Source organism: Mesoplodon densirostris, chromosome 4, assembly GCF_025265405.1.
Source record: "Mesoplodon densirostris isolate mMesDen1 chromosome 4, mMesDen1 primary haplotype, whole genome shotgun sequence".
NCBI classification, from domain to species: Eukaryota; Metazoa; Chordata; class Mammalia; order Artiodactyla; family Ziphiidae; genus Mesoplodon; species Mesoplodon densirostris.
In genome coordinates this window covers 46,595,844-46,667,932 of record NC_082664.1, presented here as the reverse complement: position 1 = coordinate 46,667,932, position 72,089 = coordinate 46,595,844, and the positions used below count along the sequence as shown (strand labels likewise).

General features: G+C 41.4%; 1 long non-coding RNA gene across 1 annotated transcript; it reads left to right on the top strand.

Annotated features, from left to right (window-relative positions):
- The first annotated feature begins 15,386 nt into the window (after window positions 1-15,386).
- Window positions 15,387-42,490, top strand: LOC132489155 (uncharacterized). The gene is made up of 4 exons (XR_009531848.1): window positions 15,387-15,491; window positions 16,035-16,087; window positions 17,713-17,848; window positions 42,409-42,490. It is a non-coding gene; the product is annotated as an uncharacterized LOC132489155 (long non-coding RNA).
- The last annotated feature ends 29,599 nt before the right edge of the window (window positions 42,491-72,089 follow it).

The window sequence follows — 72,089 nt, the reverse complement described above, 5'->3', positions numbered from 1 at the left end:
CAATGTAATGGGAAATGAAAACAGGGAGTAAAACACTACAGCCTTAATAACAACAACAGGCATACTGGAAATTTATATTATAAATGAGAATACCAAATGGATATGATATCTGAAAAACTTGAAATATATAAATATTGTCTTATTGTTGTTTCTCGTTCTCCATTCCTCCTTGATCTTTACTGAATGCCAACACTGGGAATGGGAAGGAGCCTGAATTTATTGATCAAGTGCCAGGTACTGTACTGGGCACGTTACTTCCTATATTTTGTCTATTTTCATGATTACTTCAAGAGCCAGGTATTTTTATTATCACTTTCCAGATATAAAAACAGATTCAGAGATATTAAGTGACTTATTAAAATCACACAGGAATTGAAAAAACTATTTTCTCAAGTAAGTTTAATACAGAAACCTGTGCTCTTTCGCCTATCTCTCTTTGCTTCTTTCAGGAGAGAAATGGGCCAAGATGAGGCCAAGGATGAAAATATGCATATTCATTCAGTAATGAATGCATTGGCTCCCTGAATTATTACATTAATACTGTTACTATTGTAATTGTATTATATTATACATTATACAGAGTATGATATATAAATTACATAAATTATAATAATTTTGTTGCTTATTAATAGGTAAATAATTATTATCAGGTGCTTATTTGAGCGTCAGGGGTCAATCAGGCATGGGTTCTATTGTTAATGAAATGTCTCTAGCTCTAGGAGCAATATGATATTGGTATACATAACTACAATATAAGGTAAAAACATATGCACGGAAAGTCTCTACCTGGGAAAATCAGAGAAGGCTTCTGGGAGAAGGTGACTTTTGAAGATGGGCTTTACAATATGGCTTGGATCTGACCTTATGGAAATGAGGGAGAGGGCATTCCAGGCAAAGGGAATGGTTTAACAAATAGAAAAGAAGACCACACTTCAGTGGGTGTCTAAGCCTATTCAGGCTGCTGTAGCAAAATATCACAGACTGGGTAGTTTAAACAACAGACATTTTTCACAGTTCTGGAGGCTGGGAAGTCCAGGATCTAGGTGCTAGCAGATTCTGATCTTGGTGAGACTCCTGGCTTGTAGACAGCCACCTTCTCACTGTGTGCTCACAGAGCATTTCCTCAGTGCAAGCGAGCAGAGACAGAAAACTCTGGTATCTCTTCTTCTTCATATAAGGACGCTGATCCCATCACACGAGCAACACCCTCATGACCTAACCTAAACCTAATCACCTCCCAAAGGCCCCACCTCCAAATACCATCATATTGGGAATTAGGGTTTTAACATATGAATTTGGGGAGGACACAAACACGCAGTCAATAACAGTGGGTATCCACTGAGTACCAGGAACTTTGCATATGTCATTTCATCTAACTCTTAAAGAACTCTATTGGGTGGTATTGTCTGTTCCATAAGCACATAAAACACAAAATTTTCAAGCTGAACTCAACACTTCCTTCTCCCTCCGCCCATCCAGCTCCCTCATTTCCTTCCTGTAAATGACATCACTGTCCATTCTGTTCCCTATGCCTGGCTCCTGCTCATAATCCTTGACTCCTCCCTCTCTGCCCCTCCCCCTCTGCCCCTCAGCCTCATCAAGACCTGTTCATTCCACCCTCTGAACATCTCTGGAATCCACCCACTTTTCTGGACCCTAGTTGCCACTGCCTTGGTCCAGGCTATCACCATCTCTCAGGCACCATCGCACCCACCTTCCACCAGTTGATCTTGCTGCTTCCAGTCTTCCCTCCACCCACCCCTCGAATCCTCTTTCAGTCCATTCTCCACATTGCATCCAGACGGATCACTGTGAAATGCATATTTGGTCACATTCTTCCCCTGATTATAACCCTGTGAATGTTCTTCATTTTCCTTAGACAAAAGGATTCCTGAACAAAGCTTAAAGAGCCTTCACAAGCTAGCCTCTGCTTCCTTCCTCAGCTTCATCTTGGAACACTCTTCCATCCTACACATCCATCCTCCAGTCACTCCAAATGTCTTTCAGTTCCCTCTTCTGCACCTCCTTTTTGACTGCCCCCCCCACTTAACTGCACCAAGGTTGAGTTCCCACCTCCCATTCCTGCCACAGGGTGGGCTCTAGAATAGAAAGGACCATGTCTATTTGCTCACCAATAAATGTATTTCAAGTGGATACAGTGATTTTTAAAAACTGAGGCTTATGGGAATTCCCTGGCAGTCCAGTGGTTAGGACTTGGTGCTTTCACTGCTGGGGCCCGGGTTCAATACCTGGTTGGGGAACTACGATCCCACAAGCAGCGCAGCATGGCGAAACAAACAAACAACAACAACAGAAAAAACAGGCTCAGTTACTTTCTCAAATAGCTGGCTAATGGTAGACTTGGAGATCTGAAAAAAATCTGTATCTAAATCTAATGCTTTTCTTATAGCAACAAGGTATCTTTCATAGATGGGTGAGTGTGAGGCACTCAGTAATTCATTTCGGCTAGATCACAGCATGCACACAAGAGACAAAATGGGAAAAGAAGGCTTTAATCATGGTGCATAGGCTTTAATCGTGGCCTTGTGCCCTAGGTTAAGGAATTAGGATTTTATTCTACAGACAATGGGGAATCATAGATGGGCACAGAATTGACAACAGCAGAGTATTTAGGTTTCTTTATGCCTTACAAAAGTGAAAGTGAGGGCAGAGGAACACAAGAAGAATTAGGGGCCTTTTGCCACGATCTTCATGCATAAAATAATAGTATCTACTTCCTATGAGTTTTGTGAAAATGAAAATAAATAATGCATGTAGAAATGCTGTGTAGCCATATACCTCTTTATAAATGTCATTATGGGCTTTTTTTTCTCTTAATGTTTGTTCAAGGGCTGTTTGGCTTTGTAGCTACTTCTAGAAGACTCAGTGAACCCTCTGAGGAGCCATTCTCTAAAGTTGGTGTTAAGACTGTAAATGAAGTTTTCAAGCTACTGGGAAGTTACAGACCTGCTCCCAGTGGCAAGAGAGGCCACTGACCAGAGCAGCTGGAAATTTCCCAGGTGATAAACTGGGGTAGGGGACAGGAAAGGTGGAAGGTACTGCTGCTGATGGGAGATCCCCACTAGGACCAGCTGCCAACACACTGCCAGCAACTCCTCTGAGGAAGAGCAGCTGGAAACCAGCATGGAAGCAGCATGGAACATCATGAAGAGGGGACCTGATTGCTTGAAGGCCTCTGGCCTATGCTGTTTCCCCAGTCTGATTTACCATGAAGAGAGAGGGGGAATGTACCAAGCTCATTACTAAGCGGGCAACTGGAAATAAGTGTTTTGATGTGAATGATAATATAACTATAATAATAATAATTATTATCACATTGATTGAAGAGAGTAAAAGACCAAGTTCAAGGCCTAGAAAGTCTGTTTACAAAATCGCACCTGGAAAGACGACTGCCTGTAAGAAGAGCTCCTCTGGCTCAGGGAGTTGAGGGTATGGCTGGTGGCTGTGAGAGTGAACTTGGGACTTGGCCTTCTGAGGAAGCCCACTGAAAGGATTGTTTTTACGCACTCCTCTTTGGATCCACTGTTTGGAAAAAGGAATAGTAGAATGGCCCAGGTAGAAGTTGTTCTAGAGGCCCTGGTGGACTGGATCAAGCCCTGGACTTGAGAGAAAAACTTGCAGGATTTCTGTAACCTTGACTTGTTTCCTATTGACATTAACTGCATGCTAGTTTAGAGAAGCCAACTTTCAGGAACAGATCAGTCTGCTCCTACTGCATTCCCTAGCACAAGAACACATTCTGCAGATACCTGGTGAATTAGCCGGAATCCCCTACACGGCTTCCCCTATGACTCAGCTCTGGACTGTAGGTCTCCCTGGCACAATATTAAGCAGGTGAGGTAGGAAGGCTCTGGAGTACACGTCAAATATTCTGAGTTCTATTCCCAGCTCTTTTAAGAATAAACTGACACGAATGATGTCTACAACCAACTGATTTTCCGGAAGGTACCCGGGGATTTTTTTTTAGCATCTTGGAAATGAATATGACTCATCGTCTAGTCTAACAGGTCCTCAGTAAAATCTCAATATATAATTGTGACCAAAACTTTTAAACATAATTTTTCAAAGAATTAAGTTTAAACACATTGTCTAGGAGGAAATGTTGTACAGATGTCACAGGCAAGATTTCCCTATGCTACTTATTGAAAGAAGATATAAATGGAGCTGATTCAAAATTACCCCCATTAGAGGTAATCCCAAACCAACATGGGCTTACATGATTACTTCTTTCAGTCAAATTGAACTTCTTTGCAAATACGACTGAGAAAACTGCCCTTTAATTTGGATCTAGTTTAAATTATTTAATGAATCCCCTTTCTCAGTTAGTTGGACATTACGTTTAAGAATGAATAAAAGTGCCTCATGTGCCCCATAATAGCTAAACAGTGTCTGTGGCAAAAGCAGCAAAACCAACCGACATTCATGAAGAGATGGACCAGTGGTCTGGTCTCAACCTCAGGTATGGGAAAACCATTAAGGAAACAACTTGAGTTTCACTTTTAATTTGATACACTGTGTTTAATGCAAAATGTATGGGCATTTTGAGAGGCGGTTTGCTCAATTATGGGGAATGGCTGTAATCCCGGTGGGTTTATTTTGCAGGCTTAGGAGGTTGCTGTTATTCCCTGGTGGGTGTCTAAGGGAGTAGGCAGGAGAATGCAGAGAATCCACGCAAATGAAACCTTATGAAGCAGCTCTTTGATTAGGTTAGAACAGGCTTCTTTATCCCTGAGGGAGGCTGTGAGTTGGGCTGTGGGTAAAGTGCCAAATCAGTCCTTGCCTGCTTTGTGACTCTGGGGTCACAGCAGGCATCGAGGAGACAGGAGTTTAAAAAAAACCCTGGCTGGAGGTGGTAAAGTTATGGAAATGCTCCCCTGAGGAAGGGGGAAGGGCACAGGTGTTCTGAGGGGAACCCACCTCTTGACACTCACCTGGCTACTTCTCACATTCTCCTCCTTCATTCAACAAACAGTCCTTGCATGCCTACTATGTGCTGAGCATGTGGCTAAGATAAGGTCTCTGATCTGGAAAAACTGGAAAAACTGAGTTTTGGTAGGTGTGATTGCCATCCAGATAATTAAGGCACAAAATAAAAATTGTGGTGCTTAAGATATGGTGAGAATTCAGTGAGAATGTGAAGGACAGTGTGACTAAATAATCGGGAACATCAACTTAACTCATTGCAGCAAACACATACTGCATGCTTGTGCTGTGCCATGCTCTGTGCTAGGTCCCAGTGAAGGGCAAGACAGTAGTGGTCTTGCCTGCATGCAGTTTCCAGTCTAGTGGGCCAGGAAGGATTTTGAGAGATGAGTTGGGTCTCATTGGGTGAAGAAGAAAGAAAAAGAGAAAAGGAGAGGAAATGAGCAAAGACACAGAAACCTGGAAAAGCATGCAGTACTGAGATAATTATAAGAATGTGCGTGTGTCAGGGGGTGAGGGAAGAATAGATAGATATTAGTGAGAAAGTTTCAAGAAACGAGGCAGGAAAAGTCAGGATGTTTGAAGCCATCTTTGAAGGCTTCTGCATGACATGCCATTGAGTTTTTAGCCGGTAGGAACTGGAAGTCAAAGATTTAAACAGGAAAACTTGAGCATGTCCACATTCTAGAACGAGTCCTCTAGCAGTCAGAGAGAAAGGAGGAGGAATCTAACATAAGGCTGCTGTAGCCAGTGGAGGAGAAAGGCCAGGGAGATGGGTATTGTCTGCCCCAGAGAGGTCAAGAAGCACAATAACTGAATACAGGCCACTGGATGTACCTATTAGGAGGTCAGTGAGGACCTTCCAGAACGGTGCTCTGGGTGCAACTGGTTGGCCCTGGTTTAAAGAGTAATTTACAGGAGAGCAAAGCAGAGACTCTGTCCAGAGCACAGTCACTTTTTAGTGGTTGTTCAGTCCAGCGAGTGTGGTTTGCTTTGTAAGGAAGACATCCCAAGGATAAAGGAATCCCAGTGGGCTTCAGCGACTGTAATGGTCCCTGAGAGTTGGATTTGATGTGCAGTTGTGTTGGCGTGAGGTTTGTCCTTTAACTGTGAGGACCCAGGCTGACTCCAAGGCAGCCTTTATTCAGCTCCGCTTGGGTTGCCAGCTCTCTTGAATTTGCAGGGGGTATCCCGACTTTAGAGTCCTGAGTTACATTTCGCATCTTCTGAGGATGAAGTGGGGAACACCTTCCCTGAGTTCTGATGGGTCAGGGAGGGATTCTGAAGTGTTGCACCAAATCCCTGAAAATCCACTGCAAAGTCTGTAAAGGTGGAGTTACACTCCAGGGACCCTATCCTGTAATTGCCAGTTCTGTTTCCCCACCCAGTGACAGAGCCAGCCTGTTTTTCTGACACTGTGACCCAGCTAGCTCTTTGCCATAATCAATGTTTCCATTCTTTTCCAAAATAAACATGTTGACGGTCATTTGCAAACAGAGGAATGAAAGTTTTCCATCCCTAGGTGCCATGCATGTATTTTTGAAAATGAAGAATTAGCAAAGGCTTTTAATCTAATCTTTGGTTACTTTGTAATTTTTCTGGGGCCCTAGACCTTAGAAGGCAATTTTTTTTTCTTTTAGATACAGTTAAATTCTACACCCCACCCCCTCCCCCTTCTAGCTTTGTTCAGAATTATCAAGTAGAATAGTTTGAAGAGAATAGGACCTTATTGTATCACATTTCAGGAATGAGCCATGAGGAGACAGGAGCCAAGCCTGGAAATGAGAACGTCCTTGTAAATGACCAACAGAAAATAGGAGTTAAAATACACAGCTGTCGTCGTGCCAGAAAATTGTCTGCCCTCTCTGAACGAACTGGGAGTGCTGGTTTGCATTTATACCAGGTTTTAAAAATAATAAATGCCATTCTCCCTGTTCAAATGAAATATAATTTCATAACTGCTTTGAAGATAACCCTGCCTTTTTTTTATCCATAGAAATGAAGAGCTTAATACCCCTGAAAATCCCAGATATTGTACCTGTTTAATACAAACAGAGTTTGTTTAGTCTGCGTGATTAGTAATTTTATTTCAGGAAGAAATGACTGATTAAGAGTTAGGCAGATGTCATGATCAAAGCTTCCTTCTTGTTCACCAGGGGTGTCAGAAACAGCCAAGCTGTTGATGTATCCACTGGGCTAAATTAGTACCATTATCACTTCAGTAAGCCTAGATATTGCTGTGTTCTCTGCTAAAGAAACCAATTATAGTATCTGCTGGATGGTATATTAAATGACACCATTTAATTAAAGCCTAATCTCTCTCTGAATGAACAATATTTTAAATTATTCTACATTATTTCATCCAATTACTGCAAACCTCTGTCCATTTTTAAACACAGAAAAAAGTCATTTGGCACCCTGACTGCCAGGAAGAATAATTGCTGTTCTGTGCTGTGGCTGGTGCTCGTGCCCAGTAACAGTCAATCCAGGACACACATCAGTTCAGGAGCTCTTTTAGTTTTAAAATATTTCAGATTTGTTTCTCAAGCCTCTAGGCAGCAGAGAGCCCTATTCTACAATTGCCAGTGGTTCCCTCCGAGGACTGGGGGGATAATGGAGACCTCGAGAAAGAATATGTTTAGAGGAATAAAGCCATTAAAGAAATACAATCCCCATGCCGGGAGCAGAACTATGTAACTGACAGGATGGCAATTCTTTTCTTTTTTTTTTTTTTTTTTGCGGTATGTGGGCGTCTCACTGCTGTGGCCTCTCCCGTTGCGGAACACAGGCTCCGGACGTGCAGGCTCAAAGGCCATGGCTCACGGGCCCAGCCGCTCTGCGGCATGTGGAATCCTCCCGGACCGGGGCACGAACCCGTGTCCCCTGCATTGGCAGGCAGACTCTCAAGCACTGCGCCACCAGGGAAGCCCAGCAATTATTTTTGAATGACTATCTCATAATGGAATGCAAGAATCAATGGACTCGACAGTGAACTCAAGAGATAACCTCTAATAGAAAGAAAAATCCACTTGTTACAAGGAGAGATGAGTTTAAAACAGGTAATTTTTTAGAAAAGATGGGGATGAACCAAATGTGAATGGACTTTCATTCCTTAGAGTCATTAACTATGGGGAAATGTTGGCACACATTTGGGTAGCAGAGAGCAAGAGCCACTAGCCAAATAGGAACAGTATGCTGCTTCTGTAGCTGTATAATGTCAAGGAATATGGTGTGTGGTTATTGTGTGTTTATCAGCCTATTGGGCCATCAGTAAGATCCTAGGGAAGGAGAATAGCAGTGATGCACCCCAGATACTGTAGGAATGTACTCCCAAACCTAGACTGTGGGTGGGAAAGTTGGAACTCAACCCTAGGACCTAGCACCAAGCCTTGCTCACAGTAAATCCTCTGCAAATTTAATTCCCCGAGGTCATAATCCTAATGTGTGAAATTAATGGTCCAAAGCCAAGCCAATCCATGTCTTTTAGCCACTCCTTGGCAAGTGTGGCCTAAGTCCAGATTTTGACCTGAGGAATGGTGGTGGTCAATGGCAGTGATAAAGATGACCAGAGTTCAGTTCAGGTTTTCTCCATGTGTGAATCACCTTGGTCTATTTTGTTTCCCTTGCTATTACTTTTTTTTTAAGACTGTTTATTTAGAGCAATTATAAGTTCACAGTAAAATAGAGAGGAAGGTACAGAGATTTCCCATATACTCCCTGTCCCCAAACATTCATAGCCTCCTCTATTATCAGCGTCCCTCAGTGTCATAGTACATTTGTTACAACTGATGAACCTATATTAACACATCATTATCACTCAAAGTCCATAGTTTACTTCAAGGTTCACTCTTGGTGTTGTACATTATGTGTGTTTGGACAAATGTATAATGACATGTATCCATCATTATAGTATCGTAGATGGTGTTTTCACTGCCCTAAAAACCCTCTGTGTTCTGCCTGTTGCCTATTCATCTCTCTCCACCCCCAACCCCTGGTAACCACTGATCTTTTTCTTGTCTCCACAGTTTAGCTTTTTCCAGAACGTCATATGTGTAGTTGGAATCGTACAGTATGTAGCCTTTTCAGATTGGCCTATTTCACTTAGTAATACGTATTTAAGATTCCTTCATGTCTTTTCCTTTTCATGCCTTGATAGCTCATTTCATTTTGCTGAATAATATTCCATTGTCTGGATGTACTACAGTTTACCCATTCTGGTGTCACATTTTTTGAAAACGACTCAATTTTATGTCATTGTCAACTATCTACATCTAGGGAACATATGGATGTCCAAAGGCTTTGGGTTTATTATTGTGGCTATAAATTGGTCCAATATAACATAGAGGTTAAAGGTGTGAGTTTTAGACTCCCTCATTCATGCACTCATTAACACTGATTCCTAATAATAGTCAAGGTAGAAAAGACATCTGGCCTGGGAAAATTCAAATTCAAATCTGAGTTTGAGTTCCAGCCCACCTTTGCTAACTGTAGAGCGTTAAGCGTGTTACTTAACTTTCTTCACCTGTAATGTGAGTTAATGATACACCCCTCATGGGATTTCCGTGAAAATTAAGAGAGTAATTTCAGTACCTACCATATAATAATTACTCAGTAAATAGTAAATATATCATGATGTTGCTGTACATAAGTAGGGGCCACTTCTGAGGATTATAGTTTGGCTCAGAGGCTGGAGATACCTAAATATAGCAATAATGACTTATCAAAAACAATACTTATGAACCAGCAAGAGTTAACGCCGGCTTGTGTGGGACAGCACAGTACGCCTTAACCTGTACACACACACACAAACACATACAAATATAATTCTTTTAGTGAAAGCATACTTCCTGTTGAGGATGCTTCATCATTGGAAATGGCAGTAGGAGTGCTCTCTGCACTGTCAGAGTCTCCAGGATCAGGCCTGGAATTATTAGATGCAATCATCAGGTTGAGTTACTTACACAAAGCCAGTTATTTGCCATCTGCCACTTGGAGAGGTGTCCTTACGCCCTACTTGGATGCCAGCCCATTGCAATGCAGCAGGGGAAACGTTTCTGTCCAAATAACTCATCTTGGTTTCAAATTCTAATGTGAGAAAAGACTGTCAAGTAGATGCTCTGTCTTGATGATAAAGGGACAATGGGTGTTCATGGTCCTTCTTATGGGCAGAAACATTGGATAAGACATGCATTTCAAGGATTTTAAGTTAGATAGCTGGAGAATAAAATATTTAGAAAACTTAAAGTCGGTTCAAAGATAAATTCGTTAGAAGCTTGGCCAGGTGGGAGAAGAAAGTCTTTTTGACATGTTTCCACCCTGAGGCAGGGGTAGTCAGCAATGGGAAGCGCGTGGGTGTTGGAAATTATCAAACGACATTAACATAGTATGTGAAGTATGTCGTGCACAAGTCATATTTACTGTGGTCTAGCTGAGATAAACATGGGTGCCAACATGTAGAGCCCTGGGCATGCTCCGTGGAGAGACCGAGGTGCACTTGGGGCCAGGTAGCTGATGGTACAAAATCGTTTCCAGGCCGTGGTGTAACTCAGAATGACTGATCAGGAAACTGCATGTCCTTATAGGATGTGCAAGAAAAGAGAGCCAACTGTGGACTCTATGCCCATAGTCAGTGCTGCTTTACCTACTGCTTAACTCCAGTGTATGAGTGAAGAGACTGAGGCTAAGGTCACTCGGGCAGCAGCGGGAGGAGCCGACAGGTCTGGGTTTCTTCTCTGACTCTATTGTTTTGACAGGTGAGTGGCATTAATCTCATCTCATCTGCTCCTACTTCCAGGAAGTTGATTCCCTAACTGCTGTCTTCTCTCCCCTGACTCTGAACCAAACTTCCAGTGGCCCTTTGAGGACTTCCACCTGCATGTCTCTCCAGCGTCACGAACGTGGCACATCTAAAACAGCTTATTTCCTGCTCCACTCTCCATCCTGCCCCTCACTCCCAGTCAGCGTTCCTTCCTCCCACATGCTTACTTCTAATGGCACCTTTCCTCAGCCTTCCAGCCTCAAATCTTCATGGACAATTTTCTTCCTTAACTCATTCTTCTCTGCCTTCCTCAACCAGTGCATTTCTGTACACATTTTCTTTTCATTTCCACAAATACCTCAGGTCTAGGGTTTGTAACCTCATTCTATACAAATACTATTGCAGGAGAGTCTAAACTGGCTCCCACCTTCCCGTCTTTTCCTACTCTGACTCATCCATATGTATTGCTGAATAATTCTTCCTAAACCACTGCTTTGACTCTATCACTATCCTGGTTAAAAACCTTCAGTGGCTCCCTAGAGCCCCTGGATCTTAGCATGGGAGTTTATATTTATCCTTATTGACTTGCGTCTGGCTAGATTTGACCATCATTTCAGTCTGCCTGGAACTGTTCATATTATTGATCTCCCCCTTTATGAACTTGTACTGCTTATGAACGTACATAAGCAGAATAGTTCTGGGTTTTTTTTACCCAGCTAGATTATAAACTCCTTGAGGATAAAGGTTTAGTCTCAGAGATGTCTTATTTTCCCCACAGAATTCAGAGTGTTTCATACATACTTACTGACCCATTAGTTATTCAGTTAAGGGATGTGGATGCAACAGCAAGGAAATGTGGCAAAGGGATGAGGCAACTTGGATGGTGAAATTCAGAGGTTTTCATAAAACCCAGAAGACAAGAAGGAGTCAGCAAGGAGACATTTTAGAGGTGGGAGTTGAATAGATTCACAGGGGGCATTGGTGGGTTTTGGCACATGATAGCCATCCTTCCTTCTGTTGGCAATAGCACTGCTCCCACCTACCCCACCCGCCCCCCTAGATATTCTCAATCAGAAGTCGGCCTGTGGTCCAAGCCAATGAATGAGCATATTTCCTGTCCTGTTGCTGTGATTGGTTCAGATATGAGCATGTCTCACCCTTATTTGTGCCAATAACAGGCCTAAATACCTCTTGGGAGGAACTTTTTCTCCTGTGGTCCTAAGATAGGAGTGAGATGGAGAGCTGCTGGCAGCCTTCTTGCCACCAGGAGGGCAGGCCTTTCTGAGATGAAGGCAGCAGAGAAAGACATGGAGCTGAGGGGTGCAGAGAAACGTGGTCCTCATGGTATCACTTGGCCCCTAGACCCAGCCACAATTGAAGGTAATCTAGATGAGGATTTTAATTTCCATTTTCCAAGTCAATATATCCCCCTTTTCCATTTAACCCAGCTCCTGTTTGATGTTTTGTTACTTGTAACTGAAAGAGATTTAAGGAACTCAGTATCAAGTCCATCGATTTTTAGAAAACAAACAAACAAACCTGATTGAACTGCCAGGGCCCCATCTCTTTGGATTTCCAATTTCCACATCTTGACATTTTAGGTGTTTGGGTTTGAATTCAAGATTCCTTGACTAAGACCCTCCCCCTCAAATACTCATTTATTTCAACCCCTTTATTTAACAGATGAGGGAGCTCAAGTTCAGAAACATTAAGTGACTTTCTCAAGATCACACAGCTAGCAGCAGAGCTAGGGCTGAAACCAGGGTCTCAGAATTCTTAGCCCCATGCTATTTCTTCTTAAAAACAGAAACAAAAGGTAAGACAAACAAAAGTGAAAGATGGCCAACATTTTACTGCATGCTTTGTTCATTGTGTTAACAGCTTCACATGTATTTACATATTTAAGTCTCCACAAGGCCATATGAAGTGAGTGCTATCACCATCTCCATGTTAAAGGATTTGAGACCTGGAGAGGTTAAGTCAGCCTCTGGTTACATAACTAGTAAGGGACAGAGGTCAATTCTTCCCCAAGGCAACTTGGTCAAGAGCTCTTGAAACATATTTGAGAAGAGAGAGGTAGGGGCATGTGAAAAGCAGTTGCCCTGCCCCATATCCCCCAGCCAACCTGAATCTACCTGCAGCCGCCGGGGAAGGCAGTTTCCTGCACACCAGCTGCTTTCCCCCTCAAGCCCCTGCAGCTCACTTTTCTGCTGGAGGACTTTCTCCTGCTCATTGCCCACCCTCCATGAGTACACTGGTGTCAACAGGAAGTGAAGAGGAGCTCATGTCCCTGGGCCACCCTCTACCAGTGGGGAATGGGAGTTGGTGGATAATGCCCAGTGGGATGATTCTGAGGTGTGTTCCACATGGTTTCTCAGAGGGTCCCCAGGTTCCTCAGGTGCCCTCAGTAGTAACCTCCTCATTGATGCATGAGTTACTGGTTTTCTCCCTCCCTTATGTTCCCGCTGCTTCAAGTCTGCTCCCAAGGATTATCACCAAGAAAACCGCCTGTACTCAAGTTTTTGTCTCAGGACCTCTTTTGGGAGGAATCCAAACTAAGACACTAGTTTAGAGGGACATATTTAGAGCCCTTGAACATTCTGTCTAGAAAGGGAGCACTATAGGAATTCTGCCTTGACTCTCCTAGAGGGAAGAGGACAAAAATGTGAAGAGATGTTTATAAAGGTGAATGTTTTCAATGTAAGAGCTGCAAGTGAAGGTAAAAAATAAGTCTTTAAATGTCATTTGCCACACCTTGAGAGCAGCGCCTGTTGGCCCTTAGACCTATCTCTAGAGGGTTAAGGTAGACGGGTGTACCCTAAAGCCTCTGGATGAAGGGAGGAGGGGTCAGAAAACACAAAAGGAGGATTCCTTCTTGGTCTTGCAGTGTGATTCAGTCCTTCCCTCATTTTGTGCATTCACCTCACTCAGAGATAAGATGACGCTTCTTGTTTCACAATATTTCAAAAGGCTCTTGCGATGGAAGGTAACACAGCACCTTTTTGTATTCCCAAGGAGCTGACTTTCTGAAGTTCTAATCCTTAAGCATTGGTTCTACTAAGTTTCCCCAAGGAACTGGTTTAATCAATTTTTATATTCACAGGCCAGATATAAGATTTTGGTGCCTTCCTATATACTTTAAAAGCATAGTCCCCACTATTTTGGGATTTAGACATTCCATTTTATTGTTTGATTTTATTGAATGCCTCTTCTAACTAAAAGTGATGGATAGCATACACTTGTTTCTTAAAAAAATAAATACCTTGAGATTAATTTGCTTAGACATTTTTGGAGAAAATATTCTATGTCTCGAGATATCTTGAGATAATATTAGACATCCCTCTGTGTGTCTCAATTAGGATTGAGGGTAGATACTCTAGGATGGATACATCTCTACTTTATGGAGATGTGGGAGGACTAAATGAGATGAAGTACTTAGCACAATTCTTCATATGTGGTGAGTGGCCAATAAATGTGATTATGATGATGATAATGAATCAATAGTGTTTTCATGTAAAGCAAAAATTTTCTTCCCTGGATTCCTAAAACAATTCTTATTTAATGTCTATGTAAAATTATCTATGAGGAAATCATTGGTCTCTGGAATTTTCTATTTTGTTTCCTATTGTGTTCTTGTTGTGGTTGAATTATGTTAAACTTGATTTCAGTTTCTCTTGAAACCTTGGTTGCTGGGAATTTACCCAGTGGCTGAACATGATAGTAACAACTGCTATAAGAATATCCCTACAGACTATCAGGCAGCAAAATCTCTTAATAAATCTTGAGCCTGGTCTGAAGTTTAATGACTTTGAAGGCAGCCATAGTTGGCCAGTCAACCAAAGACACATCAAATTTATTAATAAGATTTTGTTGGAGTCCTTATCTATTTATGCATCAGTGGGCATCCTAGCAACAGAACCCTTCTCTGTACTGCCCATGAACATTTTCAGTTTCTGGTTTCTGCGATACTTTCCGAGTACAGATGGATCTGTGTCCTCAACTGCAGGCGACCTAAGTGATTTTCATCACTTAGGGCTGAAATGCCTTTCCTTATGAAAAAAAATCACTTATTAAATATACTTGGCTTTAGACACCTTATGTGTTTTCTTGGGAGAAACTGTGAAGTCATTAAGACGGCTTAATGTGTATCCTAAATTCACCAAATCTGTAGGACAAATCCCAGCAACCCAGATGTCAGTGTGCCCTGCATACCCGTGAAAGCTACCTCTGATTCAGAACAGGAGGTGTGGAGAAGGTACAGGAGCCTGGGTACTTTCAATAACGATGTACACAAAGCCACTCCCTTAGCCTGACACAGCTTTGCCCTGCCCCCCCCCCCCATCAGCCTGTGAGTCCCCTTCACTCGGCTCAGGTGCTCTAACTAGAGACCCAGCAATAGGTAAATATAGACCTCTGAGTTGTTTCCAAAATCTCAGTTATTTACCTGGGTCAAGAGAGTAATTTGGTGTTTGGGGAAATAATTTTCTCAGCAGGCTTATGCAGCTACAAACCAAGAAGGTGCAGAGATTGGTTAAAACCATGGATTTAGGGTCAGTCAGACATGAGTTAGATTCCTATTAGGACACTCACTACTTTATGACACTAAACAAGCTACTGAGTCTCTGATCAATTTCTCTATTTCCAAAATAGGGTTAATGATGGCAAAGATGGTGATTACACCCTGTGTTGAGCACTCACAATGCCCTGGGAACTGTACTAAGTGCTTCCTGTACATCGTTTTGATCATCTTCCCACGTCTTTGGGACGTAAACCATCACAACAGTGCTCTGTAAGTAGTCGTTACCATAATGTCCACTACAAATGCCACCACCCTTGTTACTCCAGAGTAACATTCCCAGTCCCAGACACTGCTGCTAGGATGTGACAAGTATTCTCGCCTGCTTTCTTGAGGCACCAAAACCTTTCCCTTTTTGTTCTAATGCTAGATGTATCCAAGATACACTGATATAAGGAGATTTCGTTCCATCATTTATTTTTCTGAGATTTGTGGAGTACATGTAATTTTGTCTTACATTATTTAGGGATGTTGAGCTTCTCTACTCCAGGTTTACTTAATGAAAAGACCTAGATCAAGAATATTTCTATAGAATCAGGCTGCTTTAAAACTGAACAAAAATTTTAAAGACATAAACAAAAATAAGAGCATCAATGATAAAAATCATCGTCCCAATAATCCTGTAAAAGTCCCTCTGACTCGGGTATTGAATTTTCTTTGACGTTGTCGGGAGACAATGTAATTCAAGCTGTTCTGTAACAGCAGTCCTTTGTGACTCTAGCTCTACTTTACCAGTGATCTGTTCTATTAATGCAGATGCCAGAGGAGCAGCAGTCCTGATCAAGACAAGGCCGTCAGCCTCCAGGAAGGTAAAATTTCTACTGACGAAGACAATATAATATCCATTTCTACCTCTGGCTGTAATTTATTTGTAGTGTTTGGGTGGCAGTTTAACCCATAATGCATTGCTTTCCAAATTACAGTATGCTAAACATCTAGTAAGCTATCTTACACAATTCAACAGGCTGGAGAAAGCCTGCAGTGCTCGTTACTGACGTAGAGAAGCATTTTACCACAGGTAGAGTCATGTACTGCATTACACTCTAAACTCCTGAACCCATCCCAAGAAACATCACAGACACGGAATGACTCATCCTTTCCTTAAAGTGGCATATTTATTTTAGTTGGAAATTGTAATTTTCTACAACCTGAAGTTGAGACATTTTTTTAATCAGGCACAGTTGCATGTAAGTATATGCAGTGCACACTGTCTTAATTTCCATAGAGAGGTGAGAAGAAAAGTAAATAACCTAACTTCAGAAACTGCACTGCTTTTGGAATACAGACTCGACTGCAGTATTGCTTAGCTCATGTGGGAGCTTTGGGGAAGGGGAGCTCGTTTGCTCACTTTGGGGAGATTTGGCTTTGAGCTGCCATTTGGGAATGTCCCCTGTCGAGGACTGTGAGTCGGAAGCCCACTCGGGAGCCTTTTTCGAGGAGAATCTGGAATTTTCTACTGCATGCACTAAGACTAGGCAGAACCCAGGGAGCAGATTTATACCTGGGATTGGCCTGTGTGGCCTTCCAAGGTTTCTTCTAGTTTAATGAAGTGTCTACTGAGAGACTGTGACACCACCACTCACTCCCAAAGCCAAGGTTGATACAGAGAGCGCTGCAGGGAGCCATGGCTGCAGGATTCTCAGCCAGCTCAGTGAAGTGCTCATCAGATGATTTGCAAACTTAGTGAAAATCAGAATCACCTGTTGGGCCTGTTAAACACATGAATGCCCTGGGCCCAGCCTACAGAGATTTTGATTCAGGAGTTCTGTCACAGGGCCTGGAACCTTTTCTTTTTTTGTCAACCTTACTGAGATATAATTTACAAACAATAAAGTGGACTCATTTTAAGCACAAAGTTCAGTCAGTTCTGATGAAAGCATACACCCCTGTAACCACCACCACAATCAAGATCTACATTTCCATCACCCAGAAACATTTCCTCATGCCCTTTGCACTCAATGCCCCTACCCCCAAAACTCCTGGCCCCAGGCATCCATTGATCTGCTGTCACTATAATTAATATATTTTCTAGAATTTCATAAAAATAGAAGCATGCACTATGTATTACTTTGTGTCTGGCTTATTTCTCTGAGCATAATATTTTAAGATTTATCTATTTTGTTGCATATATCTTTGAATCATTCCTTTTAATTGGTATATAGTATTCCTTTGTGTGGCTGTACCACAGTTTGTTTATCCATCCACTTTTCGATAGATATTTGGGTTGTTATAGAGTTTTAATATTGAGAATAAAACTCTGTGAACAATCATGTAAAAGTCTGTGTGTGGAATTGCTGGCCACATGACAAGTTTATGTTTAATTTTATAAGAAACTGCCAAATTGTTCTCCACAATGGCTGTGAAACCGTGAGTAATTCTTAGTCAAATCCAGTTCTCCTGCCTTCCCTAATCAAGGTGGTTTTACGACTTGCAGGTCCTCCACGCAGCACGTACCTTAAACAGTAAGATGCTTGCCTGAGCTGTTTTCAGGAACCTGGAGTCAGCTGTGTCTAGTTGGAGCTGAGCTGGTTAAGACTGGATAGGACCACTGACCCTCCAACTGGACATGCGTAAGTGACCTCTCTGTGACCTTTTGACGTCAGAGGGCTGAAAACTCCACCCTCTGATCCTGCCAAGTGCCTGCACATTTGAGTGCAGAGGCCTTGTATCTTAGTTACACCTGCACAGAAAGATTACCATTACCACATCTTTTACCAATCACCATTCTCCACGCTGCCCACTCTCTCCACACCTCAGATGCCCTACTGCTTTATTCCTTATCCCATAAATACCCCGAGCCCCTTGCCTTAGGGAGACGGATCTAGATTCTGGATCTGAGATTCCACCCCTACCTCCCACTCCCAGCTCTCTTGGCTGCCTTGCACACATACCTTATCTTTGCTGCAAACCTCAAGGTCTCAGAGTTTTGGCTTGCTGTGCTTGGGGCAAAATGACCCTGATTTGGTAACAGCTACACCATTTTTAGATTCTCACCAGCACTGTTTTAGAGATGTAGTTATTCCATGTCTTCACCAACACTTGTTATTGTCAGTCTTTTTAATTTCAGCCACTCTAATTGGATACCACTGTTTTAAAAAAATCACCTAGGTGATTCTCATGCACACCAAAGTTTGAGAACTCCAGCTCTTATAAAATCAATAGCTTCTGACAGCCTGAAAGCAGCTCAAGCCCTGAGTCCCAACCTCAGCTCTGAGCCTGCCAATGCTGTCTTACCACTATGCTCGCCCCTAATAAACAGGATCCTGGGTCTCGATCTTTTCCATATCCAGGCTTCCCACCTCTCTACCCAGTGCTATGTGCTATCCTCACATCTGCCAGCTACAAAACTAGTGACCTTGGAACTGAATTGTAGTGCATGAGTAGATGCTGCAGGGTGGAAGGACTCACATGGCAGGCAGAGGGACCAGCAAAAACAAAGGCTTGGAGGCATGAAATAACCTGGATTTGGGGCCCATTTTGGGAAACTGAAGGTTGTTAAGTGTCCTTAGAGTGTGGCACTGAAAGGAGGACTTGGGGAGCAATGGCTAAAGAACAACCAGACCCGTTTTTCATTCTCAACATTGCTTTGGCTATTCGGGGTCTTTTGTGTTTCCATACAAATTGTGAAATTTTTTGTTCTAGTTCTGTGAAAAATGCCAGTGGTAGTTTGATAGGGATTGCATTGAATCTGTAGATTGCTTTGGGTAGTAGAGTCATTTTCACAATGTTGGTTCTTCCAATCCAAGAACATGGTATATCTCTCCATCTATTTGTATCATCTTTAATTTCTTTCATCAGTGTCTGATTATTTTCTGCATACAGGTCTTTTGTCTCCTTAGGTAGGTTTATTCCTAGATATTTTATTCTTTTTGTTGCAATGGTAAATGGGAGTGTTTTCTTGATTTCACTTTCAGATTTTTCATCATTAGTATATAGGAATGCCAGAGATTTCTGTGCATTAATTTTGTATCCTGCTACTTTACCAAATTCATTGATTAGCTCTAGTAGTTTTCTGGTAGTATCTTTAGGATTCTCTATGTATAGTATCATGTCATCTGCAAACAGTGACAGCTTTACTTCTTCTTTTCCGATTTGGATTCCTTTTATTTCCTTTTCATCTCTGATTGCTGTGGCTAAAACTTCCAAAACTATGTTGAATAAGAATGGTGAGAGTGGGCAACCTTGTCTTGTTCCTGATCTTCAGGCTCCCTGACTTCAGACTATACTACAAAACTACAGTAATCAAGACAGTATGGTACTGGCACAAAAACAGAAAGATCAATGGAACAGGATAGAAAGCCCAGAGATAAACCCACGCACATATGGTCACCTTTTCTTTGATAAACGAGGCAGGAATGTACAGTGGAGAAAGGACAGCCTCTTCAATAAGTGGTGCTGGGAAAACTGGACAGGTACATGTAAAAGTATGAGATTAGATCACTCCCTAACACCATACACAAAAATAAGCTCAAAATGGATTAAAGACCTAAATGTAAGGCCAGAAATGATCAAACTCTTAGAGAAAAACATAGGCAGAACACTCTGTGACATAAATCACAGCAATATCCTTTTTGACCCACCTCCTAGAGAAATGGAAATAAAAACAAAAATAAACAAATGGGACCTAATGAAACTTCAAAGCTTTTGCATAGCAAAGGAAACCATAAAGAAGACCAAAAGACAACCCTCAGAATGGGAGAAAATATTTGCAAATGAAGCAACTGACAAAGGATTAATCTCCAAAATTTACAAGCAGCTCATGCAGCTCAATAACAAAAAAACAAACAACCCAATCCAAAAATGGGCAGAAGATCTAAATAGACATTTCTCCAAAGAAGATATACAGACTGCCAACAAACGCATGAATGCTCAACATCATTAATCATTAGAGAAATGCAAATCAAAACTACAATGAGATATCATCTCACACCAGTCAGAATGGCCATTATCAAAAAATCTAGAAACAATAAATGCTGGAGAGGGTGTGGAGAAAAGGGAACACTCTTGCACTGCTGGTGGGAATGTGAATTGGTATAGCCACTATGGAGAACAGTATGGAGGTTCCTTAAAAAACTACAAATAGAACTACCATATGACCCAGCAATCCCACTACTGGGCATATACCCTGAGAAAACCATAATTCAAAAAGAGTCATGAACCAAAATGTTTATTGCAGCTCTATTTACAATAGCCCAGAGATGGAAACAACCTAAGTGTCCATCATCGGATGAATGGATAAAGAAGATGTGGCACATATATACAATGGAATATTACTCAGCCATAAAGCGAAATGAAATTGAGCTATTTTTAATGAGGTGGATGGACCAAGAGTCTGTCATACAGAGTGAAGTAAGTCAGAAAGAGAAAGAGAAATACCGTATGTTAACACATATATATGGAATTTAAGAAAAAAAATGTCATGAAGAATCTAGGGGTAAGACAGGAATAAAGACACAGACCTACTAGAGAATGGACTTGAGGATATGGGGAGCGGGAAGGGTAAGCTGTGACAAAGCGAGAGAGAGGCATGGATATATATACACTACCAAACGTAAGATAGGTAGCTAGTGGGAAGCAGCTGCATAGCACAGGGAGATCAGCTCGGTGCTTTGTGACCGCCTGGAGGGGTGGGATAGGGAGGGAGGGAGGGAGACGCAAGAGGGAAGAGATATGTAAAAAAAGAAAAAAAAAAAAAAAAGAAGTACCAGACCACACAGGGCCTTTATGCATGGCTAAGTGTTTGGACTTATTTCTAGGGGAGGCTGAAATATGGTGCATGGAGTACTCTCTTATACTGTGTTGGAGAAAAATTACCCTAGTATCTGCACAGGAAAGAAATTGGAGGGGAGGGAAAGAGACAGAGACACTAGTTAGAAGCCCAGTGTTATACCCCAAATGTATCCTTGGGATCTGCCCAGTTCCAACTCATTGTAGGAGCCTCATAATTATTTTTAAATAAGAGAATGAAAAAAATGAGTCTTTCTGTGTCACTCATATATTGCTTTCTGGTGTCTTTTCCCCTCCTCTCCTGCTCCAGGAGAGGTGGAATATATTGGGTCCAGGGGGCACTGGGTCCTTCCCAGATCTGAAGATCACCCTGCCAAGATAAACTGCTACTTTGTCAACCTCTGGGGCAAGCTTGTCATCATTCCAGTTTATTATGACTGTTTCCACCTGGTTCTCACTTGTTCCTCCACCGAGCACTCTTGGAGCATTTATTTATTATGAGGCAGGCGTGAGCTGGGCATACGGAGAGGGGAAAACACCATGTCTGCCCTCAAGAAGCCTATACCCTCTCCTCATCTTCAAGTCTTAGGTCGGGGCTCTGCAAACTTTTCCTATAAAAGGCCAGATGGTAAAAAGTTTTGGCTTTGGGAGCCATGTGGTCTGTTGCAACTATTCAGCTCTTCCACTGTGATGGTAAAGCAGCCATAGACAATAGCAAATAAACAGGCATGACTGTGCAACAATAAAACTTTATGAACACAAAATTTTGAATTTCATGTAATTTTCATGTGCCATTAAATATTCTTTTTTTTTCTTGGCTGCACCGCATGCGGGATCTTAGCTCCCCAACCAGGGATCCTGCAGTTCAAGCACGATGTCTTAACGGCTGGACCACCAGGGAAGTCCCCAGTATTATTCTTCTTTTGACTTTCTTCAATAATTTTAAAAAATGTAAAGATTATTGTTAGCTTGGGGCTGTACAAAACCAGGTAAGGGCCAGGATTTGGCCCATGGGCTGCAGTTTGCTCATCCCTACCTTAGGCTGTCTCCTCATAATGTATGAACAAAAGCTCTTTCTTTCTTTTTTGTTTTTTTCTTGCAGTATGCGGGCCTCTCACTGTTGTGGCCTCTACCATTGCGGAGCACAGGCTCCAGACGCGCAGGCTCAGCGGCCATGGCTCATGGGCCCAGCCGCTCCATGGCATGTGGGATCTTCCCAGACCGGGGCACGAACCCGTGTCCCCTGCATCAGCAGGCGGACTCTCAACCACTGCGCCACCAGGGAAGCCCAAAAGCTCTTTCTTTTAGTAATAATTATGGTCACCACAACTTTCTCCTGCCTACATCCCCTATTTCATGTCCCTCCTCCACCACGTACACACTCACCTAGTCCTGCATTTCTGCTCTTACAATGTAAACATGATGGACTGTGACCTCCCCCTGCTCAACAGCCGCTTCCAGGTGCCCAGAGCTGTGCCCTGGCGTACATCCCAACCTCTGGGGCCTGGCTGCCTCTGCTCCTCAGGACCCCTCTCTGCTCTCCTTGTCAGTTTCCTCCACTGCCCTTTCTCACCTCCAGTAACTCGTGTTCTAGCCCCTCCAAACTGTTGACAGCTGCTCTTTCCAGGCTGTGCTCCTTGGCCCATTGCATTGCCCCAGCTTTGGATTCTTAATCTTCTTTCTCTCTGGCTAACTCCTGCTTGTTTCCAAGGCTCAGCCTGCATTTCACCTCCGTGTCATTTTGAACCACATACCTGCAGGCAGAATTCACAGGCCCCCTCTGGGTTCCCAGCACTCCGTGCGTCCTGGCAAACCCAGAGTACCTTGAGGGTTGTGTCTTGTCCTCTTTCAAGCACCCACTGCAGTGTGGAGCACATAGTGGATGCTCTGTGGATATTTTAATGAATTCTCAAATGTCAAGACCCCTATTTACATACTTTATAAAACTGTAGGTATTGTATATACACTCTTTTATTGGTTTCCTTTTTCTGGTTTCATGTGTTATTGCTACTATTAAATTTTAAGTTTGTCTAAGTGCAGACATAGTCTATTTTGTAGTAGACTTCCTTCCAAATACATAAAATAACGTTCTGCGGCTCGTGGGTTCTCCTCTGGGGCCTCTAGGTGACCATGGTGGGCTTTCATTAGAGTATCTCTAACCAACTTGCCTAATACGGGCCACAGAATGTTACCGAGGCCCTGATAGGCCTCTGTTTTTTGACAGATGAGGAAGGTACAGCCTTATAAAGATAAAGCAGCTGACCTGAGGACACTGGTCAATGACAAAAACAGAAGAAGGGCTGGAAACAAGGCCTTGGTATTACCAGAATTTGAATTTTTGATCCAGTTTGCAAGGTTAAAGTATTGAGCTCTGAATGTGGATTTGTAATTTATGAGAGTAGGTGTGGGGAGGGTGGGGGGGTGGGAGCGTGCCTGGGAAGCTGGGCAGTGGTGACCTTTAGCGCCTCACTTCTTCTGAATAGGATTCCTTGTTTGCTAGTCCTCACAGCCCCTTTCTTGCTTCTCCACTATATCAGTCATTCCCTTAAAACAGTGACACTTATTATGGCTGGCAAACAAATGGTCGGGAACTAGGCAACTCCAATTATTGAACTCAGCATGTGAAATCATTTAATCAGAGCTCACAGGACTGAGGGGCAGTATTAAAAAGAAATAGGCACCCTGTCTGGTCCCCAGAATGAACTCTTTTCAGGAGAGAAGAGAGCTTATACTATTTATTGTGGCAGAAAGAAGATATACTGTAGTATTTAAATGAGAAAAGGGCTAGATGATAAGGGCTAGGAGACCAGTGTTCCACTTGAATTCCATTCCTGATTTCTTTTTTTCAGTTTAATTTTGGAACAATTATTATAGTATAACTCAGTTTCCCCACAATAACATAGAACCACTGCTATTTGGGTCTTTTAAGATCTCTTAACAGTACTGCCCTGGAACCTGGGGCAGAGCTCTCCGCCTCATCTTGCATTCATCCAAGTTACTGAAAGGCCAATAGGACCTCATTTTAAAGTGGCTTCAGCTGCAAGATGTGTGCCATGGTGCTGCTTGCACTGTGTACACAGATACATTTGTAAATGCTTAGAAGCCATAAGCACACATGTAAAAAGTAATTTTGTGTTCACCACCATTTGCCTTTTTTTATGGTATAAGCAGCCTTTTGTTAAATATGAGGTTATAGGGGATAAATGTTGTTCTGGGAAATGTCATAATTGGAAAATACATTGAAGACTGATCCAGACAGAGATGCTGAAGGTGGCAACAGTCCTTCCCTCACATCATTTCCAGCTTCTTTTGGTCGCCTCTTGGGAAGGAGCTTCCCAGGGCTGAGCTGCACAGGGGCAGGAGGCCACCGAGGGACAGCCGGCCTTCTCACCAGCCCTGTCACTTGGAACAAGTGTGCACATGGCGGACGCACATGCCCTCTCCCAAGGCATGGAAAATACTTGCTCTATTTGTCCTCAAGAATCTTTCATATTCTTTTCTGAGAAAAACAAATTAATACTCTCCTCCTGACTGACAGAATTTAAAGAATAAATACACAATCATGGGAAGTAGGATACAACTTCCAAATGACCACATAGAATGTGCTTTCCTCACAACATACAGAGGCATACGTCATTAAGAAGTTCACAAACAATAAATGCTGACCGTGTGGAGAAAGGGGAACTCTCCTTCACTGTTGGTGGGGATATAAATTGGTGCAGCCACTGTGGAGAACAGTATGGAGGTTCCTTTAAAAATAGACTTATCAGGCTTCCCTGGTGGCGCAGTGGTTGAGAGTCCGCCTGCCGATACAGGGGACACGGGTTTGTGCCCTGGTCCGGGAAGATCCCACATGCAGTGGAGCGGCTGGGCCCGTGAGCCATGGCCACTGAGCCTGCATGTCCAGAGCCTGTGCTCCACAACGGGAGAGGCCACAACAGTGAGAGGCCCACATACTGCAAAAAAAAAAAAAAAAAAAAATAGAGTTATGGTATGATCCAGCAGTCCCACTCCTGGGCATATATACGGAGAAAATTATAATCTAAAAAGATACATGCACCCCTGTATTCATAGCAGCACTGTTTATATAATAGCCAAGACATGGAAGCAACCTAAATGTCCATCCACAGAGTAATGGATAAAGAAGGTGTGGCACATATATACAATGGAATATTACTCAGCCATAAAAAAGAATGAAATAATGCCATTTGCAGCAACATGGATGGACCTAGAGATTATCATACTAAGTGAGGTAAGTCAGAGAAAGACAAATACTACATGATATCACTTACGTGTGGAATCTAAAATATGATACAAACGAACTTATTTACAAAACAGAGATAGACTCACAGAGAGAACAAACATGGTTACCAAAGGGGAAAGGGGCAGGGAGACATAAATTAGAAGTTCAGGATTAGCAGATATAAACTACTATATATAAAATAAACAACAAGGTCCTACTGTATAGCACAGGGAACTATATTAAATATCTTATAACCTATAATGAAAATATGAAAAATTATATATATATGTGTGTGTATGTGTATATATATATATATATATATATATATATATATATATATATATATATGATTGAATCACCTTGCTGTACACCAGAAACTAACACACTGTAAATCAAGTATACTTCAATGCCCATCCCACCCCAAACCATACAGAGGCATGGGCTAAAACCTAATAATCCATTAAATAAAATTAATTTTACTTGAACACTGCCTATATATATACACATATATGGCATATATAGATGGATTTTTTTTTTGCATCTTTTAGTTTCAGTCCTTATTGTCTTTCAGAGTTGTCCTCTTATCTCAGGTAGCTTCAAGAGGCTACATACTAGCCACATGTTGCATAGACAGCCAAGGTGGATAGTGTGCAGTGTGGATGGTGCAGGAATTACTGGGGATTCAACACACTTTTTTGGTTCATGCAGGCTTCATGAAGCCTAGACTCTGTATCAGGTCTTTGAAGTGGGCTTGATGAGGATTTTAATATGCACTGTTTCTCATTTCATTTGAACTGAACTCTCTGGGGTCCGGTATCAGTGGAGGAAACTGGATTCATTTGCCCTAAGCAAAACATCATATTCTTCCCGCTTGGATAGTGAAAGCTGGAGGGAAAGAAGGGCTAACTGGAGGCCAAGGGTGACTAGTGAACAGGCCCACGTTAGTCACTTTAATTTGATCGATCAAACAGACTCACAGAATCCTGTCACTTGTTTTTTTAATCTTCATACAAGTTTTTTTTTCTGATATTTTTCTTTCTGTTTTGTTTTTTAATCTCTATTTTTTTCTTTATTTCCCCCCCAAGAAACAAACAAAAATATTCAAAAGACAGGTTTTGAGAACTATAACCAAGAAAAGTCATCCCCAGGAGAAAACATACTGAACCACAAGTTTGCTTTGGGCCTAATGCAGCCAAGAAATGATCTTTTAAAATATTCTGATCAGGGGCTTGGAAAACAGAAGGTTTAAAACTTCAGCTCAGAAGAGTATGATTATCTTGAAGCGGATGTGGTAGTTCCAGCCACGTAATTTTAGACATTCTAATTGGCAGTTTAAAAATAGCAGAGTTGCAGCCTCATCTTCTGGGCTATTCCCTTTGTTTTGTCCTTGACTGTGCTTTGTATTTAGGCAGTCTTCTGATGGCTGGGGCAGGTCTGGGAACCATGCATCCCTGGGTTCTCATCTACCATCTCCCAGGCCTGCCTGCCTCTGCCCTGAAATACCACAAAGGTAATAAAACTTATATTTTCTTAGGAATGCTCCCAGCCTCTGACTCACAGACATACTCCCCTTCCTTCCCTAATAACTAGGTGCTTAAATGTTGTGCTTCGATGATGCTATTGAATTAAATCCATCTCTGGGCACCTTAAGCTTCCAGCTGAACTGCATCATTTTCTTGCCAGGTAATAAGTACTTTAGGATGTGATCAAGAAAAGGAAAACACTGATTTCAAATAACCAATTATCTGCCATATTCTTTTCCATATTTGTGTGAAGCAGTGTCCATATGCTGAAACACGTTTGTTCTTTGCTACTGTTTCAATTGGCAGCAAGATAACATATCAATGTAGATACCTACAACAGAGCTACCTCTTTCCCTTTCGCATTTTCAAGGAGCCCTAGGCGTCCCGCCTGGTCGGGCATGAAGTTGCTCATCTTCACCCAATTTCACTCTCTGAGTTTCCCTTCTTGAGACACTGGCTGCATCATTGAGGGAGGAGAGGGGCTGGGGTAAGAATTGCCTGGAACTGTCTTATGCAGGCAGAGGGTTTGGTGGGACCTGTGCAGGGAGATTCTCAAACCCTATAGGATGTGGTTTATTATCCCTGCTTTAAGTTTTATTGACAAGGAATCTTGTACTTTCCCAACCAATGAGTCCACAAAAGCATAAACTATATTAAGTCTATAAATCCCAGAGTGCCAAATCTCTGGAGTAGCAAGCATCTGCTCTCTAACCTGCAGTGAGTAATAAATCTCCCTGTCCATTTGCATGGAGGGCTTTCAGTGCAGAGAGAGCACTGTTGTTCTCTGGGCATCCTTTCTTCCTGCTCTTTTCCTCAAGGGGCCTTGAATTCGCTGCTCTCTTACAACTTAAAACACTCTTATAATGCACCATTTTTAAAAAATAGGAAAACAAGGAAAAAAAAAGTTGTCTTTTCCTGGCTGGTTAGACGCAGGAGGTGAAGCCTGCTGATACGAGGCTTGTCTTTCATCCTAAACTCTTGGAAACAAATGAATATTAACTGAGGTGTGTGTCCCTCTCCACACCACTCAGTGTCTTCTCCAAGCCTCCTCCCATGAGCCAGTAAGGAGAATACTATTCACATGAGAACGGGGTCCAGTCTCTCTTTCACTTTTCCCAGGAGTCTTGGTAAGAAAGGCAGCCTTGCTGCCCGGCAGGGGTGAAGGACAACCTGCGCTCTCCTTTCACAGGCACCCTTGTGAGTTTCAGGCATTGGCAGTCCTCCAGGGGACCTTGCAGATGCCTCTGGAGAAGCGAGACAGGTCTGCCCTCTCAGAGGTGGTGATGCCTTCTCTCAACATGAGGGAAGGTTAAGAATACACTCAGATGAGGAGAAGTAACAACTGACACTGCAGAAATACAAAAGATCATGAGAGATTACTATAAGCAACTCTATGCCAATAAAATGGACAACCTGGAAGAAATGGACAAATTCTTAGAAATGCACAACCTGCCAAGACTGAATCAGGAAGAAATAGAAAATATGAACCGACCAATCACAAGCACTGAAATTGAAACTGTGATAAAAAAATCTTCCAACAAACAAAAGCCCAGGACCAGATGGCTTCACAGGTGAATTCTATCAAGCATTTAGAGAAGAGCTAACACCTATCCTTCTCAAACTCTTCCAAAATATAGCAGAGGCAGGAACACTCCCAAACTCATTCTACGAGGCCACCATCACCTTGATACCAAAACCAGACAAGGATGTCACAAAGAAAGAAAACTACAGGCCAATATCACTGATGAACATAGATGCAAAAATCCTCAACAAAATACTAGCAAACAGAATCCAACAGCACATTAAAAGGATCATACACCATGATCAAGTGGGGTTTATTCCAGGAATGCAAGGATTCTTCAATATACGCAAATCAATCAACGTGATACACCATATTAACAAATTGAAGGAGAAAAACCATATGATCATCTCAATAGATGCAGAGAAAGCTTTCGACAAAATTCAACACCCATTTATGATAAAAACCCTGCAGAAAGTAGGCATAGAGGGAACTTTCCTCAACATAATAAAGGCCATAGATGACAAACCCACAGCCAGCATCGTCCTCAATGGTGAAAAACTGAAACCATTTGCACTAAGATCAGGAACAAGACAAGGTTGCCCACTCTCACCACTCTTATTCAACCTAGTTTTGGAAGTTTTAGCCACAGCAATCAGAGAAGAAAAGGAAATAAAAGGAATCCAAATCGGAAAAGAAGAAGTAAAGCTGTCACTGTTTGCAGATGACATGATACTATACATAGAGAATCCTAAAGATGCTACCAGAAAACTACGAGAGCTAATCAATGAATTTGGTAAAGTAGCAGGATACAAAATTAATGCACAGAAATCTCTGGCATTCCTATATACTAATGATAAAAAATCTGAAAGTGAAATCAAGGAAACACTCCCATTTACCATTGCAACAAAAAGAATAAAATATCTAGGAATAAACCTACCTAAGGAGACAAAAGACCTGTATGCAGAAAATTATAAGACACTGATGAAAGAAATTAAAGATGATACAAATAGATGGAGAGATATACTATGCTCCTGGATTGGAAGAATCAATATTGTGAAAATGACTCTACTACCCAAAGCAATCTACAGATTCAATGCAATCCCTATCAAACTACCACTGGCATTTTTCACAGAACTAGAACAAAAAATTTCACAATTTGTATGGAAACACAAAAGACCCCGAATAGCCAAAGCAATCTTGAGAACGAAAAATGGAGCTGGAGGAATCAGGCTCCCTGACTTCAGACTATACTACAAAGCTACAGTAATCAAGACAGTATGGTACTGGCACAAAAACAGAAAGATAGATCAATGGAACAGGATAGAAAGCCCAGAGATAAACCCACGCACATATGGTCACCTTATCTTTGATAAAGGAGGCAGGAATGTACAGTGAAGAAAGGACAGTCTCTTCAATAAGTGGTGCTGGGAAAACTGGATAGGGACATGTAAAAGTATGAGATTAGATCACTCCCTAACACCATACACAAAAATAAGCTCAAAATGGATTAAAGACCTAAATGTAAGGCCAGACACTATCAAACTCTTAGAGGAAAACATAGGCAGAACACTCTATGACATAAATCATAGCAAGATACTTTTTGACCCACCTCTTAGAGAAATGGAAATAAAGACAAAAATAAACACATGGGACCTAATGAAACTTAAAAGCTTTTGCACAGCAAAGGAAACCATAAACAAGACCAAAAGACAGCCCTCAGAATGGGAGAAAATATTTGCAAATGAAGCAACTGACAAAGGATTAATCTCCAAAATTTATAAGCAGCTCAGGCAGCTCAATAACAAAAAAACAAACAACCCAATCCAAAAATGGGCAGAAGACCTAAATAGACATTTCTCCACAGAAGATATACAGAGTGCCAACAAACACATGAAAGGATGCTCAACATCTTTACTCATTAGAGAAATGCAAATCAGAACTACAATGAGATATCATCTCACACCAGTCAGAATGGCCATTATCAAAAAATCTAGAAACAATAAATGCTGGAGAGGGTGTGGAGAAAAGGGAACACTCTTGCACTGCTGGTGGGAATGTGAATTGGTACAGCCACTATGGAGAACGGTATGGAGGTTCCTTAAAAAACTACAAATAGAACTACCATATGACCCAGCAATCCCACTACTGGGCATATACCCTGAGAAAACCATAATTCAAAAAGAGACATGTACCAAAATGTTCATAGCAGCCCTATTTACAATAGCCCGGAGATGGAAACAACCTAAGTGTCCATCATCAGATGAATGGATAAAGAAGATGTGGCACATATATACAATGGAATATTACTCAGCCATAAAAAGAAATGAAATTGAGCTATTTGTAATGAGGTGGATGGACCTAGAGTCTGTCATACAGAGTGAAGTAAGTCAGAAAGAGAAAGACAAATACTGTATGCTGACACATATGTATGGAATTTAAGAAAAAAATGTCATGAAGAACATAGGGATAAGACAGGAATAAAGACACAGACCCACTAGAGAATGGACTTGAGGATATGGGGAGGGCGAAGGGTAAGCTGTGACAAAGTGAAAGAGTGGCATGGACATATATACACTACCAAACGTAAGGTAGATAGCTAGTGGGAAGCAGCCGCATAGCACAGGGAGATCAGCTTGGTGCTTTGTGACCTCCTGGAGGGGTGGGATAGGGAGGGAGGGAGGGAGACGCAAAAGGGAGGGGATAAAAAAAAAAAGTATACACTCAGATGGTTCTCAGTGGGGCGAGACTGGGTGTGGTGGACAGAAATCATTATTTAAATTACTTGGCCCATTTTCCTTTCATTATATACCCGTCGTAAAGGAATGGGACACCAAAGGTCCTGCATCCCTGAAGATCATAAGTACAGTCACGCCCATTTTTCTGTGGACTCATGGAATTGAGCCTTCTTCTCCTGGTACCTTACTGCATCACATAGTACAGCCTTCCTTCTGTGCCTTGAAAAGCATCCTAATTACTCTTCTAATCCTATCTCTCCTTTACATCTTGCTAACAAGGCCTTCCACATATTTGCAGGTATTGGGTTGTGAGCCATTTTCCCTCTACTTTTTTTAATTTGTAAATTCCTTTTTTTTTTTTTTTTTTTTTTCTTTTTGCGGTATGTGGGCCTCTCACTGTTGTGGCCTCTCCCGTTGCGGAGCACAGGCCCCGGACGCGCAGGCCCAGCGGCCATGGCTCACGGGCCCAGCCGCTCCGCGGCATATGGGATCCTCCCAGACCGGGGCACGAACCCGTATCCCCTGCATCGGCAGGCGGACTCTTGACCACTGCGCCACCAGGGAGGCCCTGTAAATTCCTTTTTAAAAAATTAATTGATTTTATTTTTAGAACAGTTTTCAGTTTATAGAAAAATGAGCAGAAAGTACAGATTCCCCATCTACTCCCTCACTCCCCCAGTTTCCCTATTATTAATAACCTTTCCTTTTAATTCACATTATGAACAGCAGTACCAGACAACGATAATTTTTGTGAAGAGGAAGGTCTTTCACCTACAGTGTCTCATTTAACAGACTTTTCAGGAAACAGGAGTGTCACATGATTGCTGATTGTGGACATAGGACCTCAGAGCATGAGTGTAGTCTAGTGGTGGAGGTGACGGTGGCAGCAGCTGGGAAATCCCCCAGCTGTTGTTCTCAGTGACCTCACCCACATCCGCGGAATGCATTCAAGGAGTGGGGATCAAGTTGGGGCCACCAGGGCAGAAGAAGGAAATGAGGCTGTTTCCTTTGGCTGCTACAACTACAACAATCACCACAAACTTGGTAACTTAAAACAAGACAAACTTATTATCTTACTGCTCTTAATGTCAGATGTCTGAAATGGGTCTCACTGGACAAAAATTAAAGTGTCAACAGAGCTGTGTTCCTTCTGGAGGCTCTAAGGGAGAGTCTGGGTCCTTACCTTTCCTATTTTCTAGAGGCCGCTCACATTCCTTGGCTCACAACCTCCCCTTCTATCTGCAAAACCAGCAATGGCTGGTGGAGTCTTTCTCATGTGGCATCTCTCTGACTCTGACTCTCCAGCCTCTCTTTCACTTGTAAGGACTTTTGTAGTTAAATTAGGCCCACCTGGATAAACCAGCATAAGCTCTCCATTTCAAGATGAGCTGATTAGCAATCTTAATTCCATCTACAACCTTAATTCCCCCTTGTCAGGTAAAGTGACATATTCACAAGTTCTGGAGATCAGGAAGTGGACATCTTTGGGTGTCATTATCCTGCCAACCACACAGGGTATTATCCTAGAGAAGTAGACCCTGGGATCAAAGTCACCAGTGAATCACAATCTCATCCTTCTCAGGAGTAATTAGAAATAGGGCCCAACCTCCTCCTTTAGCTCAAATGTCACTTCCTCCAGGAAGCCTTCTGTATCTGTTGACCAATATAGGAGATACTAGACCTACGGGGCACTTGAAATGTGGCTAGTCTGAACTGAGATGTGTTCTAAGTATAAAATACACACCAGATTTCAAAGACTTAGTATCAAAAAAAAGAATGTAATATATTTTTATGGTAATGATTTTTAAAATATGTTATACATTGAAATAATATTTTGGTATATTATGAAATTGATTTCTCCGTATTTTTCACTTCTTAAATTTGGCTTCAAGAAACTCTGAAATTGAGTATCTGGCTTGTACTATATTTTTTCTGGACAGTGCTGCTCTGTAAGAGCTCCACGCTGAGCCCAGTGCTTCCTCTGTGTGCTCTTACTGTCCCTTATTCAGACCTCAAACATTTACCTATAGCATAATTACCAATTTGCATAACTATTTTTCCCACCACACAGTGAGTTGTTAAAGGACAGAGACTGTATCTTTTTTTTTTTTTTTTTTTTTGCGGTACCCGGGCCTCTCACTGCTGCGGCCTCTCCCGTCGCGGAGCACAGGCTCCGGACGCTCAGGTTCAGTGGCCATGGCTCACGGGCCCAGCCGCTCCATGGCATGTGGGATCTTCCTGGACTGGGGCACGAACCCGTGTCCCCTGCATCGGCAGGCGGTCTCTCAACCACTCAGCCACCAGGGAAGCCCCGAGGCTGTATCTTTTTGATCATTGTATCTCTAGTGCTAGTATAGTGCGTGGAATGTTAGATAATAATCATTATCATAATCATAATTAACACTTACATTGTACTAACTGTGTACCAGGTTTTGTTCCGAGTGCTTTACACAATAACTCAATCCTTATAACACTCTCTAGTTGTATGCGTTTAGGGAAGTTATTTTTAATATTTTATGCCTCAGTCTCCTCATCCATAATATGGGGCTAGTAATAGTACCTACCTCAAAGCTGCTAATGATATGAGAATTAACTAGGTATTTTATATATACACATATTTATATATATATATATATATATATACATATTGCTAGGGATAGGTTTGATCTCAGGCAAAACCTCAAAGGTGGAGTTTTCTTTTGCTTAACGTCAGATGTACTCAGAGAACAGACTGGAATTGGCCACGACTGGGAAGTGTGAAGCCCTGCCCAGCATGCTCTGAGCCACCTGGAAGAGTACAGCCTGCAGAAGTGGGTAAGAGGAAATTGCTGCTCCTGTTTCCAGGCCGCGAGCACCCCCCTGCTTAGGGAGAAGCTCCCCATTCACTTTGCTGTCCCTCACCTGATACATTGATTCTAGAAAATCAGGGACAGATGAGGGTATCCGCGAACCCACCCAGGGTCTTCTGCACATGACCTGCCAAGGGGATGTACAAGGACTTAGTGGCGAGATGGAGTTTGCTAACGATTTCTCACTGAATGTAGCAGCTTTACACATAAAGTTATTCAGTTCCTGAAGCTTAGTATATATGTTACCAATCAAGGCAAAGTATATATGTTACAAATCATTATTTTAAAAAGAAAAACTAATTTTAGACCATGACTCCAAAGCCAGTTGTCCACATAGTCACCTCAAGGAGTTTATTGGAGCCACCAATAAATTGTTCACTTCTAGCATTTGGTGTGAGGGTCTTCTCTAGATGCAGCTTTGTCTGTCTCGGAGACCTGCAGCCCTGATGAATCCCTACTTGCAGTCTCTCTGGTTCCTTCTCAAGCTATTAAAAAGTCGAGGTCACTCTGCAAGGCTTGGCCTGTAAATTTCAAACTCCCAGCCTAAACGTGCACAAAGTGTATGAGTAGTTATCCAGCAGATTTCACTGCCACGGAAGATGAGGGAATCAAAGGCAGGCGGTTGGTCTCTAAAAGGCCTGGAGAAATTTATGACTCAATTTAAAACCAGTTGTAGTTTATCAAAGCAAAGGAAATGGAATCGCAAGCTTTGGGGCAGGAGTAGATTTTCTGTAAGAGTGAAAGGGGAGCCTGTCTTTCTACCCAGTCTTCCATAACAGCAGAATCTTTCCCCAAATCCCACAAATTTGACAACAAAGCAGTCTCTTTTTGACATGACCAATGATGAAACAATTTATAAATGTCAACACTGCCTTTCTAATCCTTGACTAATTGGGGAGGCCAAGAGCCTCGTGGGATGGCTCAGTGATGACACACAGCAGTAGAAATACAGAGCACAGGCAGATATAAACCTGTGGGTTTGGTCTCAAACTTGACCATATACCTGCAAGACCTTTGCCAAGACAGCTAACTGCTATTCCCGAGAGGAGTGAAACAGAAGATCCCTCAGTCGAGTGTTTATTAGTTCTTTGATGGTGTTTAGGAATCCAGTTTGCAAGCCACACATGCAAGTACATTGAAGCACATTGGTGGTTTTCTCTACGTATAATATCTAGGCTCTGGGAGATAGATGTTGCACATTTTCTATTAGGTGGTAGTTACTAGGAACAGAGACCTGGCTAAAGAGGCTTAAACACACAGTTGCCATGCAGAAAGTTATTTCTCCCATGTATTAAAAAGTCTGGAGGTAAGTAGAGACTGTCCTTAGTTCAGTGGCACAAAGATGTCAGAGCTAAGGTCTCTGTGATTTGCTTGGCTGCTGGAGCTGCAGTCATCACTTCTGAACCTCAGGCAGTAGAAAGGGCAGACGGGGAAACAAGGGTTTTATTGAAAGCCTCAGCCAATGACTTCTGCTACCATCACATCAGCCACACTTAAATATAAAGGAGGCTGGAAATTTTAAGTTTTTCCCCCCACTGGGCACTTTTTTTGTCTCCAGTAACCGGGAAAAGAGGGTGAGGGTGGATTTGGGATAGGAAACTAGAAGTTGCTTTCTAAATTTACAGCCAGCAATTCAGTAGTGTGGGAAGATATGAATCCAGCCTCAAGGTGCACGTGAACTGAAGTTGTTTGCGGGCTGATCAAACTCTTCTCAGTGTATATGCATGTATTACCTACTACTCTTCTCTCTTTCTCCTTTTATTATCTATCTACAAAGCCCTCTGCTCTCCTTAAGATCAGAGGTCATTTCTTATTTGCTTTCTTATTTGGTCTAAGAGTGATATTTGGTCCAAGAAGAGATATTTATCGAGTTGAATTGTTTGATGAATAGGGATTGAATTGGATGCTGGGTGGTAGAAATATTTACACAAATACTGTATAAAACAATCTTTGATGTATTCAATAGTTTTAGGTTGAGAAAAAAATTACTAGGGAAATATGTCTTCTGTTTTTGTTCAAGGAGTTTAGATTTTAAGAGTGACAAGAAACACTTGAAGAATTTTGTTTTTGTTTCCCAAACTTATTTAGAAATAATTTACAAATATAATTGTATATATTTAAAGTGTACAATGTGAGGATCTGATATACATCTACACTGTAAGAGTAATTACCACGAACGAGATTATTAACATGCAGCATTTCACATAGTTAACTCTTTTTGGTGTGTGGTGAGAATGTTTAAGAGCTACTCTCAGCAACTTTTAAGTATATAATACCATATTATTAGCTATAATCACCATGTTGTGCATTAACTCCTCAGAGCTTATTCTTCATATAATGAAAATATAATGTACCTACATCTCCCATTTCCCTCTCCCCACCAGCTTCTGGCAAACACCATTCTATTCTCTGTTTCTATGAAATTGGCTTAAAAAAATACTATATGTAAATGCTACCACACAGTATTTTTCTTTCTCTGACTTATTTCACATAGTACAGTGCCCTCAAGATCCATCCATGTTGTTGCAATTGGCAGGATTTTCTTTTTTAAGTCTGAATGATATTCTAACATATAAATGTTCTTTATCCATTCATCCATTGAAAGACATTTAGATTGTTTCCATATCTTGGCTATTGTGAATAATGCTGCAATGAACATGGGAGTGTAGATATTCCTTTGAGATACTGATTTTGTTTCCTTCAGATATTTACCCAGGAGTGGAATTGCTGGATCATATGGTAGTTCTACTTTTAATTTTTTGAGGAACCACCATACTGTTTTCCGAAATGATTATACCAAGGAGAAATGTCTTCTTTAACACTTCTGCAAGATATATTACCCATAGGACTGAGCTTGAATGAGGGAGTAAAACACAGGCTTCATAAGCATTCTTCCCCACCCATCTTAATTCTATATTATTATTCTATAGAACTCCTCCCTCCCTCTTTTATCTGAAAAGAGATTACTCAATCAGCCAACAATAACATCTACAACATATGCAACTCAAGAAGTTGGATCTACCAGTGATTCCTCATCCTGGCTGCAAATCAGAATCACCTGGGCAACTATTTTAAAATACAGATTCCCAGGGTTTCATTCAGAGATTCTGAGTCAGAAAGTCTGGGGTGGTGTTCCAGAGTCTGTAACTTTCCAGAGCACTCCGGATGATTCTGATGTGCCACCAGATATAGAAATCCCTGGGGCAGAGCCCTTCCGTCTTTGTACCACTGTCATGGCTTCCCTGGAGAGCATTTATAGGATGCTACAGAAGCTTGTTCACGTGTCTAATTCTGCCAAACTCTTAAGGTGGGGACTGTCTTTTCTCGTAGCATCCCTTCAGAGCCCAGTGTCTGAGTGTCTAGTGCATAGCAGGTGCTCCATAATTATCTGTTACCTTGTTTAAACAAGTGGAATGTATAATTATTCACCTCCACAGAGTGCTTCTGAGAACATTATCACAAAGAAGCTTGTCTTATTACTGAGCAACCTGCTTAACTTAGTGCTCAGGGATAGAATGAGCTGTGGAAGTGACAGCCTCTCTGTAGAGAACCCAGCCCACAACTCTGCACAGGCCAGCCTGGGGTGGCAAGCCCAAACTGTTCTCACAGGGATGGTGGTTGGTGTGAGCAGGAACCTGAACAGCCTGGTCCTGTCGTGGGGCTCTGCTGAGCTCTGGGTCACCATATTGCCAACAAGGGGAGCTTTGTCCCCCTCAAGCTGTTAGCGTGTTCATTACCAGCCCTCCCTTCTGCTGCCAATCGGAAAGATGACACGCGGCCGTCTCTTGGTTGCCACACGTTAAGCCTCATCTCACAATGGGCACTTGGTCTGGAGCTATCCCGGGTGTTTGAAAGCGACATTGCTGTTTCCTACAAGCTGAGACCCATGAGTCATTCCCAGCCAAAGGTAAAAATTTACATTTCAATGATCAGCAAGTTTGAGTGCATTTAAGAAACTGGCCAGAGTTGCTGGGCCCCCATACACAGGTTTTGTTAATGAATTTTGGCACAGGGGAGTTGCATTCGTAGGCTAAGTATTAGAACAAAAAGGACCTGTTTTCCCATGTAATGAATTGCTGAGAAATTATTCAAAACGTGGCTTAAAAAGCCTTTTGCCAGTAAGCTCAATTCTCTGAGTCATGAATTAGATAATGGGCTTTTATAAACCCACAGAGGGAAACCCTCTGAGGATTTTGTGGGTGAGCAGAGAATGTCTGTCCAGGACTGCCACCTTCTCCCAAATGCTTCTGCATGATGCAGAGGCCCAGGGACCTTGTCTACAAATGTCAAGGCCAACTGGACCACCGTCAAGGGTGTAATCAGTGGTGCTCACCCTGAACATTTGCCCAGCACGCAGCTGTAGGTCTCACCAGAACACAGCAGAGTGCTGCGCTGCCCGGCCCCAGGAAACAGAGGCCACTGGGGGAAGAATGGTCAGGTGGACAAGGAAGGCCTCCTCCCCAGTACCATCACCTTCCTAAAGATGTGGTCCCTGACCCCACCCACAGCCCTAATTCAAATAAGACCCAAGCCTCCCATAAGACTAAGACTTAGAGCTCCTAGGGGTATAAGAGGGACCCTTTGAAGGTGATTCCTTAGAAACTAAGCTCCACATAACAGGAACAGAGTCCCTTTCACAAACAGAGCTCCAAGAATGAAGGAGGTAGTCACCAATCAAGAGCGTCTCAGACTGTGACAGTAGAACTTCATGATGTCCTCTAACCAAACTCTCCCTAAGGTCAAGGGCACTCATGGGCACACAGAGCTATTCAATGTATTTTTTTCCTTTTTCCCCCCACCTGAATGTTCTCTGCTATAAAAGATACAAACTGTTTCTACCCCCACAGGGAACCTTGCCTTGTGTAACTTTGATTACCTCTCAGGCTAGCTGCCTGCCTTGACCCAAGTATAGCTCAGATTCAACTATGCCTCGTACCCGCTGCCCACTTTGGCTGCGTGTGCCCTTGGACCACCAGCTTGGAGCTCTGGGCTGGCTCCCAATAACCACTTGGGCATGAGGACAACCTGGATGAGACATCTGTCAGCCCAATGATGGCCAAGATAATCTGGCAACACCTACTTTTTCTGATTCCTAAGACATTCCAAAAACTATTTAGCAGTCTCATATAACTAGTGGGCATAGAAGCCATGAAGGATTGCCTCTGTCAACTTTACATGTTGTTTGAGAGGGAAATAAGTGCAGAGAGGCAAGAGGGATTTTTCTTATATTGGAGCCAGAAAGATACAATGGGTGAGAATGCCCTCAAGTCACCCCAGTATAAAAGTTTAAGAAGGACAGTATTCCCTTCTTCGATAGTACTGGGCCTGGAGATGTCATTATTCTGGGAGTGACAGCTCCCATGTTTCTACTTCCAATGGCTTGCATTACTGTCTCCCAAATCTTCAAGGTTCAGTGAAGTGTAGACCTAGGAACTCACATCTACTCCAGGGAACTAAAAGGGCAGGTTGATATTAACAAGAGTTTTGGTGGATTCTGGAGGTGTGGGCTTGAAGCTGTTTGGCTTGTGTGGTTAGAACACTGCAATAAGCAGACTAAGTTCATATAGCCAGACGGCCCAGCCAGCATTCTTCCCATCTGTGGCTATACTTGTCACCCCGAGTTTTATGTATGGTCACATTGGGATGATGAGTGTGTGTTTATGTCATTCCTCCTTTACTTCAGTAAGTCTGTATTGAGTACAATGCCCAGCATTTTAGTAGAAGCTTCAAGATATAAAAATAAGTGTAAGTTATGAACTACTTGAGAATTTCCTCAAATTTATCTTTTTCCTCTTCATCGGAAGGCTCTCAGCTGATAACTTTAACTGGAAAACTCAGCCCCCAGTTCTCAGCCATTGTGATTCAAGTCAGCAAGGTATTAGCAGCTACAGACCCTCCAGAGGTTGTAATCTGGGATTTGTCTGGCAATGGCGAGCCCCAGATCAAAGCCAGCACCCTGGTCCTCATGGGTGTGCTCTGATTACTTTTGTTTGTTTGTTTCTTTTTTTTTTTTTTTTACATCTTTATTGGAGTATAATTGCTTTACAATGGTGTGTTAGTTTCTGCTTTATAACAAAGTGAATCAGTTATGCATATACATATGTTCCCATATCTCTTCCCTCTTGCGTCTCCCTCCCTCCCACCTTCCCTATCCCACCCCTTTAGCTGGTCACAAAGCACCCAGCTGATCTCCCTGTGCTATGCGGCTGCTTCCCACTAGCTATCTATTTTATGTTTGGTAGTGTATATACGTCCATGTCACTCTCTCGCTTTGTCACAGCTTACCCTTCCCCCTCCCCATATCCTCAAGTCCATTCTCTAGTAGGTCTGTGTCTTTATTCCTGTCTTATCCCTAGGTTCTTCATGACATTTTTTTTCTTCTTAAATTCCATATATATGTGTTAGCATACGGTATTTGTCTTTCTTTTTCTGACTTACTTCACTCTGTATGACAGACTCTGGGTCCATCCACCTCACTACAAATAGCTCAATTTCATTTCCTTTTATGGCTGAATAATATTCCATTGTATATATGTGCCACATCTTCTTTACCCATTCATCCGATGATGGACACTTAGGTTGTTTCCATCTCCAGGCTATTGTAAATAGAGCTGCAATGAACATTTTGGTACATGACTCTTTTTGAATTATGGTTTTCTCAGGGTATATGCCCAGTAGTGGGATTGCTAGGTCATATGGTAGTTCTATTTGTAGTTTTTTAAGGAACCTCCATACTGTTCTCCATAGTGGCTGTACCAATTCACATTCCCACCAACAGTGCAAGAGTGTTCCCTTTTCTCCACACCCTCTCCAGCACTTAATTATTTCTAGATTTTTTGATGCTGGCCATTCTGACTGGTGTGAGATGATATCTCATTGTAGTTTTGATTTGCATTTCTCTAATGATTCATGATGTTGAGCATTCTTTCATGCGTTTGTTGGCAGTCTGTATATGTTCTTTGGAGAAATGTCTATTTAGGTCTTCTACCCATTTTTGGATTGGGTTGTTTGTTTTTTTGATATTGAGCTGCATGAGCTGCTTATAAATTTTGGAGATTAATCCTTTGTCAGTTGCTTCATTTGCAAATATTTTCTCCCATTCTGAGGGTTGTCTTTTGGTCTTGTTTATGGTTTCCTTTGCTGTGCAAAAGCTTTGAAGTTTCATTAGGTCCCATATGTTTATTTTTGTCTTTATTTCCATTTCTCTAGGAGGTGGGTCAAAAAGGATCTTGCTGTGATGTATGTCATAGAGTGTTCTGCCTATGTTTTCCTCTAAGAGTTTGATAGTTTCTGGCCTTACATTTAAGTCTTTAATCCATTTTGTGCTTATTTTTGTGTACGGTGTTAGTGAGTGATCTAATCTCATACTTTTATATGTACCTGTCCAGTTTTCCCAGCAGTTCCCTGCAGGATGTGAAGTTTTGCCTAGCTTTTGCCAGTATGTATTCTTGAGGGAGGAATACAGATCTCTCAGTAAGCAGCATTGCTGAGTGGAACCCTGTACTCAGGGCTCCACTCAGCCCTCAGGACTTTGACATGTTCACCCCTTGACTCGCATATTGTCTGCTGCCTTATGCCACTTACCACACGAGGATCACATGGCTCTTGATGCCATTTGGTCAAAGCCAAGGGCACCATTTGCATTTGGACTACTGGCCAGCAATCCTTCTTGGTCCACCCTTGGTTCTGTTATGTCCTGGCCTTCTTGCTCTCCCTGGCTTACACTGAGGTCCCTACATGAATTGGAGCTGAAATCCCTGAGAAATAAAAACCTGTGATAGACAAACTCCACCATCCTATTTATGCCAGTTGTCAGTACTATTCCTTTCCCATGTAGTTAGCACCCAGTATCATGATCTCTCAAAGAGCTTCCAAAATGAGGGTTCTTTCACCCTCTAACTCACTATCCCTCCAAATGCTTAAACCCAACCATTCCATCTGTTTAAGGCAAAGAATTTTAAGTCCCCATTTCTACACAGCCTTGGTCTTCTTAATCATGTACCTCTAGGTTGAAAACCCAGAAGTTTGGAAGGGAAGTTAGAGGAGTGAGAAACCTGTATGAACAATAAGTATTAGCTGAACTACAAGTGAGTTAGTGGTAAAATATAATAAGATGTAAAATATAGTAAAATGAAAAGGATGAGACCTAGAAAGCATTTAAAGATGTTGAAAGTAACACATGATTTATCCTTATTTTTAAAGTTATTGAATTGCCCTGTGGTGGACATCTGCAGTCTTTTCTTGCTAACTATGCTCTTTTATGTGGATAAAATTCCTCTTCTTTTTTTTCATTCTCTTCTCATGCTCTGCTCATGCAGCACCTCTGGCTACAAGGTTCCATGTGGACTGGTCTTGCTAATCAGAAGACTCCACCCCCAGCTATGGGATTAGACTAGGGTGAGCACATGTCTTAAGCCAGACAAATGAGAGGCAGCCCATTTTTGGGCAGTAATGCTAATATTAAAGACTATTGGGGAAAAAAAGACTATGGGAACATTTAATTGCTTGGAATGATTTTGTCCACCATGCAGAGAAATCCTGCACAGAGGAGAGCAAGGCCTTAGAATGTAATGAAACAGATTCCTGATGACACCACTTGACCCAGCCATGCCAGAAGCCAGAAGACTTATGTTCCATGGACTATTCAGTGATTTGAACAAATAAATGATGGTTTCATTAAGCCAGCTTGAATGAAATTTCTCTCATTTTAAATAAAAAAATTTCTGACAAGTATCTGCCTTATCTTTAGGATGATGAGGACTTAGCCTAGGACACAGCGAAAATTAGGAAGGAATCAAGTGGTGGGTGTCAATATAGCCAATAAATGAAGAACACACTTGTAGTGAGGAACACCTAAGGCAATTTCACAGCAATTAACAGGGTCTAGCTTTCAAAAGCATTTCTTCTCTTTCATAGGGAGCTTGACATTTGAAAATGAAAGATTTTACTGTAGAGGACCAGATAGTTATGACATGAAAAAAACGGTTTTCAAACATGTTGGCTAAAGTCATTGGAAAGCGCTGCATGATCAAGCAAACTTGAGGGAAACCCAACTGTTTTTCAAGCATTTGGAACTAAAGTGGAATGAATCAAATTACAAATCTCTCTGCCCTTTCACTTTGTCATGAAACTACTAAGTGCTGAGCCTTATCATCAAAATGAACGTGTCATGATACAAAATTTACTTTAGCGATGGAATAATTTGCAGGCAATATGAATTGGTTACACAGAACAGAAGAAGAAAAGTATACAGAAAATGCTAAATATGCCACCAGAAAACTACTACAGCTAATCAATGAATATGGTAAAGTTTCAGGATAACATTATTGCACAGAAATCTCTTTCATTGCTATACACTAATAACAAAAGAGCAGAAAGAAAAGTTAAGGAAACAATCCCATTTACCATGGCAACAAAAAGAATAAAATACCTAGGAATAAACCTACCTAAGGGGGTAAGAGACCTGTACTCCGAAAACTATAAGACACTGATGAAGGAAATCAAAGATGACACAAACAGATGGAGAGATATATCACGTTCTTCGATTGGAAGAATCAACATTGTGAAAATGACTATACTACCCCAAGCAATCTACAGATTCAGTGCAATCCCTATCAAATTACCAATGGTATTTTTCACAGAACTAGAATAAAAAAACTTAAAATTTGTGTAGAGACACAAAACACCCTGATAGCCAAAGCAATCTTGAGAAAGAAAAACGGAGCTGGAGGAATCACGCTCCCTGACTTCAGACTATACTACAAAGCTACAGTCCTCAAGACAGTATGGTGCTGGCACAAAAACAGAAATATAGATCAATGGAACAGGATAGAAAGCCCAGAGATAAACCCACACACCTATGGTCACCTAATTTATGACAAAGGAGGCAAGAACATGCAATGGAGAAAAGACAGCCTCTTCAATAAGTGGTGCTAGGGAAATTGGACAGCTACATGTAAAAGAATGAAATTAGAATACTCCCTAACACCATACACAAAAATAAACTCAAATGGATTAAAGACCTAAATGTAAGACTGGACACTATAAAACCCTTAGAGGAAAACATTGGCAGAACATTATATGACATAAATCACAACAAGATCCTTTTTGACCCACCTGCTAGAGTAACGAAAATAAAAACAAAAATAAACAAGTGGGACCTAATTAAAAGCTGTTGCACAGTAAAGAAAACCATAAATTAGATGAAGAGACAACCCTTAGAATGGGAGAAAATATTTGCAAATGAAGAAACTGACATGGGATTAATCTCCAAAATATAGAAACAGCTCACGCAGCTCAATATCAAAAAGACAAATAGGGCCTCCCTGGTGGCGCAAGTGGTTGAGAGTCCGCCTGCCGATGCAGGGGATACGGGTTCGTGCCCCGGTCTGGGAGGATCCCATATGCCGCGGAGCGGCTGGGCCCGTGAGCTGTGGCCGCTGAGCCTGCGCGTCCGGAGCCTGCGCGTCCGGAGCCTGTGCTCCGCAACGGGGGAGGCCACAACAGTGAGAGGCCCGCATACCGCAAAAAAAAAAAAAAAAAAAAAAAAAAGACAAATAATCCAATCCAAAAATGGGCAGAAGACCTAAATAGACGTTTCTCCAAAGAAGACATACAGATGGCCAAGAAGCACATGAAAGATACTCAACATCACTAATTATTAGAGCAATACAGATCAAAACTATGAGTTATCACCTCACAGTGGTCAGAAGGGCCATCATCAAAAAATCTACAAACAATAAATGCTGGAGAGGGTGTGGAGAAAAGGGAGCCCTCTTGTGCTGTTGGTGGGAATGTAAATTGATACAGCCACTATGGAGAACAGTATGGAGGTTCCTTAAAAAACTAAAAATAGGACTACAATATGACCCAGCAATCCCACTACTGGGCATATATTCAGAGAAAACCATAATTCAAAAAAACACATCGGGCTTCCTTGGTGGCACAATGGTTAAGAATCTGCCTGCCAGTGCAGGGGACACGGGTTCAAGCTCTGGTCCAGGAAGATCCCACATGCCACAGAGCAACTAACCCTGTGCACCACAACTACTGAGCCTGTGCTCTAGAGCCTGTGAGCCACAACTACTGAGGCCCGTGCACCTAGAGCCTGTGCTTCGCAACAAGAGAAGCCTGTGCACCGCAAGGAAGAGTAGCCCCTGTTTGCCACAACTAGAGGAAGCCTGTGCAGCAGTGAAGACCCAGTGTGGCCAAAAATAAAATAAAATAAATAAAATAAAATAAAAATAAAATAAAATAAATACATTAAAAAAAAAAGACACATGCACCCCAATGTTCATTGCAGCACTATTTACAATAGCCAGGACATGGAAGCAATCTAAATGTCCATCTACAGATGATTGGATAAAGAAGAAGTGGTATATGCATACAATGGAATATTACTCATCCATAAAAAGGAACGAAATTGGGTCATTTGTAGAGACATGGATGGACCTAGAGTCTGTCATACAGAGTGAAGTAAGTCAGAAAGAGAAAAACAAATATTGTATATGAATGGATATATGTGGAATCTAGAAAAATGGTATAGATGAACTTATCTGCAGGACAGGGATACAGACTCAGACATAGAGAATGAACATATGGACACGTGGTGGGGGGAAAGGAGGGGTAGGATGAACTCGGAGCTTGGGATTGACATACGTACACTACCATGTGTAAAACAGCTAGTGGGAACCTGCTATGTAGCAGAAGCTCAGCTCGGTGCTCTGTGTTGACCTAGATGTGTGGAATGGGCGGGAGGGGGGTGGGAGGGAGACCCAAGAAGGAGGGGATATATGTATACATATAGCTGATTCACTTCGTTGTACAGCAGAAACTAACACAACATTGTAAAGCAACTATACCCCAATTTAAAAAAAAAGAAGAAAAGTAACAGTGGCTTGAACAGGACAGGAGCTTATATCTGTTTCAAATGAAAGAAGTCTAAAAGCAGAGACCGGAGCTGCTCTGGGGGCTCCACTGAGTCAGTAGAGACCCAGGGCCCCCCACCCCAGCTCTCTGCTCTGCCCACCCTCATGCTCTAAGATAGCTTTTTGAACTCCAGCCATCAAATCGTTGCTCCAGGCAGCCACATGAATGTAGAGACAAAGAACATACCTCTCCCTTAAAGATACTTCACATAAGTCAAATGTGATTCTATGGCCAAAATTTGGTCACATGGTGTCTCTACTACTTGTGTAGCCTGGTGAAGGTAGTCTTTCAATTGGGTGGCAATCTGCCCAGATGCAGAGCGGGGATTATGTTAGAAGAGGAGTGAATGGATATTTGTGGGGAGGAGCCTGCGACAGGGTAGGGCAGGAATTCAGACCTACTGAATCTTTTAAGGCTAAAAGATGGCAATGCTTCTTAAATTCAAAATGTTTGAAAGGAAGCTATTGAATGGTTCATGATGATGGATATTTGGGCTCTTCTTTGAAAAACTTCATGTTTCACTTTTCTCTGTCTTGTCTTTCACAAAAATCAAGTCCCCAAAATGCACACACACAAACTAGACATGGTTCCATTACCCATGGCATTTTTTTTAAACATCTTTATTGGAGTATTATTGCTTTACAATGTCGTGTTAGTTTCTACTGTATAACAAAGTGAATCAGCTATACGTATAAATATGTCCCCATATCTCCTCCCTCTTGCGTCTCCCTCCCACCCTCCCTATCCCACCCCTCTAGATGGTCACAAAGCACCGAGCTGATCTCCCTGTGCTATGCGGCTGCTTCCCACTAACTATTTTACATTTGGTAGTGTATATATGTCCATCCCACTCTCTCACTTCATCCCAGCTTACCCTTCCCCCTCCCCGTGTCCTCAAGTCCCTTCTCTATGTCTGTGTCTCTATTCCTGTCCTGCCCCTAGGTTCTTCAGAACCTTTTAAATTTTTTTTAGATTCCATATATATGTATTAGCATACGGTATTTGTTTTTCTCTTTCTGACTTAACTTCACTCTGTATTACAGACTCTAGGTCCATCCACCTCACTACAAATAACTCAATTTCTTTCTTTATATGGCTGAGTAATTTTCCATTGTATATATATGCCACATCTCCTTATCTGTTCATCTATTGATGGAAACTTAGGTTGCTTCCATATCCTGGCAATTGTAAATAGAGCTGCAATGAATATGGTGGTACATGACTCTTTTTGAATTATGGTTTTCTCAGGGTATATGCCCAGTAGTGGGATTGCTGGGTCATATGGTAGTTCTATTTTTAATTTTTTAAGGAACCTCCATACTGTTCCCCATAGTGGCTGTACCAATTCACATTCCCACCAACACTGCAAAAGGGTTTCATTTTCTCCAAAACCTCTGCAGCATTTACTGTTTGTAGATTTTTTGATGATAGCCATTCTGACCAGTGTGAGGTGAGAACTCACTGTATTTTTGATTTGCATTTCTCTAATGATTCGTGATGTTGAACATCCTTTCATGTGTTTGCTGGCGATCTGTACATCTTCTCTGGAGAAATGACTATTTAGGTCTTCTGCCCATTTTTGGATTGGGTTGTTTGTTTTTTGATATTGAGCTGCATGAGCTGCTTGTAAATTTTGGAGATTAATCCTTTGTCAGTTGCTTCATTTGCAAATATTTTCTCCCATTCTGAGGGTTGTCTTTTGGTCTTGTTTATGGTTTCCTTTGTTGTGCAAAAGATTTGAAGTTTCATTGGGTCCCATTTGTTTATTTTTGTTTTTATTTCCATTCCTCTAGGAGATGGGTCCAAAAGGACCTTGCTGTGATTTATGTCATACAGTATTCTGCCTATGTTTTCCTCTAAGAGTTTGATAGTGTCTGGCCTTACATTTAGGTCTTTTATCCATTTTGAGTTTATTTTTGTGTATGGTGTGAGGGAGTGTTCTAATTTCATTCTTTTACATGTAGCTGTCCAGTTTTCCCAGCACCACTTATTGAACAGGCTGTCTTTTCTCCACTGTATATTCTTGCCTCCTTTATCAAAGATAAGGTGACCATATGTGCATGGCTTTATCTCTGTTCCATAGATCTATATTTGTGTTTTTGTACCAGTAACATACTGTCTTGATTACAGTAGCTTTGTAGTATAGTCTGAAGTCAGGGAGCGTGATTCCTCCAGCTCCGTTTTTCTTTCTCAAGATTGCTTTGGCTATCAGGGTGTTTTGTGTCTCTACACAAATTTTAAGTTTTTTTATTCTAGTTCTGTGAAAAATACCATTGGTAATTTGATAGGGATTGCATTGAATCTGTAGATTGCTTTGGGTAGTATAGTCATTTTCACAATGTTTCTTCTTCCAATCCAAGAACATGGTATATCTCTCCATCTGTTTGTATCATCTTTAATTTCTTTCATCAGCATCTTATAGTTTTCTGCATACAGGTCTTTTGTCTCCTTAGGCAGGTTTATTCCTAGGTATTTTATTCTTTTTGTTGCAAAGGTAAGTGGGAGTGTTTTCTTAATTTCTCTTTCAGATTTTTCATCATTAATGTATACGAATGCAAGTGATTTCTGTGCATTAATTTTGTATCCTGCTACTTTAACAAATTCAGTGATTAGCTGTCGTCGTTTTCTGGTAGTATCTTTAGGATTCTCTATGTATAATATCATGTCATCCGGAAACAGTGACAGCTACTTCTTCTTTTCTGATCTGGATTCTTTTATTTCTTTTTCTTCTGTGATTGCTGTGGCTAAAACTTCCAAAACTATGTTGAATAATAATGGTGAGAATGGACAACCTTGTCTTGTTCCTGATCTTAGTGGAAATGGTTTCAGTTTTTCACCATTGAGGACGATGTTGGCTGTGGGTTTGTCATATATGGCCTTTATTATATTGAGGTAAGTTCCCTCTGTGCCTACTTTCTGGAGGGTTTTTATCATAAATGGGTGTTGAAGTTTGTCGAAAGCTTTTTCTGCATCTATTGAGATGATCATATGATTTTTGTCCTTCAGTCTGTTAATATGGTTTATCACATTGATTGATTTGCATACATTGAAAATCCTTGCATTCCTGGGATAAACCCCATTTGATCATGGTGTATGACCTTTTTAATGTGCTGTTGGATTCTTTGTGCTAGTATTTGGTTGAGGATTTTTGCATCTATGTTCATCAGTGATATTGGCCTGTAGTTTTCTTTCTTTGTGACATCTTTTTCTGGTTTTGGTATCAGGGTGACAGTGGCCTCGTAGAATGAGTTTGGGAGTGTTCCTCCCTCTGCTATATTTTGCAAGAGTTTGAGGAGGATAGGTGTTATCTGTTCTCTAAATGTTTGATAGAATTCCCCTGTGAAGCCATCTGGTTCTGGGCTTCTTTTGTTGGAAGATTTTTTAATCACAGTTTCAATTTCAGTGCTTGTGATTGGCCTGTTTATGTTTTCTATTTCTTCCTGGTTCAGTCTTGGCAGGTTGTGCTTTTCTAAGCATTTGTCCATTTCTTCCAGGTTGTCCATTTTATTGGCATAGAGTTGCTTGTAGTAATCTCTCATGATCCTTTGTGTTTCTGCAGTGTCAGTTGTTACTTCTCCTCTTTCATTTCTAATTCTATTGATTTGAGTCTTCTCCCTTTTTTTCTTGATGAGTCTGGCTAATGGTTTATCAATTTTGTTTATCTTCTTAAAGAACAAGCTTTTAGTTTTATTGATCTTTGCTATCATTTCCTTCATTTCTTTTTCATTTATTTCTGATCTGATCATTATGGTTTATTTCCTTCTTGTAACTTTGGGGGGTTTTTTGTTCTTCTTTCTCTAATTGCTTTAGGTGTAAGGTTAGGTTTTTTATTTGATATGTTTCTTATTTCTTGAGGTAGGATTGTATTGCTCTAAACTTCCCTCTTAGAACTGCTTTTGTTGCATCCCACAGGTTTTGGGTCATCATGTTTTCATTGTCATTTCTCTAGGTATTTTTTGATTTCCTCTTTGATTTCTTCAGTAATCTCTTGGTTATTAATAGTATATTGTTTAGCCTGCATGTGTTTGTATTGTTTACAGATTTTTTTCCCTGTAATTGATATCTAGTCTCGTAGCGTTGTGGTCAGAAAAGATACTTGATATTATGTCAGTTTTCTTAAATTGACCAAGGCTTGATTCGTGACCCAAGATATGATCTGTCCTAGGGAATGTTCCATGAGCCCTTGAGAAGAAAGTGTACTCTGTTGTTTTTGGATGGAATGTCCTATAAATATCAATTAAGTCCATCTTGTTTAATGTGTCATTTAAAGCTTGTGTTTCCTTATTTATTTTCATTTTGGATGATCTGTCCGTGCAAGTGGGGTGTTAAAGTCCCCTACTATGATTGTGTTACTCTCGATTTCCCCTTTTATGGCTGTTAGCATTTGCCTTATGTATTGAGGTGCTCCTATGTTGGGTGAATAAATATTTACAATTGTTATATCTTCTTCTTGGATTGATCCCTTGATCATTATGTAGTGTCCTTCTTTGCTTCTTGTAATAGTCTTTATTTTAAAGCCCATTTTGTCTGATATGAGAATTGCTACTCCAGCTTTCTTTTGATTTCCATTTGTATGGGATGTCTTTTTCCATCCCCTCTCTTTCACTCTATATGTGTCCCTAGGTCTGAAGTGGGTCTCTTGTAGACGGTATATATGGGTCTTGTTTCTGTATCCATTCAGCCAGTCTGTGTTTTTTGGTTGGAGCATTTAATCCATTTACATTTAAGGTAATTATCGATATGTATGTTCTTATTACCATTTTCTTGATTGTTTTGGGTTTGTTTTTGTAGGTCTTTTCCTTCTCTTGTGTTTCCTGCCTAGAGAAGTTCCTTTAGCATTTGTTGTAAAGCTGGTTTGGTGGTGCTGAATTCTCTTAACTTTTGCTTGTCTGTAAAGGTTTTAATTTCTCCTTCAAATCTGAATGAGCTCCTTGCTGAGTAGAGTAATCTTGGTTGTAGGTTCTTCCCTTTCATCACTTTCAGTATGTCCTGCCAATCCCTTCTGGTCTGCAGAATTTCTGCTGAAAGGTCAGCTGTTAACCATATGGGGATTCCCTTGTATGTTATTTGTTGCATTTCCCTTGTTGCTTTTTATAATTTTTCTTTGTATTCAATATTTGATAGTTTGATGTGTCTTGGCATGATTCTCATTGGATTTATCCTGTTTGGGACTGTCTGTGCTTCCTGGACTTGACTGATGATTTCCTTTACCATCTTAGGGGAAGGTTTCAACTATAATCTCTCAAATATTTTCTCAGACCCTTTTTTTTTCCTTTTTCTGGGACCCCTAGAATTTGAATGTTGGTGCATTTAATGTTGTCCCAGAGGTCTCTGAGACTGTCCTCAATTCTTTTCATTCTTTTTCTTTATTCTGCTCTGTGGTAGTTATTTCCACTATTTTATCTTCCAGGTCACTTATCCATTCTTCTGCCTCAGTTATTCTGTTATTGATCCCTTCTAGAGAATTCTTAATTTCATTTATTGTGTTGTTCATCATTGTTTGTTTGCTCTTTAGTTCTTTTAGGTCCTTGTTAAATGTTTCTTGTATTTTCTCCATTCTATTTCCAATATTTTGGAGCATCTTTACTATCATTACTGTGAATTCTTTTTCAGGTAGACTGCCTATTTCCTCTTCATTTGTTTGGTCTGGTGGGTTTTTACCTTGCGCCTTCATCTGCTGCATATTTCTCTGTCTTCTCATTTTGCTTCACTTACTGTTTTGGGGATCTCCTTTTCGCAGGCTGCAGGTTCGTAGTTCCCATTGTTTTTGGTGTCTGCCCCTTTTCTTAAGGTTGGTTCAGTGAGTTGTGTAGGCTTCTGGGTGGAGGAGACTGGTTCCTGTTTTCTGGTGGATGAGGCTGGATCCTGTCTTTCTGGTGGGTATTACCACATCAGTGGTGGGTTTGGGGGTGTCTGTGAACTTAGGCAGCCTCTGTGCTAGCGGGTGACCTTGTGCTCCTGTCTTGCTCGTTGTTTGGCATTGTGTGTCCAGCACTGGAGCTTGCTGGTATTGAGTGGAGTTGCATGTTAGCATTGAGACGGAGATCTCTGGGAGAGCTCTCATCGATTGATATTACGTGGGGCTGGGAGGTCTCTGATAGACCAATGTCCTGAACTTGGCTCTCCCACCTCAGAGGCTCAGGCCTGACACCCAGCCGGAGCACCAAGACCCTGTCAGCCACACGGCTTCCTGTGCTCCTTCCACACCAGGAGAAAAGCTTGCCCCTGCGCCATTGCTCTTCCACCTGGGCCTTCTGGTCAAGGTGTTGGAAGGGCCATGCTCCCTCTGAAGGCTCTTAGTAGTTTTCGGTGCATCTTCCTCTGTACCTTCAACCAGGCACAGAGGTCTCTGTCACCTCACTTTCTGGAGGTGGGCAGGTGATTCAGAGTGGGTGAGTGGCTCTACTCCATGGAATCATCCCGGGGCACTGATGCCTTCTGCCTCCTTCTGACATCCCTCAGGACCCATGGCTTTTTATTCATTGCATAAGCAAGGCTATTCATATGTTTGCTGATAATGGGTATAATTCAAGACTTTCAGGATAAAAATAAAATATAAATGTTATTTCCTCCCTCACTAGTGTTTCCCCCTTTGCCAAATGAAAAAAACCAATCATAGCTCTTCGACTCAATGCAGTTTAATTTGGCTTAAACTTTTGGATGATGGCAGAAAGGAATAATGCCATTTGGAGGAGGTAGACAAAGTTTTTTCTCAATCATTCATTGTTTATCAACCTCCCACTACCACTTCCCTCCCTCTCTACAGCCTTCCAAAGTCTGAAAGGCACTTTATGGGAGGAAAAATTCTCTGCGTGGAACTGTGAGTTGATTCTGGTATTTGGCTGTTTGGCTGACTGCTTGGTAAGAGAAAGAAAGATGAAAGACTTACAAAGACCTCCAGTCAAGATGTCAAAAGAGGTTCATGCTTTGATGCCTCCGGGTGTAAAACATGTAGCAAAAATGTATTTATTAATATGAACTATATAAAATTGCTAATATTTGACCATTTTGCCAATAAACTGGCAATTTCATATGGTTCAGTCAAATAATATAAAAAGAGAGAGAGAAAATCAAAATGACATAAACCAAGATCAAAAACAAGATAAACATAGCTTAAGATCAGATTTGGGAAAGAATCACAGAGTAATGAAAGGGGCTGAAATCGCTAGGCTATATGGGTTCCTGGACTCATACAGTGGCATATAAAAGTTTGGCTCTTGTGGGATAATGGGGTTTTAAAGTTCTCCAAGCATGATCCCTAAAGCTCACTCCTTGAATTAGCGGAGCTACCTTGATCCTGAGAGGGGTCTGAAAAAAGCTACTTTCAATTGCTGATTAGGGCAATGGCTCCTGATAAGCTACAGGGCTAAGAAGATAGGAAGACCTAGAGACAGTCTCCCAACCTGGAGCTGAACTAAGCCACTGGCTGGCTAAGTAAATCTGCATATTGTCAGTATCACGTCAGGGCAAGAAAACTGAATTGTTATCATATGACCAGATCTGGGAGCTCAGTAATGATATCCACAAAACCACTGCACAAGGAAAACTGAGCACAGAAGGAGAAAGAGAAAGATGATTACTAAAAATTGACTTCAAAGTCAAATTCCAAAATACAAAAAGAAATTTAATGCTAACAGAGATAGCCAACTTTAAATCTTTAATATGAATTTATTCTAGAGGAAATTGATTTTTTAAATTAAAATTTGATCAAAGACTTCAAACCATGAAACAAAACAAAGGATAAATTAAATAAAAATGGGAAAAGAAATTATCAGAAAATTTCAAAATTAAAAAAATAGTCATTGAAATAAAAACTTAACAGATGCAATGCAGTTTACTATAGATTGGAAAAACTGAAGAAACAATGCACTGGAAGTTCATCCAGAACACAGCACATAGAGACAGAAGTTGTGACAAACAGTTAAAGACTATAGGATAAACTGAAATTCTCCAACATACATTTAATAGAAGTTCTAGAAAAAGAAAAGAGAAGGAATAATGGAGAGTAATTGTTTAAAAAGATAGTAACTTTGACTTCCAGTTAAAAATGCATTTACTGCTGCTCCTTGTTAAGACTTTACTAAAATGACAGTAAAGCATTAAAAGGGATGTAAATCTTCAAAGTTATAGATAGGAGAAAAGAAAAAGACAAAATTTCAGAAGTTGAAAAGTAAATGAATAAATTATAACAGCTGGAAGATGGGAGTTTATTCAATCTAATCTCAAAAGGGAGAAGTCAACAATAACCAAGCTAATTTGCACCTCCAAGTAAAAGAATGGTTCAGAAATTTAAGGATTGGTTAACTCTAAAAGGAGAATTGGTTGAAAGTCTTCATAAGAAGATCCCTCTCTCACAGGTACAGCCAGGTTACCACCTCTCCTCACTCCCTAGAAGAAGAGTGGAGTTTTTCTTTTTGAAGACATTTAGTGAGAGATTCTGTAATCAAAGGAAAGAGGCACAGATGAAATAGTTCAAGTACAATTCCATAAAATAAAAAATGTTTCTAGATTGAAAAAAATCCACTAAATTTCACCTCCCCGCCAAAAGAAAAAGGCCCATGTCAATGTGTGCTACTTTCAAATTTCTGGGCCCTGGAGATTGAGATTCTAATATAATTCAAACACAATTTTAAAAAATTGAAGTATAAAGTATCAGGAATAAGAAGCTTTAAACTGCTCAACAGCAAATTCTAAGAAAATGATTTCCAGTTTATAATTATATACCCAGTCAAACTATCAACAAAGTGTGAGAGGAATAAAGACCTTGAATTTAAAACATGCATGGTCTCAAAAAATTTACTTCCTTGTACCATTCCTCAGAAAGCTATTTGAGGATATGCTCCATCAACATCAGAGCATAAACCAAAAAGGAAGAAGGCATAGGATCCCAGAAGCAGGAGATTCAATTAGAAAAGAGGAAAAGGGAATCTGCAGGATGATTAGGGGAGATTCCTGGGTGACAGCTGCCAAGCTGGGAAGCAACCAGTTCAGCCCAGAGGAGGTTGAAGGGCTCTAGGAGAGATATCTGTAAGAAATAAATGAAACTACAGACTACCTGATGTATCTGATCATATTAATGATGCTTTACAGTAGGATAATTCTAAATACATAAAAATCTGAATGAATTAAAGAACAAAGCAATACTCAAATAGGGAAAATAAAAACTTTTAAAAGAAAAAGTGTAATCACAGCATAACACATGGCTCAATTCTGAATAATATTTTTAAAGTTATAATTGGGTAAATTCCCTGAATGGTTTAACAATGAATATAATAAAACTACATTGGAAAGAGAGATATTGCAAAATATGTGTTTGAGGGTGAGGGCTTAAGAGGGATAAATTCTTACCTTTCATGTTAGAAAGTTAATAAATCTAAAACAAAAATCAATAAATCGGGCTTCCCTGGTGGCGCAGTGGTTGAGAGTCTGCCTGCCGATGCGGGGGACACAGGTTCGTGCCCCGGTCTGGGAAGATCCCACATGCCGTGGAGCGGCTAGGCCCGTGAGCCATGGCCACTGAGCCTACGCGTCTGGAGCCTGTGCTCCGCAACGGGAGAGGCCACAACAGTGAGAGGCCTGCGCACTGCAAAAAAAAAAAAAAAAAAAAAAAAAAAAAATCAATAAATCATAGCATATGAATGTTATTTTCAATAATGGAAGTAAATTCTAAAAGAAACAGATAAAATATTTTAAAGTGGAAAGTAGCTGCTTGCAAGGAGTAAAAATGTCAGGATTGGAGAGATGTGATGCAGGAAATTGCTGGTTTTCATTATAAGTCTTACACAAGTATTTAGCTTTTAAAATTATGTACATGTATTTTTTTTAGTTAGGTAAAAATTGAACTTAAAAAAGCAAAGACAGTCAGTAGCTGAGAATATTTCATACTTTCAGATGACATATACTCCCAAGTACTCAATAGGATCAATAAAAATTAATCCATTCCTAGACATGTTATGACAAAATAGCAGAATGTCTAGGATAAACAGAAAGCTACCAAACCAAAGGAATAAAAATTAAACTAACAGAAGACTTGTCTTCAGAAACATTAAACTCTTCAGAAACAATAACCAGAACACCCTGGAGATATAATTTCAAAGTATCAAGGGTGGAAAAGTACTGTCAAAATATAAGTCTATACGTATCTAAACTATCATTCAGGAAAAAGACTAAGACATTTTTGAACAAAGACTAATGGGATATGTCACCTACAGATACCTACTAAAAGAACAATTAGAGGATGTACTTCAACAAAAAGAAACATGAACCCAGGGGAACAGAATGAAAAATTGATGACTGAAAATTGAATCAAATATTAATTACTTATTTTAAAAGTAATTAATTTTTATGCTTTTAAAATAAAGCTAAAACTTCAGGGAAAAATAAGATGATGTAGGGGGAGTATTAATGGATAATTCAAACTTTCTAAGTTCCTTATGTCAGAAGTAGAAGAGAAATACTAACATAGGTTTACATTTTTAAAAATTCAAAGAGGGCTTCCTTGGTGGCGCAGTGGTTGAGAGTCCGCCTGCCGATGCAGGGGACACGGGTTCGTGCCCCGGTCCGGGAAGATCCCACATGCCGCGGAGCGGCTGGGCCCGTGAGCCATGGCCGCTGAGCCTGCGCGTCCGGAGCCTGTGCTCCGCAATGGGAGAGGCCACAACAGTGAGAGGCCCACGTATCGCAAAAAAAAAAAAATTCAAAGATATCCACCAAAAGAATAGAAAGAGTAATGCTCATATTCTGCTGGAATGTAAGATTGAGCAACAATTTAAAAAAGCAAGTTAGCAATACTTAATAAAGTTGAACCTGCACAAACTATAACACAGTAATTCCACTTCTTCATGTAGACCCCAGAGAAACTCAAAAACGTGTGCAGAAGGCATGTGCAAGAAGGTTCATTGCCACATCATGATGTGAGAAGAGAGAAGCAACCTGAATCTCCATCAAAGAAGAATGGTTAAATGTATCTTATTCCTATGATGGAATATTATGCAGCAAAGAAAAATGAATGGACTTGACTAAAACTACATGTATAAACTGTATAAATCTCAAAAAAAAATAATGTTGAGTACCAAAAACAAGTTGCAACATATGTACAAAATGATACTATTTTTATCCAGTTTGAAAACACACAAATCAATACACCTCTTTGAAAACACACAAATCAATGCACCTCTAAGTTGCTTATATGTAGCAAAAGTATAAACATTTCTTAAGAATTAGAAACACAAATCAAGACAGAGTTTATATCTGAAGAGTGAGGAAAGCATATGGATTTAGGGAAGAGTACTTAGGTGGCTTCATTTGTGTATGTAATATTTTCTTATTTTGTTTTGTTGTTTAATATGAAGCAGTTTGAGCAAAATGGTAAGATTTATTAAACTTGGGTGGTAAGAAGACAAGTATACAGTTTACTGTTCCTTATACTATATGTTTGAGATATATCATAATTTAAATAATTTTTAATGGTTTTTATACTCAGGGGAACTGAGCCCCAACCAAAAATAATACATGAAAGTAAAGAGACTCAGAAGCCACAGAGAAGGGTAGCAAGAAAAAAATTCCACAGAAGGAATTAGCATCTCAGTATTTCATAAAATCATTAATGTTTCTGTTCTGTTCATTGGTATGTTGATACCCTCTCTGGCACATAGTGGCACTTAATAAATATTGATTAAATAGTAAATTAAATTAGGGTGTGCTAAGAGTGAGAAAACTAAAACACACAGGGAATGGAGGGGAGAGGCCTACAGACTAGAGCAGTGGTCTTTGAATATTTTTGTTCACATAACACCAAAAATAATTTTGAAAAACAATGTAACTCCTTGCACATTTTTAGATTGACATTCAAAAAAATGTAAGTATAAACAGTTGCAAAAGGTATAATTGCCAGGATATTGTAAATATATTGACATTTAAAAATAACCCTTGGGCTTCCCTGGTGGCGCAGTGGTTAAGAATCTACCTGCCAATGCAGGAGACACAGGTTCAAGCCCTGGTCCGGGAAGATCCCACATGCAGAGCAACTAAGCCTGTGCGCCACAACTACTGAGCCTGTGTTGTAGAGCCTGTGAGCCACAACTTCTGAGCCCGCATGCCTAGAGCCCGTGCTCAACAACAAGAGAAGCCACTGCAATGAGAAGGCTGCACACCGCAACAAAGGGCAGCCCCCACTGGCCGCCAACTAGAGAAAGCCCGTGTGCAGCAACGAAGACCCAATGCAGCCAAAAATAAATAAATAAATAGATAAATAAATAAAATAAACCTTTGCATTGCTTTTTAAAACAATATCCAAAGGAAAACTTTTGGAGGTGATGGATATATGTGTGGCATAGATTGTGATGATGGTCTTAAGAGTGTATGCTTATCTCCAAACTCATCAAGTTGTGTACATTAAATATGCACAGATTTTTCTATGTCAATCATACCTTAATAAAGAGGTTTTAAAAACTCCAAAGGAATCTAAATATTATGGTAATCTGATACCAAGAGTTACCCACTTAAAAAAATACAGAATGTGTTATGCATAAGAAAAAAAATTTATTGTATCAAAGATACAGCAAAGATAAATATAAAAATGAGAAAAACACATAAGCCCAGCTTTAAAAATTGGAAATTTTATGTCATTCCTTTTTCTCTTTCAACTTTGCCTCCACAGAAATTTACCTTAATGTAGTATTTTTGCTTAAATCTTATATTTCTTACTCTGTTATACTTTGCAACAAAAATGCATATGCAACAAAAATGCATATATATAGAAATTTAATTTTGTAATTCCCTGTGTCCAAATCTTTTCTTCTTTTTTTTTTTTTTTTTTTTTGCGGTACGCGGGCCTCTCACTGCTGTGGCCTCTCCCGTTGCAGAGTACAGGCTCCGGACGCACAGGCTCAGCGGCCATGGCTCACGGGCCCAGCCGCTCCACGGCACGTGGGATCTTCCCGGACCGGGGCACGAACCCGTGTCCCCTGCATCGGCAGGCGGACTCTCAACCACTGCGCCACCAGGGAAGCCCTGTCCAAATCTTTAAATGATAAAATATCTTCTGGATTGGTTATTATTATCAATATTAGCAATTCAAGTTAATAAAAATTAACCAGAATGTGTTACAAATTTTGATAATTAAAGAGTAAAATTTTATTGGAAATTTATCTCAATATGGATAGCGATTTTAAAATTTTCACCTCATTCATGTATCAGTGGATGGGTATACCTATGGCTAAAATAAGTTAGGGTTCAGCATCAATTCTATTGCCATTATTGCTTTTATTGCTATAAGCTCAGAAGTAATATTAAATACAGTACAGCCATTATCCAGACAGACTCTGGGGCCAGTCTACCAATTCAAGTCCTAATTCTGTCCACTTATTAGCTCTGTGACCTTGGACAAGTAGTCGACTTCTCGAGTTTCCTTTTTCAAATGTAAATTAGGAGTAACAGTAAAACCTTACAGGGTTGTTGTGAGGTTTGAACAGGTTAATGCATGTAAAAGTCCCTGGCATACAGTAAATTTCTCTTGAAGTATTTAAGCAAAGCGCTAAATTAGTAGATGGAACAGAAAGAATTTTGCTAGAGCGTAGTCACCAGTTATGTTCATTCCTTGGAGCTAGTTCTTCCCTGGTCCCCCCACCATCCCATGATGATCTATTATCCAAAATTATTTTTAATGATGTATGAGGTGACAATTCCTCCTTCGTTTCTGTTGAAAGCAAAGAACTGGAAACCAGCTGACTTAAGGAAGGAATTGCGACCCAGTCATCAGAATCATGTACTTGTTCAGTGCCTGCACTCATGTCTCTAACTTTTCTTTGATTGGCGACCCTGAAGCTTTTATACCCCTGGAGCATCACAGTAAAGCTCTAAATGGAAAAGTGATAAGGCCTCTCCTTGCTCCAGGGGCAAAGGCAGATTATGAAATGGATTATTTGTCTGAAGACAAGTTCCCAAGATCAGTTACAAGTAAGAGTTCACCTCAAAGTCAAAGATCTTCAAGCTAGGCCCAGAGAACTCTCTTGGAGTGTGCCTTGGACAGTCTTGTGACTCGCAGTGTCAGGCTGTCCTTTTGGAGGCCCACTGGCAGCAGCAGCCTGGGACCCAGGTCAGTCTACCCCAAGTAAAAGTAGGAGTAAACTAATTTCTCAGTGGCCTGGAGAGTTTAGATACCAACAGTCTGGCCCCCAGTTTGGAGCAGGAAGAGCCAAAACGAGAAGCCACTTTCCCCAGACCCAGGAAGATAGATGGACAAAGGGGTCCGGAAGCGGGAGGCGCACAGACTTGACTCCTAAGCCAGGTACAAAGGCCCCCGCTGCTGCCTTTTAAGGGGATTGTTCTCCTGACTCTTCTTCTCACAGTAGGAAGTGAGTTTTTCCATGTTAGCAAAAACACTTCTGCTTGCTCTAAGGCTAGAGGCTTGGCCAAGTCCTGGGCTCACAGGACAAAGTGCCATGGTAGTCAGCAAACTTCCAAAGCTGGGGAGAACAAACCTGACATTGGCCAACGCTCTCCTGGTGAGGCCCTCTGGTCTGGTGTCGCCTTCCGGAGATGCATGAAGCCCAGAAGGAAAATGCCCTCTGTGGCAGAGGCATCATCAGCCTGGACCGATTGGTGGGTTTGTGGCAGAGATGTGGCTTTCCCCCATGACCCACTGATGGAAAATTGTCATAGACGTGAATCTCCTCTTTGTATTGCTTGGAAATAGGATGTTTTAGCTGTACCCCTACATGTACTTTTACACCTACAAGTGAATGCAGTTAAACAGCCAGTTATTTTTTAAATTTTCAGTTATGTTTAAAATTCCAGATCAGAGTTTGCCAGGAAACTTGTCTGTGCTTTCGTGAGGTGTGGGTCGCTGCAGGCTGTGTACACACGGTGCATGCAGTCAGGTGCCCTTTTGGGGTCTTATTACCCCAATAACATATCTAACCTCCTTCCAACCTCACACCAATAACACACACCAAATGCAAATTCTGTATCACCTGATCTGGGTTGCACTCAGGCTATTAGTTATATTTAGTTGCCCTCTTGGAGGGGAGGTGTATGGGGAACAGGCAGGGAAGAAGTGCACAGAGAATCAAGAAATTTGTTGAAATTCCATGTAGTTGTCACAGGATTTGCATAAGCCCCAAATGCTTGATAGGATTTTGAAAAAGGCATCCTGTAATCAAAAGCCAGGATTTAGAGAATGGATAGAACATTACCATAGAAAGAATGGATGAGAAAAGATAAAAGGAAAGATATAAAGTGAGACTTCAAAAGGACCTAGGAGATTATTTATAGAAACAGCAGCAGACAATGAGAACTGACAAAATTATTTTCTAATGTTAGATAGGCTGGTATCAGGAGGGAACTTTCCATGTGATTAAAAATAATTATTGCTGGCATTAAATCCTGTTGGAATCACCCAGCACGATTTATCTTCTATCTCATGCTGCTACCATATGCCAGACATAGTGGAGCAGAAACATTCTCTTTCATTCTGATAAATAGTACTTTGTAAATATTTAGTGATGGAAGCTCTGGATCGCTGAACAATTCTGACAGGGAACATGTGCAAAGGAGTGGGTTATTCATGTTCCTGACAGGGCTTCTGTGTAAGGTGTGGGACCCCAAAGCATTCATGAAGCCATGTAATTCAGAAGTCTTCTTCAGAATTTACAGCAATTGGAGGAGTGTGGCTGGGCTCTCCAGCATGAGCTATGTGTTCCAAGAGTGCACACGTACCTTGGAGTAAGACATTTTGCTGTCTAGCTAATGCTGTATAAGTTGATAAACTGCCATACTTATTAAGCCAGCTTTTTCTGGAACACTTGATTCAAGCAAGAAACCACGCCCAATGTGACCTTATTTGGAGAAAGGGTCTTCACAGAAGTAATCAAGTTAAAATGAGGTCATTAGCATGGGTCCTCATTCAATATGATTGGTGTCCTTATAAAAGGGAGAAATTTGGGCACAGAGACAACGTGTAGAGGAAGTCAGTGTGAAGAAACGGGGAGAAGATGGCCGTCTACATGCCGAAGAGAGAGGCCTGGAACAGCCCCTTCCCTCATGGCCCCCAGGCAGGACCAACCTTGCCAACACCTTGATTTGGGACTCTGGCCTCCAGAACTGTGAGTTGATATATTTCTGTTGTTTGATTCCCCCAGTTGGTGGTGCTTTGTTTTACAGCAGCTTTAGCAAACTAACACAGAAAGAAACCATACCCAGTGCTCTTTGGGGGTTTCTATTTGGGGATTTTGAGTCCCCTAAGAGAGACAGGCCCTCTACCTCACTCTCCAGGCCGGAACTGCTTGGAGGAATCCTGTTCCTCTCTCCCCTCCTGTGAGGGCGGCTCATCAGATCACTGATTGTGCATGGTCCAGCCTTCTGTGTCTTGCTCTCTCTGAGACCCTCAAGCCCTCAGACCCAGCCTTGTCTTTTCTCCATCCTGCTTCCTTGTGGCAAATAGTCCAAGCCAGGCTGCACACTCCCTGTGGTGGGACGACCACCTTACTCTGGGGCTTTACTTGGGCTCCAATCAAGGAAAGGAGTTAAGAGGGTCCAGGTGAGTCTCATGCTGAAACTGGCTCTCTGTCCAACATCTACAGAGACAAGTCAGTAGTATGATGTCTGTTGTCTCAATCCCTTGTGAGAATACTCTGTGGGCCAGGACTCTGGGATTCTGCATAAATACCTTAAAGTTTATTTGATTTAAATATTAGTTTGTGGGGGCTCCCTGACTCTTCTGGTGACTAGAATTGGGCTATCTGCTCTCCCTGCTTGTTTATGTACAGTGTGCCCACCCACCCCCCATCAACCCTGCATACTATGGGAGTTTCTAGAGGAACAGAAATAGTTGTAATTGCAACATTCAGTTACCACTGGATTCAAGTTGGAGTTTGCTGTTCATGCCATTTATGGACATTTGACATCTCTCCCAAAATCAGGAAACTTGCTAGATTAGTGTTCCCTCTGTAATTGTTGATGTTGTTTCAAGAAGTCTATAGAAAAATCATTCTTTGATTATTTCTAGATCATTTCCGATGGACTTTTTAAATTAAGAAACACCTCAGCTGTCCTGTGGATATTCTGCCCCCATTCTGAAATCTGTAGCTTTAAACTTAGCACCTGTCAGGAGCAAGAATGAACATCTTAGGACACTAATTTAGAGCTTACCTGTTCGTTGTTAAAAATCACTTCTCCCTCTTCTGTCTATCTCCCTATATATTTATCATGTGTTATTTATCAGAGTGGAAGAGTTTTTCTACTCAGCCAAGTCAGGGACTTGGCTCTGTGATACATTAAATGAACTGTGAAGAAAACAATGTCGATTGTCATTAGAAACAAAGAGCAAGGGGAAGAGATGAGAGAGGAATGCAGGGCAAGGAAGCAAATTCATTGTTATTAAAGTGCCCAGGAAAGATGCTGTAAGGAGTTAGAGAGCCTGCTTTCCTGGTTCTCTTGAAACTATGGACTAGCGTGCAGACATGTAATCAGACAGAGGAAGGGTGGGGGGTGGTGCAGGAGGAGAAGAAGGAGATAAAAAATGGATGTTGGCAAAGTTTGGAGAAACAGAGAAAAAGAAGTAGAGGACATTAAGTGTCTGCATATATTTTCTCCTGATTGAATATGCACAGATAAAACTAAATACTGGGGCTTTTCCAAATAGTCACCAATTCCTATAGCTAAATACTAGACTTAATGGTATTTTTTTAAATAGCTTTATTTATTTATTTATTTTAAATTTATTTATTTTTGGCTGAGAGGAGGTAGATGTGTCCATTGGGACGGAGCGTGCATCTGGGGGGCAAACAGGAAACCGCTAACTCAAGGTCTGTCCTTATTTATTTATTTATTTATTTTATTTATTTTTATTTTTGGTCTTGCTGCACGCAGGCTTTCTCTAGTTGCGGCGAGTGGGGGCTACTCTTCATTGTGGTGTGCGGGCTTCTTATTGCGGTGCCTTCTCTTGTTGCGGTGCCTTCTCTTGTTGCAGAGCACAGGCTCTAGGTGTGCAGACTTTAGTAGCTGTGGCATGCAGGCTTAGTAGTTGTGGCTTGCGGGCTCTAGAATGCAGGCTCAGAAGTTGTGGCGCATGGGTTTGTTGCTCCGCGGCATGTGAGATCTTCCTGGACCAGGGCTCGAACCCGTGTCCCCTGCATTGGCAGGCGGATTCTTAACCACTGCACCACCAGGGAAGCCCGACTTAATGGTATTTTAAAATAGTATTTATGTAGATTATAGGTCCATGGTTTTTTATCCATTATCAAGCAAAGAATACTTTACATAGAAAAATTGGGGTTTGGCCAGTTATGCACCCAGCTGATACAGGTTAACAGCTTCCTAATTGAAACAGAGGATGGTTTGGAAAAGAGCAGTTGCAGCATTTTCCACTAATTGGTGAGAAGGAAACATTGTTTAACTTTGAATAGCAAAAAGAATCCATGCCTGAAGAAGGGCTGCAGTCCAGATTTGTTATTAGAGGCTGGGTGCACAGTTCATTTCTGACGTGGGTGCATGTTTTCTGGTTTTAACCATGGCGGCCCACGAGAGACGCAGAGGAATACTGGAGGAGCTCGTGCTCACCCTGATTCCTTCTGAAGAATATGGCAAAGTAAGGTGTGGAAACGGAGGAGGAGCAGCTGCTTTTTCCATCACTGACACTCGAAGAGAACATCTCAGGTGGTGAGAGTTGATGCATGATGATAAGTTAAACCTGCTGCTCCAGCTTAAATGACGCCAGTACCTGTTGAGAAGCGCTGGAGACTCTTTAGAAGCAGATATGGACAGTTCTTGCTTAGAGCTTCAGCACCATCTCAAAGATACGGCTGTTAACATTGTGCCTTTAGTGCCTTTTGAGAAGTACCTAAAGGATCCCGTCCCCTAGGAACGAAAGGTACGTCCCAGCTTTATGTTTTTGCACCATGGTTAATTGGAATGTTGCCCACTCCCTCCTTTCACTTTTCTCATTTTTATTCAGTCTTTAAGGATTCTATTAAATTCCATCTTTTGCCATGAAATTTCTTGACATTCCCAGGCAGTGATGAATTCGATGTAAAACTTAGTGCTTATATTGCACTTAGCTGGTGTGAATTTTGCTCCACCACCATACTGGATTGAAAAAAAAAATCACTGAATAATGAATTCATCCTAATGCTAGGATGGCATCACTGTATGTTGTTGTTGTTTTCTTTTTTTGCGGCACGCGGGCCGCTCACTGCCGCAGCCTCTCCCACTGCGGAGCACGGGCTCTGGACGCGCAGGCCCAGCGGCCACGGCCCACGGGCCCAGCTGTCCCGCGGCACGTGGGACCCTCCCGGACCGGGGCACGAACCCACATTCCCTGCATCGGCAGGCGGACCCCCAACCACTGCGCCACCAGGGAAGCCCCACTGTATGTTTTTAAGTGATGTATAGTTGATTTACAGTATTGCGTTAGTTTCAGGTGTATAGCATAGTGATTCTTTTTCTTTCTTTTTTTTTTTGCAAATTACATTCCACTGTAGGTTATTATAAGATATGGGGTATAATTCTTTGTGCTATACAGTAAATCCTTGTTACTTATCTATTTTATGTACAGTAGTTTGTATCTGTTAATCCCGTATTCCTCATTTGTCCCTCCCCCACTTTTGGTAACCATAAGTTTTTCTATGTGAGTCTGTTTCTATTTTGTATATAGATTCTTTTTTTAATTAATTTTTAGATTCCACATATAAGTAATACCATATAGTATTGGCTTTTGCTGTCTGGCTTATTTCACTAAGTATAATATTCTCTAGGTCCATCCACATTGCTGTATTGGCAATATTTCATTCTTTTTTATGGCTGAGTAATATTCCATTGTATACATATACCACATCTTTTTTTTTAGTATTTTTTGGACATCTTTATTGGAGTATAATTGCTTTACATTGTTGTGTTAGTTGCTGCTGTATAACAAAGTGAATCAGCTATATGTATACATATATCCCCATATCCCCTCCCTCTTGCATCTCCCTCCCACCCTCCCTATCCCACCCGTCTAGGTGGTCACAAAGCACCCAGCTGATAGCTGTGCTATGCATAGCTGTGCTATGCGGCTGCTTCCCACTAGTTATCTATTTTACATTCGGTAGTGTATATAAGTCCATGCCACTCTCTCACTTCGTCCTGGCTTACCCTTTCCCCTCCCCATGTCCTCAAGTCCATTCTCTACATCTGTGTCTTTATTCCTGTCCCTAGGTTCTTCAGAACCATTTTTTTTATTCCGTATATATACCACAACTTCTTAATCCAATCATCTGTTGATGGACATAGACACGTCCATGTTGTCACTATTGTAAATAGTGCTTCTATAAACATAGGGGTGCATGTATCTTTTCAAATTAATGTTTTCATTTTTTCTGATATATACCCAGGAGTGGGATCGCTGGATCATATGGTAACTCTATTTTTAGTTTTTAAGGAAACTCCATACTGTTTTCCATAGTGGCTGCACCAATTTACATTCCCACCAACAGTGCAAGAGGGTTCCCTTTTCTCCATACCCTCTCCATCATTTATTATTTGTAGACCTTTTGATGATGGTCATTCTGACCAGCATGAGGTGATACCTCATTGTGGTTTTGATTTGCATTTCCCTAATAATTAGTGATGTCGAGCATCTTTACATGTGCCTGTTAGCCATCTGTATGTCTTCTTTGGAAAGATGTCTTTTTAGGTCTTCTGCCCATTTTTTTGATTGGGCATCACTATATTTTTTTTTTTTTTTTTTTTTTTTTTTTTTTTTTTTTTTTTTTTGCGGTATGCGGGCCTCTCACTGTTGTGGCCTCCCCCGTTGCGGAGCACAGGCTCCGGACGCGCAGGCTCCGGACGCGCAGGCTCAGCGGCCATGGCTCACGGGCCCAGCCGCTCCGCGGCATATGGGATCCTCCCAGACCGGGGCACGAACCCGTATCCCCTGCATCGGCAGGCGGACTCCCAACCACTTGCGCCACCAGGGAGGCCCTATATTTTTTATATTAGATTAAATGACTTTGAATTCCACTGGCCAGGAAGACACACAAAAAATCAATCCCAGTTCTTACTGGAATTTTTCACCCACTCCATTACTCAAAGGCACCAGAAATCTTACAAATTTAACATAATCTGTCTTTTGCCCTCACTGGGTAATACTGAGATGCTCCTTGTCCAGGCCCACGTGGTCCTTTGATAGCAATCAGCCTGGGAAAGGAAGGGGCGTAACTTTGTGTAATGTAGCTCCCTTCAGCTGCTGTCAATTCCTAGAGAGTAACTGAGCTGTGGGCCTTCATCAGCCAACAGTCTAGGAAACTGAGGGAACAAGTATCCAAAATCCTGAAAGTGGCCTGCTATGCCACACAAAAGATACAGCCATTCATATGACTTGATTTTAAGTTCAGGTTTGTGAAGAAGGTGACATAAACCCTGCTAGTGGATCCTAATTTCAGAAGGTGACATAAACCCTGCTAGTGGATCCTAATTTCAGTGCTGAACAAGTTACCTGTGAATTTATTACTCAGGGTTCTTATGTGGAAATTGGAGATACTATATGAGTGGCCAGGATGGATCTTGGAAGAAAAGAGTCACCTAGATCTGTTTTTTGTTTGTTTGTTTGTTTTTGTTTGTTTTTGTGGTATGCGGGCCTCTCACTGTTGTGGTCTCTCCCGTTGCGGAGCACAGACTCCGGACGCGCAGGCTCAGCGGCCATGGCTCACGGGCCCAGCCGCTCCGCAGCATGTGGGATCTTCCCAGACCGGGGCCCGAACCCGTGTTCCCTGCATTGGCAGGCGGACTCTCAACCACTGCGCCACCAGGGAAGCCCTAGATCTGTTTTTAATAGAATATTCATGTATAGCCCCTTATCAGGCTTATGCTGCTTTAAGTAAACAGGCTCCTAAACCTTTGTGCTTCTCCCCACCCCCAACTCCAGTGCCAAAAGAACGGCTTACCCATCCCTTACCTGTTGAATTTGCCTTGATTCTCCATGGGCAAGAAAGGGGGGTGGGCGGTGATGGTGTCAATTATATGGACAATGAAACTCATGGGATATTCTTCCTTGCCATCAGATCTATTCTAAAAATGAGAAAATGGAAGGGTTCCACCTCTGTGCTGGGAACTTGTGCACATCTAACTCCCTCATGGTGTCATAATACAGTGCATTTGTTTCAAATCTGATTAAAACCCAGGAGTAAACAATGCATATTAATTGATCCATGCATTTCAGTGGACAATACATTTGAGTCCCTGAATTGATTTTTCTGAGCAAGCCAATAAAGTGAGTAAACCTTGCATTATTTATCACTGGTCATCCAATGTAATGTTTAGGTCACCAGAACTGGTGTGCTTTCCGTGTCTCTTCCAGGAAAGCAGCAGGCTTATTTGGGAGAGATCAGGATACAGCATCAGATTTTTACTCTGATTCTTTCGAAACTCAACAGAAAGGCCATCCACACTTTGCTGTCTTCTTACTTGTCAGGTGAGTACACACGTGTACAAGGAAAGGCAGTCCATTTGTAACCTTAGAAAGAAGACAATAGGCCAAAATGAAACCAAGTGTATTTTTTTTTTTTTTTTTTTTTTTTTTTGCGGTACGCGGGCCTCTCACTGTTGTGGCCTCTCCCGCTGCGGAGCACAGGCTCCGGACGCGCAGGCTCAGCAGCCATGGCTCACGGGCCCAGCCGCTCCGCGGCACGTGGGATCTTCCCGGACCGGGGCACGAACCTGTGTCCCCTGCATCGGCAGGCGGACTCTCGACCACTGCGCCACCAGGGAAGCCCCCAAGTGTATTTTTACCAATCGGATGAGTCATTTTTCCCCTGAGGTTAATTATCATTAATGACTTTAATTAAGGAGTCATGAGAGGTATTTATCTTGGAAAGTGTGGATCCATGTCGTTTGCACTGTTGGATTTTAGCTCTCTGCTGTGATTGCACTCTTTCAAAACACCCTATTAATGTTAAATCTCTTTGGTGCTATATGCGAAGTTGTGATGCCTCAGGGCATATTTTACGGTGACATTGGCCAGGTTTAGCCTGACATTTAACAAACTCTGGAGCTAGATTTATTCGTGTTCATTTGAGGCTTCCAGCTTGGAATTTTTAAGATAAATGAGTCAGTTGCATCTATTCTCTAGCAATTAACTGGTAATTGGAGCATTTAATCAGAATACTGACTTGAAGGACTCTAGCCTGATTAGATGCTGTTGGCAGGGAAAAAAAGATTCAACTCCTTGTTCATCTCATTCGTGTGCTATGTTCACACCCTAAGTCCAGATCAAACACAAATCTAGCTTGTCAGTGAATATTTTACAGAAAAAATGGATACTTATGAAAATGCTTTATGGAGATTTAATAGATTTAGACACCAGTCTTCTACAAAATACTCAAGTCAGTAATGTTCATTCTACAATTATTTATTGTGCATCTGTTTGGTGTAAGAAAGTTGCTCATAGGTATATAAACATGAATAATACTGCTGTTGAATTCAAGAAGCCTCAGTTAGCCTAAGTTTTACTTCAACTAGAGTATAAATCAAGGTAGATAGCTGTCCTTTAATTTTTTCTCTGAAAACTGGATAACCAACACATATCATGATCCATACAGTGAAGATACAACAATGCAACAGACAAGCAAGATTTTATGATTTGCAAAAAATGATCAAGATTATATACATACCAGCAGAAGTCAATATTTTAAACCTGGCTGTGTATTAGAATCACCTGGAATGTTTTCAAAAACCACAATTATTCCTAGATCACACCTGAGAACAGTTAGATCAGAATATCTGAGCTTGGGAATTTTGCATCAATTTCTCAAGCAGTTTAGGTGATTTTAATGTGTTGAGAACTATTGACAAGCAAAAAAAAATTATTTAACTTTATGGATATGGATACAGAGTTGTAGCAAGAAAATGGAGGATCCTTACAGTATGTGAGGTCATGAGAAAAATAGGTTTGGGTATAAAAGGGTGGGATGGAGTTTGGGGGCACAGGAGCCAAGAAGCCATCCTCTGGCCATCTGAGTCTGGTCCTGCAGTTGCCTCTCCACTCCAGAATCCATCACCTTACTTGCCAGCAGAAAGAACTGAAAGAGGGTGGCTTTCCAAATCTCAAACACATGTCTTCTAAGGTCTTTTCGTCTTTGCAGAATAGGAAGACCGTAAGAGGAGGGTGGATGGGGCTGGAGCTAAACAATCTTAGTATCCCTGACAGACATCCCTGGGAAAGCAGTCACATCCATTCTCTTGATTTCAACTACTATCTAAATGATGATGTCACTCAAATCAACATCTGTAGTTAACACCTCTCCCCTGAGCTTGAAATTTACACATCTAACTGCCTGCCAGACAGCCCTACCTAGATATTCCAGGTAGTAATGCAAAGTCAACGTATCCCCCAAATGAACTCATCTCACTTGCTATGCTTGCCTCTCCTCTTATGCCTCTAATTGCTGTGAATGTCACCATCACCCACCCAGTCACCCAAGCTGCATTCCTAAACTATATGCTGGGCTCCTTCCTTTGCATCATCTCCCTTATCCAGTTTCCTAGAACTGTCTGTCTGTCTTCTGAATCTTTCTCATTCATCCTGTCCTCTCCAGCCCTCCTACCATTGTCTCATTTAAGCTTCCCTCATTTTTCACCTGGATTCCGACAACAACTTCCTAATTGATTTTGCTAGCTCCAGCCTTCAACCCCTCAAATCTGTCCTCCATTTAGTTGACAAGGATTGCCTTAAACAGAGACATGAGCACATCAGCTCCCTGCTTAAACTTCTTTGATGGTTTTGCATCATCACCTATTGCAATAGCCTTAAACTCTGCTTGCACATTAAAATCTCTATAGGCATATCTTGGGGGCTTTTAAAACTATCAATGTCTGAGCCCTACTTCAGACCAATTGATCAGAAACTCTGGAGATAGGGTTTGGGAATCGATATTTTTTATAAAGCTCCCTAATTTATTTAAATATGCAGCTAGTGCCTATTAGACTAAATTCTGTGCTAGTTATCTATTTGCTACACACCAAAACTTAGTTGCCCAAAAACTTGTTGGCTTATTACCACCACCATTTTATCATCTCTTACAATTTCATGGATCATGAATTCAGAGTGGGCTTGCCTAGGCAGTCTTCTTCTGTACATCAACTGGGGTTATTTGTTGGTATTTAGGTGACAGATGGGCTGGGCTGGAGGACCTGAGATGTCTTCCCTAAAGTCAGAATGGCGAGATCTGCTGGCCCCATCAGCCAGAGTGCCTCCATGCTCCTCTTCAGCACTCTGATCTCAGACTAGCTGTTCTTGTAACACGGTAGACAACTTACATGGCCTTGCTGCCCAAAATGTGGTCTGCAGACCAGCAGTACAGACAGCAGCATCTGAAACTTGTTAGGGAATGCAGAATTTCTGGCCAAACTCCAGACCTTCTGAATCAGAGTCAAGTTTTTAACAAGATCCCCAGGTGATTCATGTGCTCACTGAAGTTTAAGAAGCACTGACCTATAGGTCAAAATCTGGTGTCCTTAAGGTATTTGAGGTCTTCTTTTATGTGGCACTCACCATATGTCTTCAGCATTAATGGTCTCCATTTTGCCCCTGGACTTTAAGATGCAGGATCATTAAACAACTTTGAGTTTCCTGGGCTTTATTCTCCATGCCTGTGCTCATTGTCCTCTCTGCTGAAATATCTTTCCTCCTCTCATCAGACATCTAATACTCATTCTTTCAAGGACAGGTCTCACTTCTAGCAGGGTGTTTTCCTGACCCTCCCCACACCGACTTAGGGTTAGGTGCCTCTTTTGTACTGTCATGGCCCCTGTGTGAATCTCCATCACTGTGCTTGTGACATGTATTTATATTTATATAAAATTTTCTGGTTTTGTGTCAGCATCCTCTACTAAACTATGAGTTCCTCGTGGACAAGCTTTATGCCTTAATTATATCTATTTTCCACCACCTAACACAGTATTTAGCACATAATAGTTGCTCAATTAATGGCTACTAAATGAAAGGAAATATTTATGAGCATATAATTATGATTGAAATTACCCTCAGCAAGTTGTAGATCAGAATCACCTGTGGAGTTTTTGTTTGTTTGTTTTTTGCTGTACGCGGGCCGCTCACTGTTGTGGCCTCTCCCATTGCCGGACGCGCAGGCTCAGTGGCCCTGGCTCACGGGCCCAGCCGCTCCGCGGCATGTGGGATCTTCCCAGACCGGGGCACGAACCCGTGTCCCCTGCATCGGCAGGCGGACTTTCAACCACTGCGCCACCAGGGAAGCCCCCCCTCGTGGAGTTTTTTAAACCTATCTGTCTGAGT